Genomic DNA, 71,722 nt, shown 5'->3' with positions numbered 1-71,722 from the left:
GTTGATCTTCTACTATGATCCAAGGACTGTGAGAAGTGCTATGGACTGTAAAAAATTAGAAAAGTAAGGCACATGCTCATAAAACCAATAGTAAAGGTATCATTGGGTGTACAAATACTGGGTATGCAAGTCCGAGCAAAATTTCACAGAAAGGTCATTTGTTAAGATGATAACCATACAGCCTTAGTCAACTCACTTAACCTTCAATGTTTTAATATCTTCATCTGGATATTGGTGGTAAAAAAATACATAAAACGGCTCCAAGGAGTGAATAAAATTTTCTCTAATGAGCTATGTAAATATAAGGGAAAAGTAGAAATACATTCTGTGGGAGTAATTAGAAAAGCCTAATTGTTGAAGGATGCAGATGAGACAGCTTCTGGATCCCAACAGTCATATTTCAGTAAGGAAAGCATTGAGAGCATATTACAAGCAAAAAGGATGACATGAGTAGAATCAGATGACAAAGTGCTGCCTACTTGGAGGAATAGTCAACGGCAGGGTTCAACAGAAATATTGGAGGATACAGAGAAGCAGAGGAAAGCAAAAACTGGGAAGATAGGCTGGGGTCAACCATTAAAGACATTATGTGCCCAGATTCCAGAGAAATATGGATACTGGCATAAAGCTAGGTAGAAGATATTCCAGGCATTTGAACATAGTTATGATATAAAACACAGTAGGAGCACAAAGTCACAGACCTCAGGTTGAGGTCAATATACAGATGTTTTGCTCAAGAAAGCGTTTTATTGTCATTTAAAAATTAACTTATTCTCTGTAGGTAGGGTCTGCTCATCACCAGTTTGCTATAGGATTCACCCACCCTATTGTTTTATGTGTTAACACATTTATGTTACTTCCCTTTCCTAGGAAATGCGTGGGGTTTTAAAATCTGATTATGTGAAGCTCTGAGAAAAATTAATCTGGTGCCAGGATGGAGGATGAAATAAAGACGAGAAGAGGAGGAACAAGTTAGGAGGGACAGATTTCATACACTTATCTATAGATTTCCCAGCACAATTCTAGATTGAACCAGTGCTGTGGTGTTACAGCCTTGAGGTCAGAAGATTTCAGTGTGAGGGTTTCAAAATCTGAAATACTGCTACATCAACTATTCATTTGTCTAACAAACCAGCTTTGACAACTGATCACTTATCCAGGACATGTCCTGTATGGAGCATAGGGTACAGAGACATTTTAAGGAGAAATATTTCTAGGTGTGCAGCTCAAGTTTTAATCTCTTCTAGAGAATCAAACCAAAGAAATAAGCATGCTGTGTACTCTCTGTAGCTCATGTTCAGGGCTTTGTGGGAAATTTCAAAAATATATCATATGTAGTTCTGGCCTTCAAGAAGTTCACAATCTAGGTGAGAAAGCAGAACATAAATACACAGAAAAAAATGTGATGGAAGGATTAAGTTACAGCAGAAGGGATGTCTCAAAATAGAGTGTGATTAATTGCCAAATGAATTTAAGTCTCATCTTCTTTACTAACTAATTAGCTGTGTAATCTTAGACACATTGGTTAATCTCCTTGAAAATTTTTTTTTTCTGACTTATACTCTTAGAATTAAAATGATTATATTTTCTTCCTTACCAGAGAGTTATGAGAACCAAAGAGAATTAAAGAAACAAAATTTTGGAGTGTAAGGGAACTTGATAATATCTAACATCTCTTTAATTTCCAGATAAGGGAAACTGAGGTGCATAGGTTCTATGAGGTATGTTCCCAAAGCTAATGAGCTGGTAATAATTGATACTATACACTTATTTTTAAATGTACACATATTTATCCCATTAATAATTGTTGAAAGTCTATGCTCAAGGTCCTGTTTTAGGCTCTGCAGAATAGTGAACAAAATGGACACCGTATCTTCTGAAATGACAAGTGGGATGGGGATACCAAACAGGAAATTTATAGTATGAAAAAAGTGCAAGGCGCAGGTTTTAGGCCCAGCATGTGAGATCAGGGAGGGCACCCTGAGATGGGATATCTATGCTCAGAGAAAAAGTAATACATCTCTATTGAGGACAAATTGAGACTAGAACACATGTCTTTTGAATTGAAGTTCAGTGTTCTTTCTTTAAAAGTATCTTACAAGACTTTGGATTTAATCTCCACATGTAAACTATAAAACTACACAAAAAATATATAAAACAATTAATTTCATGCACTGGATAACAAAGAATGGATGATTGATTCCTGAAATAAGGAAACACAGGAAGTGAGCCTACAATCACCTGGCTTTCTATCTGAGGGCACTTTCAGGACCACAGAATAAGGAGATGTGGTCTGAAACAGCCTGAAAGACTCAGTATGCTGAGGAGACAGCGGTCAGAGTCCAAGGAGACCAGAGCACCCAAAATTTGCAGAGCAGAGTACCAAAAGGAAGAAGCTAAGCTATGGAGATAAATCACCCCAGAAATCTTCATAGTGCTTCTCTTGAATACCAATCTGCATATCCATAGAGTGATAAATCATGAGTCTAGGCAAAGCCAAACTCAAACAAACAAAAACAAAAATAAGAATTTACAAGGGAAAAATAAACTTCTTTCATTTTTTAAAAGTATAATTAAATAACAATGCTATATTTGTCTCAGGTGTACAACATAATGATTCAACAATTCTACACATTATTCAGTGCTCATCAAGACCAGTGTACTCTTGATCCCTTTACTTCACTCACAAAAGTAATTTTAAGCTCTAACATTACTGCAGCTTACTCTGGACTTAAAATGATTCAAATCTACAACGTATCAGTATAGGTTTATTCTTGGTTAAAAAATAATGTACCACTCTGACACTCTGAGGAGTGATGTTGGTAATGAGGGGGAGTTCCTCGCATGTGTAGAGATGGGGGGTGTATGAGAAATCTTTGTACTTTCCTTTCAATTTTGTTAAAACCACTCTAAAAAAATAAGTTCTTAAAAAAAAAAAGTCTAACCTCAGTCCAATCCTATAGGGAGTTGGAGTATGGTTGTATCACAAAGGCCGATAATATGAGGACAGGTGGTGAAAGGTAATACTTTGGCACTGGGTACTGGCGCTTCACACAGCATCACGCACATCCTGGTGCCTGTTAGTTACTTCGCCTGCGGTTGTGGCTCCTTCACAAACCCACAGGTGCCATCACCAACGACTGGCCTCTGCCTGTGACAGGGTGTGGATCCATCTCTCTCGTCATTGCTTCCAGCATCAGAGGAACATTCCAGGAACAGAGAGAGGCATGGGGCGCACTGGTTTGTCCCAACACAATGCTATAAAAGGAAAATGGATGGGCTGTTTCCAAGGGGACTTTGGGGGGCTAGCGGACATTGACTGACTCTAATGTACCAGAGGCCTAGTTAGTCACTTAACACAGTCATCTTGCTAAGTCGCATGCTGATCCAGAGAAACAGTTACTTCTGAAGCCAGTTTTTAGGTAAAGAAACCGGTTCATAAGCATCAAAATTAGGATTGTAACCTGGTTGTCTAATTCCCATCTCTGGTTGGCATGTGTGATGTGTGCGGACAATGACATTGTGTTTATCACCATTATCACAGGCACCCTTGTTGGGCACTGTCCCTGGGCTTTCCTACTAGGCAATAATGGGACTTTTGTGGGTTGTGCTGACTCCCTGGCCGCCTCTGTGGCCTCATCAGTCCTATGGAGGCCTCCCATAACCTTACAAGTGGTGGTGTCTGACCACTTCTAGTCGGAGCTTCCTACTTCTCTATGCCGGCTGGGACAGAGGTGGCCAAATGAATACCACCACAATGCCACCATGATAAGACAAAAACAATAAAGAAAGCCTGGAGGAATCAATACTCTATTGTTGCAGAGTACCCAAAGGATGGAAATTGCTTTCAAAGGGAAGCAAACGTCACTCTTCTTTAAAATTGACTGGAGCACGACACGGTTTCCTTTAATAAGAGTCTCCGGAGAAGAGGCCCAGCGATTAAAATTGTTAATTACTCGTTCCAAAATTCAAATGTTCTTAGTGACTAGTCATCTGCATGTGTATTAGGTGTCCACAATAGTTATAGTCATGCAGTTCAATATGCTCACGAGTAAGGAGAGCCGAATTTAAGAGAGAATTAGCAGGGCTGTCTCAGAGACTTTGAAATGTATTCTGGAAACAGAAAAGAAGAAAGAGGCCTGTGATTTAGAATGATTGCATGAAAATCACACAGTAAAAGACATTACCTTTCCACGTCCTGAAGGACAGCGTTTTGCTAATTTCTGTCTTTCTGTCTTTCTGTCTGGCCAGGTACGATGTAGGAACTGATATTCAAGGTGTTGGTGAAATAGAATCTGAAACAGACAGTTATGGCAAAATGAGATACCATAAAACACCAAATGTTGGTGAGGATGAGGAACAAGTGGAACCCTCAACCATTGCTGGTGGAATATAAAATGTTACTTTGAGAAAGGTAGCATTTCTTATGACCTGAAAGTATGTACTGACAAAAAAAAATGTTGTTAAAGAATATTATAGCATCTTTATTTAAAATAGTCAAAACTTGGGAAAAGCCTAGATTTCTATCACTAAGAGGATGGATAAACAAACAGAAGTCTATTTGGATATAATGGAATGCTATTATAGAGAAGAATGAACTGATGCTGCAAATAACATCATGAATGAATCCTTCCAAAAAAACAATATGCTGAGTAAAAGATAACTTTGTACAGAACATGTACTAATGATGTCGTTGTATGAAATTCTAGAAAAAAAATCAACACATACATATCTAGTTCTAGCAAAACTAAGTTATGATGAAATAAAAATCAGAAGAGTGTGTGTCCACTCTCACCACTGTTGTTCAACATAGTACCGGAAGTCCTAGCCTCGGCAATCAGACAGCAAAAAGAAATAAAAGGCATTCAAACCCACAAAGAAGAAGTCAAACTCTCCCTCTTCATGGACGACATGGTACTGTATGTAGGCAACCCAAACGATTTCACCAAAGAATTGCTAGAACTGATACAGGAATTCAGCAAAGTCACAGGATGTAAAATCAAGGCATGGAAATCAGTTGCATTTCTATACATTAACAATGAAGCAGCAGAAAGAGAAATCAGAGAATTGATCCCATTTACATTTGCACTAAAAACCATAAGATACCTCAGAATAAACCCAACCAAAAATAAAGGATCTGTACTTCGAAGACTATAGAACACTTATGAAAGAAATTGAGGAAGATATCAAGAAATGGCAAAACATTCTGTGTTCATGGTTGGAAGAACAAATATTGTTAAAATATCTATGCTACCCAGAGCAGTATGATCCCAGTCGAAACACCATCAACATTTTTCACAGACCTGCAAAAAATAATCCTAAAATTTGTATGGAACCAGAAAAGACCTCTAATAGCCAGAAGACTGTTGAAAAAGAAAACCAAAGCTGGGGACATCACAATCCCTGACTTTAAGGGGTTACAAAGCTGTGGTCATCTAGACAGTGTGGGCCTGGCACAAAAACAGACACATAGATCAATGGAACAGAACAGAGAACCCAGAAATGGGCCCTCAACTCTATGGCCAACTATCTTCAAAAAAGGTTGTGGTATCAAGCCCCCCGTTGGCTCAGCACTAAGTGTAAAGTCTGTTTCAGACTCTCTCTCTCTCTCAAATAAATAAATAAAAATCTTAAAAGAAAAGATGTGGAATGTTACTCAGGCATTAAAAAGAATGAAATCTTAGCCATTTCCAATGATGTGGGTGGAACTAGAGGGTATTATGCTAAGCAAAATAAGTCAGAGAAAGACAAATCTATGATTTCATTCATGCGGAATTTAAGAAACAAAACAGATGAACATAGGAGAAGGGAAGGAAAAATAAGATAAAAACAGGGAGGGATGAAAACCACAAGAGACTCTTAACCCTAGGGAACAAACTCAGGGTTACTGGAGGGGAGATGGTGATGGGATGATTGGGTGATGGGCCCTGAGAAGGGCTCTTGATGAAATGAGCACTGAGTGGTATATGCAACTGACAAATCACTAAATTCTACCCACAAAACTAAGAGCCCACTATATGTCAGCTAAATTGAGTTTATTTATTTATTTTTAATATTTTATTTATTCATGAGACAGAGAGAGAGGGGGGCGGAGACACAGGCAGAGGCAGACACAGGCAGAGGGAGACACAGGCTCCATGCAGGGAGCTCGATGCAGGACTCGATCCTGGGTCTCTAGGATCACACCCCAGGCTGAAGGCAGGCGCTAAACCACTGAGCCACCCAGGCTTCCCACTAAACTGAATTTAAATGAAAGTTTAAAAAACAACAACAACAGTAGTTGCCTGCTGATCATGGTGGCTGGAGGCATTTGGGGGCCACAGTTCCCCATTGAATGGGAAAGAATGTTAAGAAACTATCAGAAGTGGTGGCAATATTTTGTATCTTAATAGAGATTAGGATTATCTAAGCATCCGTATTTGTCAAAAGCCATCACATATTCATTTAAAATTTTTAATACTTCATTGTATGTGACTTTTACCTCAAAACAAAAATAAAAATAAATAAAATTTGAATTCTAATAAATGATAAGTATGATGAAGTGTTTAGTGAGAAGTGTACTAATGTTTGTAATATTTTTGACAGATTTATTGAGGAATATTTTACATAGAATAAACCTCACATTTAAATTGTAGAATTTGATAAGTTTTGACATAAGTATACACTTATAAGTTATCACCAAATCATGCCCCTCCTTACTCACCAGCATTTGGTGCTGTTAGTTTTTGGATTTTGGCCTTCTTTTTTCCTTTCTTTTCTTTTCTAAGTATTATCTGTATATTTTGATGTCAGCCCTTTATCAGATTTGTGTTTTGCAAAGATTTCTTTTTACTTTGTGGCTTATCTTTTCATTCTCTGAACAGTGTCTTTTGCAGAACAGATTTTTTTTTTATTGTTAATTTTAATAAAGTCAACATTTCCTTTCATGGGCTGTGCTTTTGGTATTGTATCTAAAATTTTATCACTAAACTCGAGGTCACCTAGGTGTTTTTCTACATTGCCGTTAGAAGCTGTGGCTTTGCATTTTACATTTAGATCTGTGATCCACCCTGTTCATTTTTATAATTGCAACCTTATTTGAAAATAGTCTTTGCCAATGTAATCAAGTTAGGATCATGTTATTAGGGTGGGCTGTAGCCCAGTTAGACTGATGGTTGTATTAGAAGAGGTAATTGGACACAGGGACAGACACGCGAGAGATCCTGCAGTGGGAGATCCTGCAGGGGGAGATCCTGCAGGGGGAGATCCTGCAGGGGGAGATCCTGCAGACACACAGGGAGAAAGTGGCCTTCTGACGACGGAAGCAGAGGTTGGAGTTGTGTTGTCACAAACCAAAGCATGTTCAGGGTTATAAGAAGCTGGAAGAGGCAAGGAAGGATACACTCTCAGACTAGGTTTTGGAGGCAGGGTGGCCCTTCCAGCACTTCGATTTCAGACTTTAAGCCTTCAGAACTGTGAGAGAATAAATTTTTGTTGTTTTAAAACATCCAATGATGGTACTTTGTTACAGCAGTTTTAAGAAACTAATATAATTGAGATTGCACCACTGCTATACACCGAAGTAGGAAACACGGATATCTTAATGATATTGAATCTTCCTATTAGTGAATATTGAATATCTCTCCATTAATTGAGAGCTTTGGTTTATTTCATTTCTTTCATGAGTATTTTGCAGTTTTACTAATATAGATCTTGTACATGTATTATAATATTTATACCTAAGTGCTTAATTTTTTGATTAATGTAAATGGTGTTCTGGGATCCCTGGGTGGCGCAGCGGTTTGGCGCCTGCCTTTGGCCCAGGGCGCGGTCCTGGATATCCGGGATCGAATCCCACGTCAGGCTCCCGGTGCATGGAGCCTGCTTCTCCCTCTGCCTGTGTCTCTGCCTCTCTCTCTCTCACTGTGTGCCTATCATAAATAAATAAAAGTTAAAAAAAAATGTAAATGGTGTTCTTTGTAATGTCAAATCCCAGTTGCTCATGCTTAGTATATAGGAAAACAATTGACTTTTATGTATTAACCTTCTATCCCAAAACCTTGCTCTAATTGCCTATTCTGAGAATGTTTTGTCAAGTCTTCATAATTTTCTATATAGATGATCATGTTATCTGTGAACAAAGACAGTTTTACTTCTTCCTTTCCAATCCATGTACCTTTTATTTCTTTTAAAAAATCTTATTGCATTAGGTTGGCTTCCAGTATTATGTTGATTAGGAGTAGCGAGAGGAGATATCCATGCCTTGTTCTTGATGAGGTGAACAGAATCTGCTACTCCAAAATATGTCTCTTTGACATAAAGATTATCTTAAGCTTATTATTTTTAAGAAAGAGCAGAATCAAGGGAAAAGCTCTGAAAACTGAGTAAAAGTAACTCTTTCATAAGGAAAATTTGCATTTATAAGGGAAATCTCTACTTGTAAAGGTACTTCCTGTCTGCCAGCATAAGGATAACTAAATTTCTAGAAATTCTTATCAATGGAGAAGACAAGGACTTAAATCTGTAAAACAATCTCAGTCCTATTTACTTTGCTTTTTCTAATAACCTCCCATAACTACACCACTTTCAGTTTAGTCTTCACTTATTTCTTTCCATTATTATGGATAATATTTAGTGCTTTTTTTCAAGCATAGTAGTTTTTTTTTTTTTATTGGATTGCAGACATTGTGAATTTTATATATTAGAGGGTTAGTTTTCTATTCCAAACATATTCTTGAGCTTTGTTCTGGATCACAATTAAGTTACTTGAAAATATTTTGTTCTTTCTGGGCCTTGCTTTTAAAATTTGTTGGGTGGAAGAACACAATTTCTGAGCATAGATCTGAGTATTCCCAACTACAGAGGCAAGATTTCTGTGTATCCAATGCCCTATGAATGAATAGTGGGATTTTCTAGTCGGGCTGCTGAGACTAATTAAGATTCCTCACTTTCTGTGAGTTCAGGGCATGGTTATCTTTAAGGTGTTTTGTTTTGTTTTGGTGAGGGGGGTCTTTCTGTGATCTTGAATGGTTTTCTCACATGTATGCACTGAGTAGTGTTCAGTCAAGACCCCAAGGGGGATCCTTTGCAGATCTCTGAGGGCTTCATCTCTGGACATGTGTCTCCTCTCTAGCACTCAACTCTGTGAACTCTGTTTGGATTTCTCCAGACTGTGATCTCCGTCTCTGCAATGCAGTCTTAGCCAGTCTCTGCCTGGTTGCTGTCACTTTGCATTGCAGTCTGGAAACATCCTTGGGGTAGTAACCTGGGTCTACTCCCGAGCTCATGTCCTTGTTTTATATATCTCAGAGATCATTATTCCATGCTGCCTTCTATAGAGTGCCTAAAAATCTTTATTTCATGTTCGTCCATTTTTTTTTTTTTCATTTTTTAGCCAGGAGGGAAAGTCAATCCCTGCTACTTTATTTTGTCAGAAGGGCATTTCCTTAATGTCTATTATTAGTTTTGAAAAGCAACAGCAGGCTAATTTGATAGTTGGATAGAATATAAAGTTAGATGGATAGACCTGTGGTACAACATATCTAATAGAATGTTAATGACAGAATCTGAGTTTGAGTATGCGATAGCTCACTAGCTGAGCTTCTAATGCTTGAAAAAAAAAATTAAAGTTGGAGGGAAAATGTTATGCCCTAGATTTGGATAGATCTGGCCCACCCACTGTGTACCCTGCAGAGATTTCTTGTGCAAGTCAGTTTTCATTGTGAGGAAGTTCTGCAGGCAGGGAGAGCGGAGGGCAAATCTGATTGCTGGTCTCTTCCAAGGGGAAAGACCTTAGAGATAAAGGTGTGTGACTACTGAGTCCTCCTCCATCTCCATTCCCTTTAACTCTGGCTTGTTTGGCCTGCATGATGTTCCTAGTGCACGTCATTTCTGTGGCCCGGCAATCTGCCAGCCTAGCAAGGGAAAGGCAACAATCTGGGAACGTATCATTTGGAAGGAAGGGTATGTATGGGCTGTTAAGCTGCTTTCTGTTACCTCTCTTAAAGAAAATTGTAATAGGTCTTGCTCCTTAATGCCTGGGCTGAGCTTTTTTTCTGTTTTCACCATAAACTGCTTTTTTTTTTTTTTTCATGTTTCACCATAAACTGCTTCAATGCTTTTAAATGCATTGAAGGCAACAATTAAATATTTCCAATGGGGATTCTGAAATGACTTTGGGGGGTCTGCTCTGGGGGTCAAATTCAGAGTTCCCATTGAAACATTACAATCTCCAAATCCCTCTAATGGTTTGGCAAATGAAGAAAATAAAAGGACAAAAGTAGAAACCCAGCAGGGCCTGGGGCAGCCACATGACAGTCAGCATGAGCTGTTCCAAAGCCACATTGATTTTTTGTCTGCTTATCTTAATGACCTCACAGTCCTGGTGTACTAATGGGTCTATAAACAAATAGATGCAGTGCCCCTGCTTTAAATTGGCTTTTTTAAAGGTTTGTTTATATGAGACAGGGCAGCACAAAAGCAGGGCCATCATTCTATATTAATCTGCAGATTCAAAACAATCCCAATCAAACTCCGAGCAGTTGTGTGCATGTGTGGTTGTAAAACTGACAAATCATTTCTAAAATTCACATAGAAATATAAAGGACAAAGAATAATCAAGGTAATTTTGAAGAGCAAAACGAAATAATTCTTATAGATATCAAGGTGTATTGTAAAGCAATACTTGTTTAGGCAGTAAATTGGTGGTATGAGGATAGATATTCTGGCCAATGGAACACAATAGAACCAAGAATTAGATGTGTGGATATATAATCACTTAATTTATGATATAAGCATTACTCAGTACACTGGGGAAAATAACATTCTTTTAATATATGTTGGTGAGACAGTCAGACATCTATGTGGAGACTTTGGGCTTGCAAGTCAGAGATGGTTCCATATTGTCAGGCAAGTCTGGTCCTTACCTTTTTTTTTTTTTAATTTATTTTTTATTGGTGTTTAATTTACTAACATACAGAATAACCCCCAGTGCCCGTCACCCATTCACTCCCACCCCCCGCCCTCCTCCCCTTCTACCACCCCTAGTTCCTTTCCCAGAGTTAGCAGTCTTTACGTTCTGTCTCACTTTCTGATATTTCCCACATATTTCTTCCCCCTTCCCTTATATTCCCTTTCACTATTATTTATATTCCCCAAATGAATGAGAACATATAATGTTTGTCCTTCTCCGACTGACTTACTTCACTCAGCATAATACCCTCCAGTTCCATCCACGTTGAAGCAAATGGTGGGTATTTGTCATTTCTAATAGCTGAGTAATATTCCATTGTATACATAAACCACATCTTCTTTATCCATTCATCTTTCGTTGGACACCGAGGCTCCTTCCACAGTTTGGCTATCGTGGCCATTGCTGCTAGAAACATCGGGGTGCAGGTGTCCCGGCGTTTCATTGCATTTGTCTCTTTGGGGTAAATCCCCAACAGTGCAATTGCTGGGTCGTAGGGCAGGTCTATTTTTAACTCTTTGAGGAACCTCCACACAGTTTTCCAGAGTGGCTGCACCAGTTCACATTCCCACCAACAGTGTAAGAGGGTTCCCTTTTCTCCGCATCCTCTCCAACATTTGTTGTTTCCTGCCTTGTTAATTTGCCCCATTCTCACTGGTGTGAGGTGGTATCTCATTGTGGTTTTGATTTGTATTTCCCTGATGGCAAGTGATGCAGAGCATTTTCTCATGTGCTTGTTGGCCATGTCTGTGTCTTCCTCTGTGAGATTTCTCTTCATGTCTTTTGCCCATTTCATGATTGGATTGTTTGTTTCTTTGGTGTTGAGTTTAATAAGTTCTTTATAGATCTTGGAAACTAGCCCTTTATCTGATAGGTCATTTGCAAATATCTTCTCCCATTCTGTAGGTTGTCTTTTAGTTTTGATGACTGTATCCTTTGCTGTGCAAAAGCTTCTTATCTTGATGAAGTCACAATAGTTCATTTTTGCTTTTGTTTCTTTTGCCTTCGTGGATGTATCTTGCAAGAAGTTACTGTGGCCGAGTTCAAAAAGGGTGTTGCCTGTGTTCTCCTCTAGGATTTTGATAGCATCTTGTCTCACATTTAGATGTTTCATCCATTTTTTTTTTTTTTTTTTTTTTTTTTGTTTCATCCATTTTGAGTTTATCTTTGTGTATGGTGAAAGAGAGTGGTCTAGTTTCATTCTTCTGCATGTGTATGTCCAATTTTCCCAGCACCATTTATTGAAGAGACTGTCTTTCTTCCAATGGATAGTCTTTCCTCCTTTATCGAATATTAGTTGACCATAAAGTTCAGGGTCCACTTCTGGGTTCTCTATTCTGTTCCACTGATCTATGTGTCTGTTTTTGTGCCAGTACCACACTGTCTTGATGACCACAGCTTTGTAGTACAACCTGAAATCTGGCATTGTGATGCCCCCAGATATGGTTTTCTTTTTTAAAATTCCCCTGGCTATTCGGGGTCTTTTCTGATTCCACACAAATCTTAAAATAATTTGTTCTAACTCTCTGAAGAAAGTCCATGGTATTTTGATAGGGATTGCATTAAACGTGTATATTGCCCTGGGTAACATTGACATTTTCACAATATTAATTCTGCCAATCCATGAGCATGGAATATTTTTCCATCTCTTTGTGTCTTCCTCAATTTCTTTCAGAAGTGTTCTATAGTTTTGAAGGTATAGATCCTTTACATCTTTGGTTAGGTTTATTCCTAGGTATCTTATGCTTTTGGGTGCAATTGTAAATGGGATCGACTCCTTAATTTCTCTTTCTTCAGTCTCATTGTTAGTGTATAGAAATGCCACTGATTTCTGGGCATTGATTTTGTATCCTGCCATGCTACCAAATTGCTGTATGAGTTCTAGCAATCTTGGGGTGGAGACTTTTGGGTTTTCTATGTAGAGTATCATGTCATCGGTGAAGAGGGAGAGTTTGACTTCTTCTTTGCCAATTTGAATGCCTTTAATGTATTTTTGTTGTCTGATTGCTGAGGCTAGGACTTCCAGTACTATGTTGAATAGCAGTGGTGAGAGTGGACATCCCTGTCTTGTTCCTGATCTTAGGGGAAAGGCTCCCAGTGCTTCCCCATTGAGAATGATATTTGCTGTGGGCTTTTCACAGATGGCTTTTAAGATGTCGAGGGATGTTCCCTCTATCCCTACGCTCTGAAGAGTTTTGATCAGGAATGGATGATGTATTTTGTCAAATGCTTTCTCTGCATCCAATGAGAGGATCATATGGTTCTTGGTTTTTCTCTTGCTGATATGATGAATCACATTGATTGTTTTACGGGTGTTGAACCAGCCTTGTGTCCCAGGGATAAATCCTACTTGGTCATGGTGAATAATTTTCTTAATGTACTGTTGGATCCTATTGGCCAGTATCTTGTTGAGAATTTTTGCATCCATGTTCATCAGGGATATTGGTCTGTAACTCTCCTTTTTGGTGGGGTCTTTGTCTGGTTTTGGAATTAAGGTGATGCTGGCCTCATAGAACGAATTTGGAAGTACTCCATCTCTTTCTATCTTTCCAAACAGCTTTAGGAGAATAGGTATGGTTTCTTCTTTAAACGTTTGATAAAATCCCCTGGGAAGCCATCTGGCCCTGGACTCTTGTGTCTTGGGAGGTTTTTGATGACTGCTTCAATTTCCTCCCTGGTTATTGGCCTGTTCAGGTTTTCTATTTCTTCCTGTTCCAGTTTTGGTAGTTTGTGGCTTTCCAGGAATGCGTCCATTTCTCCTAGATTGCCTAATTTATTGGCGTATAGCTGTTCATAATATGTTTTTAAAATCGTTTGTATTTCCTTGGTGTTGGTAGTGATCTCTCCTTTCTCATTCATGATTTTATTAATTTGAGTCTTCTCTCTCTTCTTTTTAATAAGGCTGGCTAATGGTTTATCTATCTTATTAATTCTTTCAAAGAACCAACTCCTGGTTCTGTTGATCTGTTCCACAGTTCTTCTGGTCTCGATTTCATTAAGTTCTGCTCGAATCTTTATTAACTCCCTTCTTCTCTTGGGTGTAGGATCTATTTGCTGTTTTTTCTCTAGCTCCTTTATGTGTAAGGTTAGCTTTTGTATTTGAGTTCTTTCCAGTTTTTGAATGGATGCTTGTATTGCGATGTATTTCCCCCTCAGGACTGCTTTTGCTGCATCCCAAAGATTTTGAACGGTTGTATCTTCATTCTCATTAGTTTCCATGAATCTTTTTAATTCTTCCTTAATTTCCTGGTTGACCCTTTCATCTTTTAGCAGGATGGTCCTTAACCTCCACGTGTTTGAGGTCCTTCCAAACTTCTTGTTGTGATTTAGTTCTAATTTCAAGGCATTATGGTCTGAGAATATGCAGGGGACGATCCCAATCTTTTGGTATCGGTTCAGACCCGATTTGTGACCCAATATGTGGTCTATTCTGGAGAAAGTTCCATGTGCGCTTGAGAAGAATGTGTATTCAGTTGAGTTTGGATGTAAAGTTCTGTAGATATCTATGAAATCCATCTGGTCCAGTGTATCATTTAAAGCTCTCATTTCTTTGGAGATGTTGTGCTTAGAAGACCTATCGAGTATAGAAAGAGCTAGATTGAAGTCACCAAGTATAAGTGTATTATTATCTAAGTATTTCTTCACTTTGGTTAATAATTGATTTATATATTTGGCGGCTCCCACATTCGGGGTATATATATTGAGGATTGTTAAGTCCTCTTGTTGAGTAGATCCTTTAAGTATGATATAGTGTCCCTCTTCATCCCTCACTACAGTCTTCAGGGTAAATTTTAGTTTATCTGATATAAGGATGGCTACCCCTGCTTTCTTTTGAAGACCATTCGAATGGTAAATGGTTCTCCAACCTTTTATTTTCAGGCTGTAGGTGTCCTTCTGTCTAAAATGAGTCTCTTGTAGACAGCAAATAGATGGGTCCTGCTTTTTTATCCAGTCTGAAACCCTGCGCCTTTTGATGGGGTCATTAAGCCCATTCACATTCAGAGTTACTATTGAGAGATATGAGTTTAGGGTCATCATGATATCTATTCAGTCCTTGTTTTTGTGGAATGTTCCACTGAACTTCTTCTTAAAGGGGAATTTTAAGAGTCCCCCTTAAAATTTCTTGCAGAGCTGGTTTGGAGGTCACATATTCTTTCAGTTCCTGCCTGTCTTGAAAGCTCTTTATCTCTCCTTCCATTTTGAATGAGAGCCTTGCTGGCTAAAGTATTCTTGGTTGCATGTTCTTCTCATTGAGGACCCTGAATATATCCTGCCAGCCCTTTCTGGCTTGCCAGGTCTCTTGGAGAGGTCTGCTGTTACCCTAATACTCCTCCCCATAAAAGTCAGGGATTTCTTGTCTCTTGCTGCTTTAAGGATCTTCTCTTTATCTTTTGAATTTGCAAGCTTCACTATTAAATGTCGAGGTGTTGGATGGTTTTTATTGATTTTAGGGGGGGATCTCTCTATTTCCTGGATCTGACTGCCTGTTTCCCTTCCCAGATTAGGAAAGTTTTCAGCTAGAATTTGTTCAAATACATATTCTGGCCCTCTGGCCCTTTCGGCACCCTCGGGAACACCAATGAAATGTAAGTTTTTCTTCCTCAGGCTGTCGTTTATTTCCCTTAATCTATCTTCATGGTCTTTTAATTGTCTCTTTTTTCCTCAGTTTCCCTCTTTGCCATCAACTTGTCTTCTATGTCACTCACTCGTTCTTCCACCTCGTTAACCCTCGTCGTTAGGACTTCTAGTTTGGTTTGCATCTCATTCAATTGATTTTTAATTTCTGCCTGATTAACTCTAAATTCTGCAGTCATGAAGTCTCTTGAGTCCTTTATGCTTTTTTCTAGAGCCCCCAGTAGCTGTATAATAGTGCTTCTGAATTGGCTTTCTGACATTGAATTGTAATCCAGGTTTTGTAGCTCTGTGGTAGAGAGGACTGTTTCTGATTCTTTCTTTTGAGGTGAGGTTTTCTTTCTAGTCATTTTGCTCAGTGCAGAGTGGCCAAAAGCAAGTTGTATTGGGAAAAGGAGAAAAAGAGAGGAGAGAAAAAAGGAAAGAAAAGAGAAAGAGAAAAAAAAGGAAGAAAAAAACAAAAAAAAAAAAAGAAGAAAAAGAGAAAGAAAAAGAAAGAAAAAAGGGGGGTGGGGGAAGGAAACAAATCAAAAAGCAAAACAAAACAAAACAAAACAAAACAAAAACAACCACGGGGGAGTATCTTCTGATTCTGTGTACTTTAAGTCCTTAGGCTTCTCCTGGAAGTTGTCAGTCTAGCTGGTCTTCCGGGAGAGGGGCCTGTTGTGCTGATTTTCAGGTGTTAGCACTTGGGGGAGCTGCTGTGCCCCCGCCTGGTGCAGGGCTCAGTGGGGGTTGTTTACCCCGTGAGGCCCCAGGAGGAACAGCCCCAGTGGCGGGGCAGCTCTGGAAACCTGGATTCAGCTCCGGCAGGAACTCGGTCTGCAGGGCCTGGAGGCTCCGGGCGGGGCCGCTGATCTGCTCAGCTGGGGCAGGAGCGTCCTCGCTGTCCTGGGCCCTCCCGGCCTCTGCCTGTCCCGGGGGAGGCCGGATCCTGGGCTGTGTCCCGGCGCCCTGTGCTCCGGAGCCTGCGCTGGTGGATTCGCGCTCCCGCCCCGCAGCCCCCTCCGCGGAGCCGCCCCGAGCCCCCCGAGCTGCTCCCGCCCCGCAGCCCCCTCCGCGGAGCCGCCCCCGAGCCCCCCCGAGCTGCTCCGGGTCCCCCGTGCGCGCTGCAGCCCTTAGGGAGCTCGGCGCACTCTCCCGGGGCGCAGGTGTCTGTTAGTGTCCCCGGGAGCCCAGGGCATCCCCGCCCTCCTGGGTCCTGCTCCACCTCCCCGCGAGCCCCTTTCCGCCCGGGAAGGTCGGTGCAGCTCCTGCGTCTCCGGGACGGGGCTCTCCTGTCCTGGGGACACTCGCCCCGGCCTCAGCCCGGCTCCTCGCGGGGCCCCTCCCCCTTGGAGGCCTTTGTGTCTTTATTTCTTTTTTCCGGTCTTCCTACCTTGATAGAAGCGCGAACTCTTCTCACTGTAGCATTCCAGCTGTTCTCTTTTTAATTCTCAGGCCGAATTCATAGATTTTCAGGATAATTTGAAGGTTTTCTAGGTAATTTGGTGGAGACAGGTGATTTGGAGACCCTGCTCTTCTGCCATCGTGCCCCCTTTCTCTGGTCCTTACCTTTCACCATAAACCATAACAACAACAAAATGGCCATTCTGGGTGAATTGCAGATGCAATCTGAAAACCACCCAATAAAGCACTTGAAAGGCATACATAGGAGAACGTCTTCATGATCTTAAAATAGAGAAAGATTTCCCAAAGACTATGCAAGATTTTTAAAAAGGAAAACAAGCAAAAAAGATGTTGATTTAAATTATATTATAATTAAGAACTTCCGTTAATCAAAAAATACTCCATTAAGAGTGTGGAAAGATAACCCAGATGTGCAATACACATATCTGAAAAAGATCTTATATCTAGAACGCTAATTAGAAGAAACACAGAAGACCCTTAAAAATGGGCAAAAATCATAAAGAGGCTCTTCATAAGAGAATACTCAGTTGCCGATAGACGTAAGAACGTATCATACTCATTAGCCATCAGAGAAAACTATATGAAATACCACATGCACCTACCATAATGGTTGAGATGGAAAAAAAAAAAAACTTCCACAAGTATAAAAAGTAATTTTATCTGGGATAGACTTGAAAATCAACAAACTGGAAAAGAAAGCCCAGCAAAAGGATCCCAGGTCTTTTTTTTTTTTTAATAATAAATTTATTTTTTATTGGTGTTCAATCTGCCAACATACAGAATAACACCCAGTGCTCATCCCGTCCAGGTCTTTTTCTAAAGATTCTAGGGACAGTTGGTCTTATAAGAACAGGCTGTACCTTATTATCCTTTGAGACTCATCTTATGAAAATTTCCTGCTTTCTAAACACTCCTGCGTTGTTAGGCAAATTACTTCACCAGGTCATCGCAAGCCACACAGCAGGACTTTCTACTGTGGATCTAATTGTCCTAGCATCCTGTATCCAAAAGACTATTCTTTTCCTCACCGTATTGAGTGATGTCTTTATTATAAATTAGGTAATCATATGCTCACACATCTCATGTTTTGCTATTTTGTTCCATTAATCAGATTGTCTATCCTTGCACCAATAATATACTGACTACACCAAAATTGCTTAATTTTTTAAAAAATTTTTATTTAAGAGAGAGCACAGAAGCAGGAGGGAGGCGCAAAGGGAGAGAGAGAGAGAAGCTGACTCCCCGTGGAGCAGGAAGCCTGACCTGGGGCTCAATTCCAGGACCCAGAGATCATGACTTGAACCTAAGGCAGATGTCAAGCCAACCGAGCCACCCAGGTGCCCCTCAAAATTGCTTTACAATAGAAATTGAAATCTGCAAGAGTAAGTCATTTAGTTTCTGAGGGCTTGGGGGGCGAGGTACAGTTACCCATGCTTCCCTGATAGTTAGGAGGCTTTCAACAAGCAGTCAGGCAGGAGACGGCGAAGCCTCTGTGGCATGCTGAAGACCAGATATCCCTTTAATATCAAAGGTCATGCTGTCTTTTTCACATGATCAAATTTAGAGGGCACAGCATTTCCACTGAGATATGTTCCAGTGGGCTCGCTGATTTTCCCCCGAAGGATGCCCTCTTTCACCACTCTGCTCAGTGGTCACAACGGACAATCAATCACTCAATCTAGCATAACTCAGTATGTACTCGCCAAACACCGCCTAATCACAATCACTCTGCTAAGAGGTATGTGTAGAGGAAGAGGAAGGACAGATGAAGGACAGCGTACACTACCTGCCCTAAAGAGCTGGTAGTCTAGAGAATGAAACTAAATTAATTCACGAAGTATCTCAATAATCCAAATAAGACTGTAGTTCATGTAAAAATAAATGGTTTATAGAAAAAAACAATATAGGAATTCAAAGAAAGATGGAATCCACGAGTAGTCCTGACCAGCTTCCTGAGCCAGCCTTGAAGCTTTTGGGTAAGATTTCAACAGTGAAAATCTGGTCAGTGTCGTGGTTACAGCATCGCAGTCTCTGGAAAACCTCACATATTCTTGCTCAGAAGTAACCGTGCTTCTTTACTAATAAAGGAAGGTGCTGAGTGGTGAATAATGGGCGCAGCATAGTTCCACAGGAGCCCACCTGCTCATCCCGTAAGGATGCTGTAGTCGATCACGCCCTGCCTCCTCTGGTCCTGGGCAGGGCTGCATGGGTAAGGCTTTGCTAGCATTTGCTGGCAGCATGACGGAGTAGACTCATCAGTCCGACCTCATCTCTCTGAGGTCCTGTCTGGTTTAGTATGAGGAGCTAATGCAGTGAAGAGAGAGGACCAGGACCCACCCATCCCGGGTCTCTATCATCCTTGACTTTGTCCTAAGCCTGAGTTCTTGGGAGAACAATGCCACTTAGCATGAGGACCACATGGGATGTCCTGCTGATAGGGAGATCTCACAGTGGGAGCAGACCTTGGTACCCGTGAGGTTTAATGCTCATTTTAAAGGCAGCCAGCATCACACTCCACAGCCGTAATTGAGCTAGAACTGCAATTCAAGACTGGATTCTTACAAAACAGACTTCATTACTAAAACGCAAATAAATCCTTCCTAGCAAAAAGAAAGAACAAATTTGAGATTAGCCGGGATTTGTGGCCAAAGGAAAGGTGTTGGCCAACTGAAGTACCTAGGCACTAGATACACATCGCTAAGAACTTAGAATTCAAAGTAAATACACTTCCCTGTGCATACAAACAGGGAAGAAATGACCTCAAACGTATATCCAGAGGCGGGTTGGATATGAGTTAGTCGCAAATTAAGAGCAGAAGTATAAAAATGTGTTTGGGAGAATTACGGTCCAGGAAAATGGGCACGGAGCAGGGGAGCAATCAAGTGCTCCTTTGTCAGGGGCTTGCAGGGGTCCCACGTGTTGAGGCAAAGCCAGGAGGGGAGATGACCTGCATGGTAGCAGGCCCGTCATGGATACTGAGCAGTGATTTATTCCAAGAAGCATTGGGGGCCATCAAGCCTCTGGAGCCAAGTACTAGTTGGCTTACCTTTCTGGCAATGGCTTTGGAACAATCTTGTGGAAGTGACTAATGCCTAAGGACTGGGGCCAAGAGGAAGCAGCAGGGAGGACAGTGCATGATGCTTGTTAGGATAACTGCAATTAGCCCCTCTGACAGACCAGATCTTTATTTCCACTCATCATGTAGGGGTATAGGGTAAGTTAATAGGAGCTAATACTGAGGAGGATAAAACAGGACATCGGTAAGTAGAAAAACTGTATATAGGCTCAGAGAGGCAGGATTTACTTACTTTTTTTTTTCCTAATAGCTGACTGAGATGGGGGTAATTAGAAGAAAAAAACATCAGTACTTTTCTACTTTGCTATTATCAAAGACCCTCTGTTAAACTCCTAGTTATAGGTGATCCCCTCAGAATTACTGATAAATGACAATTTCTCATGCAGTTTACAATGTCCCTTAGTCCCATGTAGTTGGCAGGAGAGAGCGCAGACCTCTACTAAGAGAATGTGGAATTGCCTTTATAGATGTGTCTAATAAGAAGTTGCTGTGGCCAAGTTCAAGAAGGGTGTTGCCTGTGTCCTCCTCTAGGATTTTGATGGATTCTTGTCTCACATTTAGACATTTCAACCATTTTGAGTGTATCTTTGTGTCTGGTGTAAGAGAATGGTCTAGTTTCATTCTTCTGCACGTGGCTGTCCAATTTTCCCAGCACCACTTATTGATGAGATTGTCTTTTTTGCCAGCGGATATTCTTTCCTGCTTTGTTAAATATTAATTGACCATAGAGTTGAGGGCCCATTTCTGGGTTCTCTCTTCTGCTCCATTGATCTGTGTGTCTGTTTTTGTGCCAGGCCCACACTGTTTTAATGATCACAGCTTTGTAATACAGCTTGAAGTCAGGGATTGGGATGCCTCCGGCTTTGGTTTTCTTTTCTAACATTCCTCTGGCTATTCAGGGTCTTTTCTGGTTCCATACAAATCTTAGGATTGTTTGTTCCAACCCTGTGAAGAAAATGCATGGTATTTTCATAGGATTGCATTGAATGTGTAAATTGCTCTGGGTAGCATAGACGTTTTCACAACATTTATTCTTCCAATCCATGAGCATGGATTTTTTTTTCCCATCTCTTAATTAATTAATTAATTAATTAATTAATTTATTTATTTATTCATGAGACACAGAGAGAGAGAGAGAGAGAGGCAGAGACACAGGCAGAGGGAGAAGCAGGCTCCATGCAGGGAGCCCGACGTGGGACTTGATCCTGGATCTCCAGGACCACAGCCTGGGCCGAAGGCAGGAACCAAACTGCTGAGCCACCCAGGGATCCCCTGATTTTTTTTTTTTCAGAACTCTTCTGTAGTTTTTAAGAGTACAGATCCTTTATTTCTTTGGTTAGGTTTATTCCTAGGTAACTTATGATTTTGGGTGCAATTTTAAATGGTATGGATTACCTCATTTCTCTTTCGTCAGTCTCATTGTTAATGTGTATTGATATCTGTTCACTGATTTTGTATCCTGTTATGTCCCTAAATTGCTGTATGAGGTCTAGCAATCTTGGGGTGGAGTCTTTTGAGTTTTCTTTTTTGTTTTTTGTTTTTTTTTTTTTAAACATTTTATTTATTTATTCATGAGAGACACACACAGAGAGAGGTAGAGACACAGGCAGAGAGAGAAGCAGGCTCCATGCAGAAAGCCCGACGTGGGACTCGATCCTGAGACTCCAGGACCATGTCCTGGGCCAAAGGCAGGAACCAAACCGCTGAGCCACCCAGGAATCCCCTCTTGTCATCTGCAAAAAAGGAGAGTTTGACTTCTTCTTTGCCAATTTGAATGCCTTTTATTTCTTTTTCTTGCCTGATTGCTGAGGCCAGGACTTCTAGTACTATGTTGAATAGCAGTGGTGAGAGTGGACATCCCTGTCTTGTTCCTGATCTTAGGGGAAAGGCTCCTAGTGCTTCCCTATTGAGAATAATATTTGCTGTGGGCTTTTTGTGGATGGCTTTTAAGATGCTGAGGAATGTTCCCTCTATCCCTACACTTTGAAGAGTTTTGATCAGGAATGGATGCTGTATTTTGTCAAATGCTTTCTCTCCATCTATTGAGAGGATGATACAGTTCTTGTCTTTTCTTTAATTGATGTGACCTATCAGGTTAATTGTTTTATGAGTGTTGAACCAGCCTTGCATCCCGGGGAAAAATCCCACTTGGTTGTGGTGAACCTCCTAATGTACTGTTGGATCCTATTGGTTAGTATCTTGGTGAGAATTTTTACATCATGAATGTCATGAGGGCTATTGCTCTGTAGTTTTCCTATTTGGTGGGGTCTTGTCTGGTTTGGGGATCAAGATAATGCTGGCCTCATAAAACGAGTTTGGAAGTATCTCTTCCATCTCTAGCCTTTGAAACCTCTTTAGTAGAATAGGTATTATTTCTTTTTAAATGTTTGATAGAATTCCCCTGGGAAGCCATCTGGCCCTGGATTTTTGTGTCTTGGGAGGTTTTTGATGACTGCTTCAATTTCCTCCCTGGTTATTGATCTGTTCAGGCTTTCTATTTCTTCCTGTTTCAGTTTTGGTAATTTGTAGTTTTGGAGGAATGCATCCATTTCTTCTAGATTGCCTAATTTGTTGGCATACAGTTATTCATAACACATTTTTAAGGTAATTTGTGTTTCCTTAGTATTGGTTGTGATCTCCCCTCTTTCATTTATGATTTTATTCATTTGAGTCTTTTCTCTTTTCTTCTTAATAAGTTTATCTCTCTTATTAATTCCTTCTTTTTTTTTAAATCTTATTAATTCTTTCAAAGAACCAGCTCCTGGTTTCATTGATCTGTTCTATTCTTCTTCTCATCTCTATCTATTTCACTGATTTCTGGTCTAATCTTTATTATTTCTCTTCTTCTGCTTGGTTTAGGCTTTATTTATTGTTTCTTCTCCAGTTCCTTTAGATATAAGGTCAGCTTGTGTATTTGAGATTTTTTCCAATTTTTGAGGGAGGCTTGTATTGAGATGTATTTCCCTCTTATGACCCCCTTTGCTGTATCCCAAAGATTCTGAACAGTTATGTTTTCATTTTCATTAGTTTCCATGAATCTTTTTAATCTTTCTCTAATTTCCTGGTTGACTCATTCATCTTTTAATAGGATGCTCTTTAACCTCCAAGTGCTTGAATTCCTTCTAAATTTCTTCCTGTGATTAAATTATAGTTCCAAATGATTGCAGTCTGAAAATATGCAGGGAATAATCTCAATCTTTTAGTATCAGTTGAGACCTGATTTGTGACCCCATAAGTGGTCTATTGTGGAGAAAGTTCCATGTGCACTTGAGATGAATGTGTATTCTGTTGCATTTAGATGGAATGTTCTGTATCTATCTGTGAAATCCATTTGGTCCAGTGTGTCATTGAAAGCCCTTGTTTCTTTGGTGATCTTCTGCTTGTCTTGGGACAAGCTGTTTTTGCTGACAGTGCCATGTTGAAGTCTCCTACTACTAGGGTATTATTATCTATATGTTTCTTTGCTTGGGTTATTAATTGGTTGATATATTTGGTGGCTCCCACATTAGGAGCATAAATATTTATAATTGTTAGATCTTCCTGTTGGATAGGCCCTTTAAGTATGACATAGTGTCCCTCTTTATCTCTTACTACAGTTTTTGGTTTAAAATTATGTATCTGATATGAGGATTACTACCCCAGCTTTCTTTTGAGGACGATTTGCATGGTAAATGGTTATCCACCCCCTCATTTTCAGTCTGAGAGCGTCCTTATGTCTAAAATGAGTCTCTTGTAGACAGTATTTAGACGGATCTTGCTTTTTTATCCAGTCTTATATCCTGTGTCTTTTGACTGGATTATTTAGCCCATTTATGTTCAGAGTGACATTGAAAGATATGAATTTAGTGTCATAGTATTACCTATACAGTCCCTGTTTCTGAAGATGGTTTCTTTGGGCTCCCTCTTTCTTTTACAGAGTCCCCCTTAATATTTCTTGCAGAGCTGGTTTGGTGGTCACATATTCTTTCAGTTTCTGCCTATCTTGGAAGCTCTTTATCTCTCCTTCTATTCTGAATGACAGCCTTGCTGGATAAAGTATTCTTGGCTGCATGTTCTTCTCACTTAGGACCCTGAATATATCCTGCCAGCCCTTGCTGGCCTGCCAGGTCTCTGTGGAGAGGTCTGCTGTTAACCTGATATTTCTTCCCATGTAAGTTAGGAATCTCTTATCTCAAACTGCTTTTAGGATTTTCTTTTTTTATCTCTGAAATTTGCCAGTTTCACTATAAAATGTCATAGTGTTGATTGGTTTTTGTTGATCTGGGTGGGGAGGTCATCTCTGTCTCTTGGCCCTGAATGCCTGTTTCCTTCCCCAGATTAGGGAAGTTCTCAGCTATGATTTGTTCAGACATGCTTTCTGGTCCTCTCTCTCCACATCCTCTGGAATGCCAATAAGACAAATATTATTCTTTCTCAAACTATCACATAATTCCCAGAGTCTCTCCTTGTGGGCTCTTAGATGTTTTTCTCTCTTTTCCTCAGATTCCATCCTTTCCATCAACTGTCACTTCCACTTCTATGTCACTCTCTTTTCTGCCTCATTAATCCTAGTTGTTAGAGCATCCAGTTTAGACTGCATCTCAGTTAAAATATTTTTACTTTCAGCCTGATTAGATCTCATTTCTACAGTAAGAATCTCTAGAGTCCTTAATGCCTTTTTTCAGGAGCCACCAGTAATTTTATAATTGTACTCCTAAGTTGTATCTCTGACATGGTACTTAAATCCATATCCATTATGTCTGTGGAAGAGTATTGCTTCTGGTTCTTTCTCTTGTGGTGAATTCTTCCTTCTAGTCACTTCGTCCAATGCGGTATGGCTTATAAGAAGGAGTCACTTTTCTCTCTATAGTGTTCCAATTGTTCTTTCTTTATATCTCAGGTTGAATTCATAGGAGTTCAGGGTGGTTTGAAAGTCATCTAGCTAAATGTGGGATATCAGATGAAACGAGGACCTCCTACTCTTCCTCCATCTTGCCTCCTCCTTCAATACAGATTTAAATATGACAAATCTAATGTATCCTCTCTTGTTCTCTAAGTTTTTTTCATGGAAGACAGCTTATCACAGTGCTTAATAATATGGACTATGGGGTTAATCTCAGTCCTATTGTTTACTGCCTCTGTGTCCTTAGAAATTTTACTTGCCCTCCATAAGACTAGTTTTCTCATCACCATCATATGGTGCCAATTATAGATATACCTCCTGGAGTTGTTGGGATAAGCCAATGAATAATGGATATAAAGAATACAGAACAGAGCTTGCCAGGTAATAAGAACTCAATAAATTCTTGTTATTAGTCTGTCAGTCACCATTTAATATATTCCAAAGCTTTAAGACCAGGCTTTGGCTACAGTGCTCCCCTGTCAAATCTTCCTTCCTCTACATTTTTCTTAAAACTTGTCACAAAGTCTATCAAGGTACTAAAATGCCTCCTGCAACTTCAGTTCCATGGCTTCAGAAGAACTTGGTTTAGAAACTTTAAATTTTCAGGCTCTGAGCAGTGTTGCTTGAGGAATTTCTTGTTCTTGTTGCTGTGACTACCTGTCAGACCCTGCTTTCTCCAAGCTTTAGTTCTTATAGGTTCTTATGATTTTTCTTCCACATGATGAAGGAGGGAAAAAATCTATGTAGGGCATACTTAAACTGATAATTAGAACTCTATAATTAAAGAGAGAGAGAAATTGATACCCTTAAAAAGAGTGTATTGAATATTTAAATGCAATCTGCCTCTCCCCTCAGCAATGGCTGGAACTTCTCAACTTGTCTCTGTTTAAATAATTTATTTTAAAAAACTCAAGCTTTAATGAAACAGAGCATTTTGAATAACAATATTTAGTATGATATTCTAGAGTAAATTTAAGTTTATTTCATGAACTTATTAAACTTATTGTTAGAAAATCAAAGGCCTTTATTTTTAGAACCAAAACAAAGCAAGGGATTTCTTGCCTCTCATTTTTCCACTATTAACCTTGTTTTCTGGCTCTTTCTTCCCTGCCCTTTGAAATTGTCTCACTTTTCTGCACATTTCTTATCTTTAAAGTTCTCTGGACCTGGTGTAGGTCAGAGCATTCCCCCATCATCTCTCTGATGTATTGTAAAGCCTACAAGGAAAGAATGATCTCTATCCCAAGGACAGGGTGTGTGCCACTGGGTTAGTATACAAAATACTGGCACCCAGAGCATCTGTTTGAATGTCTATGGCTTCTGCAGTGCTGCATCTTTTCCACTGTCCCTCTAGGAGCCAGGAGTCCTAGCAAGAATAACTGCCTTGTTATCTCTACCTTTCTCTTCTTCTCAGTGCCTCCCCTACCAAGGCTTTCAACCTGAAGAGACTGAGTCTTTTCTGTGATATCCACTGAGCTCACAGCCACACACATATACACACATGCACACACACATGCCCTCTTGCTCCTTTCTATTGTGCTAATATAAAGAATGACTGATGTCTCCAAATGGGCTCTTAGTTTTGACAACAGTATGCATTTCATGGGAACTTTAACACATTTTGTTTCATTTGACTCAGAAACAACAGTGAGTGGGTAGACAGGGAAGACTACTTCCATTTAACAGATGTGATACTTAGGAAAGTTAATGTGGATGGCTTCAGGCTACAAGACTAATTATTGAACTGAAACCAAGACCCTAGGTCTTTCTTCTAACTTAAAAATAAAATATAAATAATATCATTCTGGATCTTAACACTCAAAAGTCTGAGGTGTCTTTTAGGCTTCTTGACTTTGCACAAAATGGAGGTGATTCACACACACACAATTTGCAGAAGCCTGAGGTGCCCTCTTCTGGGAAAGGAGAGGATACTGTTTGAGGTGCTGGACGGTCTTCGGGTATGCTGGGGTCATGACCAGCACGACATACACAGGTTTGCCTGGAACTGTTATCTCAGGCAAAAATGTCATAGGTCCCCCTCTGATTCTTAAAATTTACCCTGTGTTTTTTTTTTCTTTATTTATTTATGATAGTCACACACAGAGAGAGAGAGAGAGGCAGAGACACAGGCAGAGGGAGAAGCCGGCTCCATGCACCGTGAGCCAGACGTGGGATTCGATCCGGGTCTCCAGGATCGCGCCCTAGGCCAAAGGCAGGCACCAAACCACTGCGCCACCCAGGGATCCCTACCCTGTGTTTTTCAAAAGATTTTATTTATTTATTCATGAGAAACAGAAAGAGAGAGGCAGAGACATAGGCAGAGGGAGAAGAAGGTTTCCCACAAGGAGCCCCGGATCAGGCCCTTAGCCAAAGGCAGGTGCTCAACTGCTGAGCCACCCAGGCATCCCAGAATTTACCCAGTTTGAACATGGATACCTGACTGATGACCAATATCATATGAACATTTTTAAACCAGTCCATGAGGCCTTTTGGCTAAAGCTTCCTTTGGCCCAAATACAACTGGAAATAGTCCTAGAATTTATATTCTTGCTTCTGACTCACTTTTTGATGGAATCTGTATCTGGAACCTGAATCTGAATATAGAACAATGAGTATCTAGACTTGTCCAAGTTCTACCAAGAAAATGGCCTGTGCCCCAGAGTCACATTCAGAAGTTCTGGCTATGGAGTCTCTGGTGCTGACTCCCTGGATATAACTTGGCTACCAGCTTGTTCCAACAGAACTGACTTCTACATGGAAACAGCCTAATCACCTGTGTTCATGCTTCCTGTAAGTGAGTTTAAAACTGTCAGGTATATAGTCCATGGCTCTGGCATTGTGCTAATTTGAGGGCCCTAGGGAGACAAAGACTAATGGCCTTGCTGCCGTGTACACTAATACAAGCTGGCAGGCTCCATCTTGTAGCCAACTTCAACTTGTAGCTAATTGTCTCAAAACTGAGATCTCTGGATTTACTCACCTACCTCCAGGACCAATTGTTGTTGCAACACAAAATCTAACATTTTGCCAGTTGCAACCCCATGCGTGGCTCACCATGTGATCTTGTGTCTGCACCAGAAAACATGACTATCACTCAGTTTATGAGCCCCGTCTTAGCCCTGGTCCTAAATCTCTGTAGCTGTGTTTGTGCTTGAACCCTGTTTAGTGAATGTCCCAAAGCTTCAGAGTTTTCCTAGTCTTGAGACCCAGCCTGTCCCGAGAGCTGAGCCCTCCATTCCAGGCTAGTATCTAAAGATCCTGCTTCAGGTGGAGAGAACTTCTTGATGCCAATGGTGCCTCCAGCCCCCAGCTACTTTGTGCTAGATTTTCCTTGGTATTTCTTCTTGAAGTCAACTTGGCCTGACTTCTACCAGGCCCGCCATTGCCACATCCCCCTGGACGTCATCATGCTCAGCCAGGTGCAATCCTCCATCCGTATCCACAACTGACTGCTTCTCCTAGTCATTTGAGAGTCTTGTTATAGTATCTAACTCGGCCTTCCCCTAAGTCTTGCTCTAAGTGCTAATCATGTGAATCCCAAGGTAAGTTCTAATCAAATGAGGGAGCCAGATACAATGCATCTGCCTCACGAGGTATTGGACAGTCACCTAGAGGTCCTATGGAAATACACATGACCCAAGAGCTCTTCACATGTCCTAGTCCTGAACCGACCTCTAAGATTTTCTGATCCTTGTTTTCTGTGGAAATTTAGATGAACAGACTGCCTGGAGACACCATGGTAGTCAGTTGTCTATATTGTACCCAAGACCTTGCATTTTCTCCTAGTTCTATACCTTCGAAGTTATGTTTAATCTCAGAGACACTTTTAGGTTCACTGATCATCCGCCCAAGAAAAGCATCCATGAAGAGTGAATGATGAGCATGGGCTTGTATGAGTGACAGAAGATTGTATAGGAATTGATGTTTTACAAAACTCTAATGACAGCTCTGATAACAGGTCAGCAAAATTAGAATCTTCTCCACAAATGTTTCAAATTATCCCACAAGAGGAGGAAGTCTTACCTGAATACTACCTGGAAAGCAATTTCACACTAGAATAAACAAAGAGAGATTAAAAATGATAAGTGTGTTGTACAATCCAGTTCCTAACCTGGGTCATGACATAGAGAAAGGAAGGGGGGTGGAGAGAAGGAGGGTGGGAAGGAAGGAAGGGGAGAGGGAGGGAGGAAGACAATTCCATTAATGACTACAGCTTGCCCTCCTTAGCAAAATGAGAAGAGGAAGTCTGATAATGGAAAGCTAATACTGAAGAATGGTATCCTGAAATGACAAATGCCTAATATGAAAACTGCTCACCTGCAGACATCAGCCAGTTTGGTTCTACTCAGTGAGCAGAGGAAAAAGAAAAGCTGCAGGAGAGCATTAGGAAAAGGGAAGATATATTAGCTGCCAGGAGGTGATTGTAAAATTTAGAGGAAAAACTAAAAAACACACAGTTATTCTTCAAAGAAAATACCACATTTCTCCATGAACTTGTCAGTTTCTTGCTTTAGCTTTCTGTGCAGCACCTGAAAAAAAGCATTTGGTTTTCAGGATCAAAGAAAGAGGCAGGAAGACATACTTGTTTCTTAAAAATAAAGTTGGGTTGCTTCTATTTCTCTCTGCTGGGTGATGGTTATACATTCTACAGTCATGCTAAACTATTCTAAAGAAAAAAATAAAAACACCTTTGTCCCAAGATGATTGGGTTTTTACCACTTTAGATCCACAATGGTAAATATAAAAACTTTTGATCATTGAAAATTGAAATTATATTGGCTTTAGAGAACATTGGTTATTCTAAAGTTGTGACATGTAACAGGTAATGATGGGAAAAAAACAAGTGGTCTTCTGGGCAGTGGAAGGTTGGCTACTAAATCAGGATGGCTTCACTGCATAGGTGCCATACAGAGATGGTGACAGAGAGCAGAAGCATGATGGGTACAACGATTCCTGGGGTTTAGGGTATTCCTTGATACACTTAAGGTCTCTATTCCTCTGATATTCTGTAATCTAATGGTCTTATATATTTGTTTCCAGGGATACATCTGACATGTGCTCTAAAATCAATGATGTGTTAAGTTACTATTAAGGGCTTACGTGAGCATATATTACCATAATATTTTGAGTGATTTTGAGGATTACTCCAAGTACTGGTCTAATTCAAAAAAGGACATTTCTAAAAGGGGGAAATGCAACTTACTAATCCAAACAAAGGAAATTTTTATTGACCAGTGATATTAAAGTAGTTTTTGTTTTTGTGAAATATATTTTAGATTCTAACCTCCACAGGGCCAGAGACAGTAATATACCAGTCTATATCAGCACCACCCTGTGCTGCTCATGGCAAACCTTCAATAGATTATTGTCACCTCAATCCATCATAAGGATAAGCCACCTACTTTCCTTGCTATTTCCTTCATTCATACTGATCTTGAGTGCCAACCGAAAGATTGGCTGTCTGAAGCTTCTCCTCAAGGAATTTGGGTCAGTGAATACAGGGCCAACTTAACTCTAGGTCATTTTGCATGGCACGATTTTGGGTAAGGATTCATGTTCCCACTAAAACTGAGGAAAGACCAGCTCCCTTCCAGTAGAGAAATCCCACTGTGTGAAAATGGACCCATGTGGAGACTGGGCATATGGTATGACAGAGAGAGGGGGTCATTTAATGAGATCTCTGAGCAATGCAAACTACCAGATACAAGCCAAACAATATACAAAACAAAGTCAGAAAAATCAAGACTATGTCAAGTGCTACATTTTAACTTAATTTGAAATCAGTCTCTTAAATATTAGATTTGATTTGCTTTATTTTTTTTAAGATTTTATTTATTTATTCATGAAAGACACAGAGAGAGAGAAGCAGAGACATAGGCAGAGGGAGAAGCAGGCTCCATTCAGGGAGCCCGATGTGGGACTTGATCCCGGAACTCCAGGATCACACCCTGGGCCAAAGGCAGACACTCAACCACTGAGCCACCCAGGTATCCCTTGATTTGCTTTATGTACACAAGTTTATAGTTATACAGAGAGAAGAGACTTGTAAATGTGCACATATGTGGCTAACTGAAGCCTCACTTCGGTCCTAAGAGAGTTAAGTGGTACCAGACTTGACCTCCTGTCTACACAGTGGGGAAACTGAACATGTGTGAAATAACAGTTTTCCCCAAATTAGAACACAGTACAGAACAGTGATGTCTGAGAGGAGATATTTTCTTTGGAGTTCCCTTGCCACCTGTAGCACGAAGAGAGAGAATCACAGCAGAGCACAACTGTCTCATAGAAGTGAACCTAGAGAGACTGAGGCTGCTGGAATTTATAGGGCAATGACATATGGGGCAATATCAAGAAACCCGACAAAATTTAAGGATACATAATCCAATGGAAACCATACTACGTTGCATTATAGTCAAGTTGCTGAAGAAAAATGGTGAACAGAAAATCTTAGAAAAAGCAAGGCACAGAAATCACCTCATTCTATAAAGGGAGAAAACATTATAATGTTTGCAGATTGCCATTAGAAACAATACAAGCTCAAAGATAATGGAAGTGCATATTTAAAGTACTAGAAGGGGAAAATAGTGTGTTGGGGTTTGTTGCTTAAATATATGTATTTTTTTCTTTTGAGGTTTTTCTTCACCTATTGGTTGTTCAAGAGTGTTATTTAATTTCTATATACTCACGAACTTTCTAGCTTTCCTCCTGTTATGCATATGAATGGGATAAATATTTGCAAAACATTAACCTGATAAGGTGTTAACATCCCAAATACATAAGGAAATCATATCAAACAACTCAGTAGCAAATATATATATATGTATGTATATATATATATATAATCCTACATATACGGTTGCATCCTTTTTTTTATATATACATATGTGTATATATATAAATACACATATACACGTGTGTGTGTGTGTGTGTATGTGATTAATAAATGGGCAGGTGAGCTGAATAAGAATTTTTTCCAAAGAAGACATAAATGGCTAATGGGTACCTGGGAAGATACTCAATATCACTAATCATCAGGGAAATACAGGTTAAACTACAATGGGGTATCACCTCACACCTGTTTGAATAGCTGTCTTCCAAAATACAAGAGACAAGTAGTTGGCAAGTATCTGAAGAAGAGAGAAGCTTTCTGCACTGTAGGAAGGTAAATTGGTACAGCCATTATGGAAAGCATTTCTGAGGTACCTAAAAAATAAAAAATAGTACTACCATATGATTCAGCTGTTCTGTTTCTGGGTATATATATGAAGGAAATGAAGTCAGGATATATTTTTTTTGAAGTCATGATATTAAAGATATATCTGCACTCCCATGTCTGTTGCATCTTTTTTTAACTTTTTAAATTATTATTATTATTATTATTATTATGTGATTTGTGTCTATCTATGGAGGGATATTTAGATATAAATACAGATATATAGATTGACGGATACTATAGGTAATAATACTGTATTATATAATTGAAAGTTGCTAAGAGAGTAATTCTTAAATGTTCTTAGCACACACAAAAAAAGAAATGGTGAATATGTGAAGTGAGCAAAGTGTTAACTAACTTGACTGTAGTGTAATTTTGCTATATGTGTATCAAATCAATACTTCATACACCTTAAACTTACTCAATGTTATATATCAATTATATCTGAATACAATCTGGAAAAATATGTATAAGAGGAAGAGAAAAAAACAAAACAAAACAGTGTCAGTCTTAGGATACAGTGAAATCTCATTGCAGCTGGAGGGAAAGAACAACAACAAAATCTGCCCTGGGAGTGGGGAGAAATATGTCAGGCTTAGAAATACATCAGATGAGAGGCAGGACCCCTCACATCTGCCCTCTCAACACCTAGGGACACAGGGTCTACCTGTGACTGAGATCTGGTTTAATCGGATCAACAGAATTCCCTTTCACTCCCCAGACCCATTAGGGTAAGAAGCACGAAGTATAAGTAAGTTGTAAGAGACAGATCCCCTCTGTGGCTGCTGCAAAGGGAATACTTCAGGGTATGGATGCAGCAGTCCCTAGGGGAAAAATAACCAAACTAACCCTCACCTTAAACTCCAGGTATCTCTAGAAGAATTTAATATTGTTGTGCTCTGAGGGTAACCACAGAAACAACAAACTTCAAATCCAGCTCATCACAAAATTAAGTTTACTCAGACCCTTGTCTAGTAGACAAAAAGGTGTGCTGACTTTTAGGTCTATACCTATTTATTAGATATTTCCAATATCTACTATATTATGCAAGATGCACAGCTTCCACAAGAATACCAAAAGGAATATGGAACAGCAAGCCCAAAATACACTTGTTTTAAAAAAAGATTTTATTCATTTATTCATGAGAGACAGAGAGAGAGAGAGAGGCCGAGACACAAGCAGAGGAGGAGCAGGCTCCACGCAGGGAGCCCGACGTGGGACTTGATCCCCGGACCCTAGGATCACACCCTGAGCCAAAGGCAGACGCTCAACCCCTGAGCCACCCAGGTGCCCCAACAAAATACACTTTTAAGAATCAAAGTAATCATTAAAACCAGACTGAGATATAAAATAGAAGTTAGTACATCAGACACAAAATTATACAGATAGTTTCACTGATTAATTTTATTGATATTTATGTATAAAATAATATCAATATTACTCAACCTATTTCTTAAAATAGAGGAAGGAACATTTCCCCACTTCATCATATTAAGCTAGTATTACAATAACATCACAATCAAAGTAATTCTAAAAAAAAAGAAAACTATGAAAATATATCTTTCATGAAATGGACAGTCTTTAACAAAATATTAGCAAATTGAATACAGTAAATACACATGCACAAATATACAAAGAAATGTAATTCATTATGTCAAATTTGGAATTATATAAGCCATGTCAATATGTTTTAACATTCATCAATCAATCAATATAATTCATTACATTAAACAAGTAAAAGAAAAAAATATACTCGTCTCAATGGAAGAAAAATTAAAGAACTTCACAAATTTCCACATCTATTCATGATAAAACTGTCATATAACTATGAATAAAAGAGACTTTTCTCAAATTGATAAAGGATAGAACAAGGAAACAAAAAAAAAAAAAGAAAAACTATATCTATATCCTACTTACTTGTGAAAAACCATGACTAGGAAAAAGAATTGACCCCCTGCCTCCTCAATTGCTCGGAACATTGTACTGAACATTTTACTGAAGTTCCTCGCCTGTCTATTAAGTCAAGAAAGAAAAATACAAAATATATAGATTAGGAACTAAATTCTATTTAAGGAATATGTTATTGCTTTGATTGAGAAGAAAATCATCTATCTATCTATCTATCTATCTATCTATCTATCTATCTATCATCAACTACTAGAATATAGAATTAATAAGTCCCACGAGACTCTATCCTCCTGGAAAGACTGCTCTCAGCCTGGAGCTAGCTCAGCATGCAGGGGCACATGCCACATACCCCAGCCAGGTCAAGTCCCAGTGATAAGGTTGGGGTCTAAACTCCTCATCTTCCTGTCTAGTCACCTAGGGAAAGAAGAATATATTCCATTGACACAATCCGCCAGTTCTCAAGTACCTGTATTACAGAGGAAACGGAATCAAGGCTCAGAGTCTTCAAAAGGGAGGAGAATTAATCTATTTGCATTTGGCTTTGGAAAGATTAAGTCCAATTCCTCCCTGGAGGTTTGCCTTGCACACTGTAGTATTAACAACCAAATCTGGGCAATTGAGCACTAATCAGTGTATGGGTGTAAGGAGGTCACCCAAACTCAGGAAAATAACTACCCAAAAGGATTAGTTAAGAGTGCCCAGCAGCCACACAGAATAGGAATGGTACCTGCTTTCACCAGACAGACTGGAAAATCTCCTAATTCATGGCACGCTGGCTACCATACGTGGGAAGGTCTTGTCTTAGTAGCTCAATCGAGCCTAAGAAATGTTGAAAGTAGGACACAAAGGACCAAATTGATTCCTAGTGATATAACAGCACCCCAGAATGAAGCCCAATAGTAAATACAGGAATATAAAAATTTTCCAGCACCTAACAGGGTAAAATTAACAATGATGTAAAAATTACAAATCACGTAAAAATTTACCCGGCGTACAAAAAAGCAGGAATATATGATCTATGATGACAACAATCAATGGAAATAAACCAAAACCTGCCATAGATATTAGAATTAGTAAACACGGCCACTGAAATAATTATTACATCTGTATTCTATATTTTTTAAAAATATAGAAACATAAAAGGTATAAAAATACCCCCAAACTTTTAGAAATAGAAACTTAATTGTGTAAAATGCAAAATATATTGGATTGTGAATAATAGCAGATAGGTACTACAGAAGAGAAAATTAGTGAACGGGGGCACCTGGGTGGCTCAATCAGTTGAGCATCTGCCTTCGGCTATGGTTGTGATCCCCGGGTCCTGGGGTCAAGCCCTGCATCACGCTCCTTGCTCAGCTGGGAGCTTGCTTGTCCCTCTCCCCCTCCCTCTGCCTGCCGTGTGCATGCACTCTCTCTCTCTCTCTCTCTCTCTCTCTCTCAAATAAATACATTATTTAAAAAAAATAAAATTAGTGAACATCAAAACAAACTGCAGAGAAAACAAGAGAAATTACATATATTTAAATTATATGGAATATACATACCTATATGGAACAGAATATCATGAGGTTTGGAACAACTTCAACTATTTTAATATATGTGTACTTCGAGTCCTTAAGGATGAGAGGCAACAGGGGAAGAGAAGCAGTATTTGAAGAAATAATGACAATTTAAAAAATTTTGATGAAAATTATAAAGTCATATATCCAAGGTCAACAATCCCAAGCACAAGAACATGAATAAAAGTGCACAGGGTGCATCATCATCATGTTGCTCAAAACCAGTGATGAAGAGAAAGTGCCAAAAGCAGCTAACAGAGAAAGATAGTTTATATGCGATGGAGCAAATATGGAATAACAGCAAATTTCTAGTCAGACACAAAGCACATGAGAGAACAGTGGGTCGTTCTTAAAAGTACAGAAATGTCAACTTTGTCTGCTTTGAATAGTATATCCAGTGAAAATAACTTTCTGAAACAAAGGCAAAACAATAACTCTAAAAAAAAAATCTAATGATAATAGTAGTAGTAGTAACTCAGTTGAATTATTGGCTTGCATTACAAGAAAGATTAAAGGAAAATTTCCAGGCAGAATAAAACATGGTAATTACTGGGCATCTAAATAAATAAATCTAGACAAGTAAATAGATAGATAAATAATTTAATATAGAAATAAAGGAATTACGAGCCCTGGCAGAGATTGCCAAATTGGATAAAAATATCAAGAACCGCTAGGATGCTGCCCAGCAGAGACACATTTTAAAAATAAAGACACAAATCAATTAAAAATAAAAGGATTGAAAAAGGGATACTGTTCGAGTATTTGTGAAAAGAAGTCTGGAGCGACTACATCAATAGAGACAAAGGAGATTTCATAACAAAGAATATTAACAGAAAAGAAGGCCACAGTAAAAATGATCAGTTCATCAGGAGCACATAACATTCTAAACACAGTTTCAAAATATCAAGTGAATAACAGAGTTAGACCTAGTAACAGAGTTATTATAACAAATATCAAACAGATCAAAAATATAACAAAATATTAATGTAAAAACTTTTAGAATCACAAAGAGAAATAAGAAAAATCCACAAGTTTAATCAGTTTTATTTTATTTTGTTTTTTTTAATCATAGTCTTAAATACGTTTCTCAATGATTCATAGAACAGCATAGAGAGAATCAATGGAAAAATAGAAGATTTGAAATATACTATCAACCAACTTGACCTCCCTGACGTTTACTGAATATTACACCCAATAAAGCACGGTAATCATTTCTTTTCAGTTGCACACAGAATATTTTCCAAGATTAGACTGTGTTATCTGCCACAAAGAAAACTCAATCAATTTAAAATAACTGAGCTGATACCTAAAACACATTCTCTGACCACAACTGAATTTTATTAGAAATCAATAATAGAAATATATCTTGAAAAGTTCCAATTATCTGGAAACGAAATAACGTATTTATAAACAACAACTCAGCTCAAAGAAGGAATCAGTGTTAAAATCAGAAAATATAGTTTGGGCTGGCAGAAATGAAAGTACAACATTAAACTCAAAATAAGTCGAAAACAGAAACGGATGCTCTGATTTCAGAGGGTGAGAACATGGAAGCTCTGCGTGCAAGGCCCTTCTAGAGCTTCCTCTGTGTCTCTGTTTGACTGGGCCTGATCTATATGCTTTATGGAAATGCAGCGTCCTAATAACAGTTTTCCTGAATTGTGTGTGTCATTCTCATGAATTACTGAATTGGGGAAGGTTGTGGGGGACCTTCGGGATTTGTAGCCGGTCTAAGTGCCGGTGGCCTAGGGACCCCAACGTTTGGCTGGCATCTTAAGTGGGGGCAGCCTTGTGGAGGACAGAGCCATTAACTTAGAAGTGATCAGTGTGAGATTACATTAGAAAATCAATCAGTGTAATTCACCATATTAATCTAAAATACAGAAACCATGTGATCGTCTCAACTGATAAAGAAGTTGACAGAAACCTAACATCCATTCATACTGAAAACTCCTAGCTATCACCCTGGTAGAAGGAATCCTTGAGACACCTCCAGTTAGCATCATACTTAACAATGAAGATTCAATACTTTCCTCAAAGCTTCCTCAGTAATAAGAAACAAGACCTATCGTTCTTATTTCAAACATGTTTTAGAACCTCTAAACACTCAAAGAAGAAAGAAAATTAAATAAAAGATATGCAGATTGAAGAGAAATAAGTAAAACTGTCTTTCTTCACAGATGATATGCTTACTTAAATTAAAAAAAGAAAGTACAAAAAAAAAAAAAAACCCACAACAAAGGAAAACCACACAGTGGAAATGATAAATGTGTTTAGCAAGTTTGCAGGATACAAATTCATCATAAAAAATCAATTATACCTACTGTTTATATTTTGGCTTCTAATATCATTCTCCAGTGAAAGGAACCAGGACTCTCTGGAAAAATGGTTAATTCTAAGACTGGACAAGAAATAGAGAAGAGAATCCTGGAGCACCTTATAATCCCGGAAGGTAAGAAAGTACTAACAAGAGCACAAATCCACATTGATGAGGGCAAGTCAAAGAGATGTGGGAGCCGACTGAAAGTGTGCCCAACAGCTAAAAGTAACACAAAGTTGAGTAATAAAATAAATCAAGTAGTATTGGATTATAACCCACTTAAGCCTAAAATAAATATTCATGCGTGTACATTGATATAAATAAATGATTGAATAAATACACTGGGAAGATGAGACAATTCGTCATGCCGGAGAATCCAAAAACATATGTAGATGCTCTCCCTTCAAGTAGGGATAGCATGACGCCCCCGTCCTTAAGTGTGGGCTGCACCCAGTGACCTCCGTCTAAAAAGTCCAATATGGGGAGCGGGGAGGAGAGTGACTTTGCAGTGGGAAACCTGGCCAGCTTTGCCCCAGTCAAGTGATGAAGGGAACAGTAACAGTGACAGCTCATGCTGACGGGGCCAGTCCGTGGTAGGATGTGATGGGAATGGCGCTTTACCTCTGCGATTGTCCATTTTCCAAAAAAATCAGTGAACAGTCTCATCATGAGAAAAACATCAGGGAAATTCCCACTGAATTCCAAGAACATTCTACAGAATACCTGACCAGTCCTCCTCAAAACTGTTGAATTCATCCAAAACAAGGGAAGTCTGGGAAACTGTTAGTGCCAGGAGAAGACAAAGAAGACATAATGACAAAATGTGATGTGGTTTTTTGGATGGAACCCTTGAACAGGAAAGGGACATTAGGGGAAAACAAAAGCAAACAAACAAAACTAAGGAAATTTGAATAAAGTATGGACTATAGTAAATAATAGTGCATCAGTATAGATCCATAAATAGTGACAGAGGTACCAGCCTAACACACGTTATCGGCAGGGATGGAAATGGGGTGCAGATACACGTGAATTCTCTGTGCTCTCTTCTCAACTTTCTTGTAAATCTAAAACTCCTCTAAAAAATAGGGGATTCCCTGGGTGGCTCAGTGGTTTAGCGCCTGCCTTTAGCCCAGGGCGTGATCCTAGAGTCCCAGGATCAAGTCCCATGTCGGGCTCCCGGCATGGAGCCTGCTTCTCCCTCCTCCTGTGTCTTTGCCTCTCTCTCTCTCTCTCTCTCTCTCTCTCTCTCTCTCTCTATGTCTATCATAAAGAAATAAATCTTTAAAAAAATTAAAAAATAATAAAAAAAATAAAGTCTACTTAGAAATATATATTCACGACAAAAAAATGAATTGTATTTTGTAATAGTAACGAAAAGAACATTTTGGAGCTTAGGGTTTTAAAATACTATTTAAAATAAGATTAAAGGGATCCCTGGGTGGCGCAGCGGTTTGGTGCCTGCCTTTGGCCCAGGGCGCGATCCTGGAGACCAGGGATCGAGTCCCACGTCAGGCTCCCAGTGCATGGAGCCTGCTTCTCCCTCTGCCTGTGTCTCTGCCGCTCTCTCTCTCTGTGTGACTATCATAAATAAATAAAAATTTATTAAAAAAAATAAGATTAAAAATATGAAATATTTAGCACTAAATCAGGCAAAAGATGGGTGATACTGAAAAGTACAAAATGTTGTCAAGAGAAAAAGACCTGCACAAAGGGGGAACTCCGCCTGGCCGGGGTCATGAGTCAACGCTCTCACCAACTTTCCCCCAATGGACGTACAGATTCAGTGTCAGCACTATTGTCTTAAAAATGGATAAAATGGCTTAAAAATTCATAAGGATGTGCAATGGCCACGTTTGAAGGCTTAGCACTACCTGATTCGGGTGAAGCAGTCATTTCCCTGTTCTGCGTGGAAACGTCCCCCTGCAGCTGAACGAGGTGGCTCATGTCCTTTCCCTGCAGTAGGGCGGCGCACCAGGTGCCAGCTCAGGGCCAAGGCCACAGCAGGGGCGCAGCCGCAGCATCTTTGATGTGTTCCTGCTTCAGGCGTGTTCCTTCCTAGGCAATAATAATTCTTTTAATATATCTTATTTATGAGAGAGAGAGAGAGAGAGAGAGAGAGAGGAGAGAGAGAAGCGAGCAGGGGGAGGAGCAGAGGCAGGGGAGAGAGGGAACCTCAAGGCGATTGCAACCAGGACGGGGGGCGGGTGGTGCCCCGGGTGCGGCTCACTTCCCCCATCACGCAGGTCCCACGGGCCCGCAGGAAGGAGGACGCAGGCCCGCGGCACCGCCTCTGCCCTTCCGGGGGACCCTCCGCACTGCTGGGGCTCAGGACACACCCGCCTCATAGCGCGGGTGTGCCAGCAGGCGCGTCCATGTGCCCGCAGGTGCATCGGTGTGCTCGCAGGCGCGTACCTGTGCCTGCAGGTGCGTCTGTGTGCCCGCAGGTGCGTCCGTGTGCCTGCAGGTACGTCCGTGTGCTCGCAGGCGCGTACCTGGGCCCGCAGGCGCCTCCGTGTGCCAGCAGGTGAGTCCGTTTGCCAGCAGGCGCGTACCTGTGCCTGCAGGTGCGTCCGTGTGCCCGAGGGTGCGTCCGTGTGCCCGCAGGCGCGTCCGTGTGCTCGCAGGCGCATACCTGTGCCCGCAGGCGCGTTCGTGTGCCCGCAGGTGTGTTCGTGTGCCCTCAGGCGCTTCCCTGTGCCCGCAGGCACGTCCCTGTGCCCACAGGTGCGTCCGTGTGCCAGCAGGTGAGTCCGTTTGCCAGCAGGCGCGTATCTGTGCCTGCAGGTGCGTCCGTGTGCCCGCAGGCACGTCCGTGTGCCAGCAGGTGAGTCCGTGTGCCAGCAGGCGCGTACCTGTGCCTGCAGGTGCCTTTGTGTGACCGCAGGTGCGTCTGTGTGCCAGCAGGTGAGTCCGTGTGCCAGCAGGTGAGTCCGTTTGCCAGCAGGCGCTTACCTGTGCCTGCAGGTGTGTCCGTGTGCCCGCAGGCGCGTCCGTGTGCACGCAGGCGCATCCCTTGCCTGCAGGTGCGTCTGTGTGCCCGCAGGCGTGTACCTATGCCCACAGGTGCCTCCGTGTGCTCGCTGGCGCGTACCTGTGCCCGCAGGCACATCCGTGTGCCAGCAGGTGAGTCCGTGTGCCAGCAGGCGCGTACCTGTGCCTGCAGGTGCCTCCGTGTGCTTGCAGGCGCGTACCTGTGCCTGCAGGTGCGTCCGTGTAGTCGCAGGCGCATCCGTGTGCTCGCAGGCGTGTACCTGTGCCTGCAGGTGTGTCTGTGTGCCCGCAGGCGCGTACCTGTGCCCGCAGGCAAGTCCGTGTACCAGCAGGTGAGGTCGTGTGCCAGCAGGCGCGTACCTGTGCCTGCAGGTGCGTCCCTGCGTTCGCAGGCGCATTCGTGTGCCAGCAGGTGAGTCCGTGTGCCAGCAGGTGAGTCCGTTTGCCAGCAGGTACATACATGTGCCCGCAGGTGCCTCCGTGTGCTCGCAGGTGCGTACCTGTGCCCGCAAGCGCCTCCGTGTGCCAGCAGGTGAGTCCGTGTGCCAGCAGGCACATACATGTGCCCGCAGGTGCCTCCGTGTGCTCGCAGGCGCGTACCTGTGCCCGCAGGCACGTCCGTGTGCCAGCAGGTGAGTCCGTTTGCCACCAGGCGCGTACCTGTGCCTGCAGGTGCGTCCGTGTGCCCAGAGGTGCGTCCGTGTGCCAGCAGGTGAGTCCGTGTGGTCGCAGGCGTGTACCTGTGCCCGCAGTCACGTCCGTGTGCCCACAGGTGTGTTCGTGTGCCCTCAGGCACGTACCTGTGCCCACAGGTGCCTACGTGTGCTTGCAGGCGCGTACCTGTGCCCGCAGGTGAGTCCCTGTAGTCGCAGGCGCGTGCATGTGCTCGCAGGTGCGTACCTGTGCCTGCAGGTGCGTCTGTGTGCCCGCAAGAGCGTCTGTGTGCCCGCAGGCACATACCTGTGCCCGCAGGCACGTCCGTGTACCAGCAGGTAAGTCCGTGTGCCAGCAGGCCCGTACCTGTGCCTGCAGGTGCCTCCGTGTGCCCGCAGGCGTGTACCTCTACCCGCAGGCGCACGCTTGCGGAGATGAAGAGGGGTACAGCACTGCTCTGCCCGGAAGGTTCCAGTCCAAGAGCCTGCAGGCCGGTGAGTCGCAGCTTCTGGGGAGTCAGGTGCCGCGGGCCGCGCTCTGGGGACAGACCCCGCCCCCCTTCGTGACGCCGATGCCGCGTGTTCGCCTCTAGGCGGGGTCTCGGCTCGCCCGGCTCCTCCGTGGGCCAGCGCCGCCGCCGTCCCCGGGGGCCCTCGCATGGAGGCCCCGCTTTTACCTCCGCTGTTTTCTCTGACTGACACAGGGCAGCCCTGGAACGCTGGCCTCTCTCGCAGCGGTCTGGGGCTCCGTGGGACCGGCGTGCCTCACCTGCCAGGTGTCTACACCTGCGGGGAGCGTCCTGCCGCTGCCGCTCCGACCTCAGGCCACACGTGACCGACCAGGGCCTGGTGAGGACGCAGGGCTCGGGTGGGTCCAGAGGTCTCGCCCGCACTTGGCCGCGCGGCTGCAGCTTCGGGGGCGGCGGGAGCAGCGTCCACGCGGCCGGGATCCGGGGTGACCGGGGCTGGGGAGGGAGGAGGCGGCAGCAGCGGCCCAGGAGGCAGCACGCGGCGCCCTTCCCTCCGCGGGGCCGCCTCACGGAGGACCGTCCGCACGGGCCCATCTACGGTCCGCGTCGAAGAACTATTTCTGGAGTGTTTCCGTATTAGATACAGATTGGTGGTTGGCAGGCCCCGACGGCCGGCCAGGGGGGCCCTCGCTCCGCGCCCCCCGCCCCGGCGGCCCCGCCCCGCCCCGCCCCGCCGAGGCCCCGCCCCCAGCGGCCCCGCCCCAGCGGCCCCGCCCCCAGCAGCCCTGCCCCGCCGAGGCCCCGCCCCCAGAGGCCCCGCCCCAACCGCCCCGCCCACGAGGCCCCGCCCCGCCGAGGCCCCGCCCCCAGAGACCCCGCCCCCAGCAGCCCTGCCCCGCCGAGGCCCCGCCCCCAGAGGCCCCGCCCCAACCGCCCCGCCCGCCGAGGCCCCGCCCCCAGAGGCCCCGCCCCAACCGCCCCGCCCACCGAGGCCCCGCCCCGCCGAGGCCCCGCCCCCAGCGGCCCCGCCGAGGCCCCGCCCCACGGAGGCCCCGCCCTCCCCAGCTTCCGCAGGCCAGGGCCGGGCGACAGCACCCGGGCCCGTGTCCACCGCCCCCTGCGCCCCCGCCCTGGCCCCTGCGGCGTGTGCAGGCCCAACAGCGGGTTCCCCGCCCTCGGGGTGCGGCGGGGGCGGCGCGGGGCGGCCCGACGGGGCCCCGGGTGAGAGCCCATCCCCAGGCGGAGCCCGCCCCGCTGCTCTCAGCGCCCAGGACCGAGCCCCGGAGGCACCAAGCGGCTCGTCTCCGTCCTGCATCGGCCCCGGGGTCGGGGCCTCACGTCCAGCCGTGCACGGACTCCGACTAAGGCACCTGAAGTCAACAGTGTCCGTGGCTTTTTCATCTATTGAAACAAAGCACAGGACACCTGGGTCGAGCCTCTTGTCCTCCCTCAGGCCACAGCGAGGTCATGGCCCCGCGGAGACAGCGGAGTCAGCATCGCCCTGGGTGTCAGCAGACGTCACCTGGAGGAGGATCCCCGCGTCCCCCACGGTCTGGTCCGAGCACTGGGCCGGAGCCCCCGGGCACTGGCCACACTCCCCAGGGGTCCTGCGAGGACACTGTGACTGCCAGGCCACCCTAGGAAATGCCCTGCTTGCCAGATCTGCTAGTCCCGAGCTCCCGAGGCCACAGGCTCGGGGAGAAAGGTCCCCGTGGGGGGGGCACCCACGAAGGTAGGGCAGGTGCAGCCGCAGGTGCAGCAGCTCTCGGGGCCCAGGCCGCAGGCCTCGCCGGCAGGTCCACAGGGTGACAGTGACATCGCGGAGCCCTGGACCCGTGCTAGGCCCCGGAGCTCCTGTGCCACGTCGCGCCCGATTGTCGCCCCGTCCTAAACATACAAAAAATATTTATTACACATTAAAACGGACGCTCAGAGAGGCTGGCTAACGCCAGGGTGTAAGAACGCATTTCTCTAAATCGGACAACCAGGCGTTTCCCTTTCACCGCTCTGCTGAGCATGATTACTCATTAAAGGAAAATGATAATTTGTATAAATATTAATTACTTTGCGTTTGTTCTCCTGGTATTTTTCCTTCCTCAATTCTCATTTCAGGCAACTAATTAGATCCTTCTGTGCTTCCAATTCCTCAGCTCGGGGGCGGTTCTCAATAAAGGGGACAAAAAGGCAGCCAGAACTCAGGAGCCAACCCTGCCTATCCTAAAATTTGGCTCCAGAAGTAATGACACCAGGAGTGAAGGTTTTAGAGAAAAAGAGGCAGGAACTGCCCAGAGGGAGCTAGTGGTGAGGATCCACAGGACTAAGTGACGTGGGCCTGTCAGAGCAAATGTTTGCCTTGCTAAAAACATAAAAATGTATTTAATGGAAAAATTATACATGTATGCTGGGAAAGTATCTGGTTATTCTCTGTGTGATGGGGTAAGAATAGGGGAAGGAATGAACTGTACCTGTCCTATACCCGGGCAGCCTCACAGATCTCCGGGGCTGATGATCCCGCTCTTCGCCTCAGTGGCCCTTTACGATGTCTATAACCCTGGTGTCCGGGATCTGTTTCAAGTCCAAAATTCCGTGTATTTTTTCAAATGTCTAAGAGGATATATGGGGGGGGGGGTGTCCAGTGCAGTCCTGACCCTAATGGAGCGAGCAGCACCTCGCAACCCGCTGCTGGAGTAACGGATACAAAGACACAACCAAAGCAGCCGAAGGAATATGGTACAGAAGTCAGGTCACGGGCACACACGGCAGCACAGACAGCGTTGCACAGAGGAAACAAGTGAAAGAGAAAACATGACCCAAAGCAAAATGACATTTTATTTAGTGACATGCACACCCGAACAGTTATTACATTCATTCCCATATATCGACCCCACTGGGTGTGGTTCCTATGAGGAGATAGATGAGAAGGAAGAGAAATAAAATGGAGACAAAAATAAGGCACCACGTGACAAGCGTGGGATCGCCCACACTGATGCGTGGGGTCTGACCCGAGTGCCACAGGGTGGGAAAGATGAATTCCTGTCCCCCAGAGCGGAGACGTCAGTGGTCCTGGACCTGCCACCTTGGGACAAATATAAAACCAGACAGAATACATGAAGCGAGGGTTTTAGACACTGGAAAGTGGAACTGGGCCTCCGAGGGCCAGGAGACCTGAGAGCTCAGCGGGCGGCCTCGCGTCCCCGGGCCCTTTGCTGGTGGCACTTTCTCAGCCGTGACCCCGGGAGACACCGTTGTCCTCGCTGAGTTCAGGAGGCAGGAGCAGCCTCGGAACCTGGAGTGATAGAAGTTCACTGCTCAAGGCACAGAAGGAGCCAGGGCTCAGCCTCCGGGTGGGGGCACAACCACCCGTGGCCTCTATGCCACCACCCGCCTGCCAGGCCTTCACTCTATGGCTACGAATCGCCTGAGGTGCCCCCACTGGACTCCAGTAAATCAAAGAAACCCTACGCTGACTACCCCGGGGAGAGTTGGGAAGATTAGGGAATTCCGTCCTGGGGAAAAGTGACAGGTCCCATCCGGGATGACGCTGGAGAGACCCGGGACTTGGTCCCCAGAGCCTGAGAGCTGGCAGTCGCTGCCCGGGTGGGGCAGGGAGTGTCAGTAGGCAGGGGCGCTGCCTCCCACGCGCCCGTGCCCTGGGCTCCCACGCGTGAAGCACGGCCGGTGATGGGATCACTGCTCGCCAGGGCCGACCTCCCCACGCTCTGCTTTGCGGGGTCCCTCTGCGACGGGCCCTGCTCCAGCTGAACAAAGGGCTCCATGCCTCAGTCTGTGGCTCTGCAGCTCCAGCCCATTTCTCGAGGCCCGAGACCCCTCCGTCCTCACCCTAGGCCAGAGGTCGGGTGGTCACACAGGCCTGAGGAGCTTGCGCCGAGAGCCAAGGCCAGGCTTTCTGGGACCCTTTGTGAGACCAACAGCTCTCGTTTGTCCCAATCTGAATTACCCACCTTCTCGCTGAGAACCTTCACGGTCGGTCAGGACAGGAAGAACATCAGAGCGGACTCAGAGTGGCAAGGTCCCCAGAAGTTTCCACCCCAGACCCAGTGTGAGTGAGCAGACCCAGAGTCCACTGCAGCTTGGGTCCCATGAGCTAACTTGGGTAAGTCAAGGCCCAGCTCTCACCTTAATCACTTCCTCTCCGGTTAGGGTGACAGAGACACTACTCCTCGTGGGCGAGCTCGGCTTGAACCTGCCCCAAGGCTCAGATGCAGACCAAGTGGTCCCTAAAAGCTGAGCCTTTCCTCTGCACCTTTTAATCCTGCCTTCTAAGTGCCCCCGGCCCATTTTTCGGGGTCACTCGTTCGAGGTGTGTGTCTCCTGCTGACCTGTGGCTGGCGAAGAGGCGGAGACAAACACGGTCAGAGACCGTGAGGGGCGGCAGGACGGATCTTGTCCAGGCTCTACCGTCACATCATGGGGAAACTTCAGCCGAAACCGAGCGCGGCTCTGCTGAAACCAAAGGTAAGGAGCTTGTACGCGCGAAGCTGTGCCAAGGGCAAGGTCATCACGCCGACGTGCAGGGCATCGGGGCGGGGGTGGGGTGGGGTGGTGGTGGTCAAAGGGAGCTTGGTTAGATCGTGTGTTTGCTCACTGGGCTTTAGGATTTTAAATCCTTATCCTCCCACAAAGGCGGGCACAGCTGCCCTGTTCTAGACGATTACATTTGGGAGGGATGGCTCCCAGGTCCCTGCAAAAAAGCAGTCTTGGGTTGTTGAAGCCTTACATCCAGACGGGAAGAGAAAGGACAAATAATCTCGAGTTTCCTAAAGTGCTCCAGTGAAAAGGGAGCTCAGGGGCCTATAGCCCGGTCTTGGCTGGAACGACCAGTGAAATCTCTTGGCAGAGTGAGCTTCGTCAGGCAGAAACTTGAAACGGGGGCTCGGCCGTCCCAGGGAGGGGATGTTGAGCTGTGGGACGCGAAGCCAGCGTTTATGGCCGGCGCTCGCCTACTGTAGGGGGTGGACAGAGCCACTTGTGCTGAGAGTCCGCAGGGCTCAGGGCCCAGGCTGACCGCAGCTCGAGGGCGGCTCAGGGGCTGGGCAGGGTTTGGTAAAGAGGGGTCATTGCCGGGGGCATGGGGTGCCGAGACAAGCTCTCCACTGTGGGCCGTGGTCTACCTGGAGGTACTCTCCCAGTGTGAATGCGGCCGATCCCGTGATCTTGGCCGTGACCCCTCCGCCTTCATTTCGGACTTGGGCAAGCGCGGGAACTGAGACGGTCTGGTACGTGGGAAGCCCACGACCATCCTGCAGAAGCTGTTCGGCCCCTGAGGTCACATTTCAACTCTGTCCAATCGCTGCATCACCCAAAACACTCCCATGGGACCCTGGTGAGAGACCAAGGGGAAGAGGCGCCAGAGGAAGGCCCCCAGCTTCCCATTTTCCTAATTCTGAGGATATTGCCCAAGGATGGGCCTTTTCCAGGGTGAATAGCTGAAGGAATCACCTTTTTCTATGATTCAGTCTTTCTTTTTTTCCCTAAAGATTTTTTTTAAAATTTTATTTATTTATTCATTAGAGAGACAGAGAGAGAGGTGGAGACACAGTCAGAGGGAGAAGCAGGCCCCATGCAGGGAGCCCGACGTGGGACTCGATCCCAGGTCTCCAGGATCACGCCCTGGGCCAAACGAAGGCAGGTGCTTAACCACTGAGCCACCCAGGCTCCCCTTCCTTGAAGAGTTTGAAGCTCAAGCGCTTGGTCATCCCTAGAGGTCCTCACAGGGGCAACACCAGCGCCTCACCCGCCCCACATCACTTGAGGTCCAGACGTGTTCAAAAAGGAACTACTGTGCCCGAAGCCAGCACTGGCGCCCGGGTCGGTGTGGCCCTGCAGTAGGAAGGCTTTGTCCCACTCTCACGGTGGCGGCGTCCAGGAGGGCCGTGGCACCTTCATGGAGCCTCCCTCGTGATCCTGCCCCACTTCCTCCTACAAACCCGCCCAGCAAGACCCTAGGGTCCTCACCTTGGGAGCAGAGTGGAAGCAGCCATTCTTCCAGGGGCAGGTGCCCTTCGAGGCTGCAGTGAAGGGTCGCCCGAACGTCCCGGTTCTCTGGGTGCTGGTGGGGATGGCAAGGCTAGTGCTTCCTGAGGCTCGTCATACGCCTGGTGCCGCTGAGCCCTGACACCCTGGGCACTGTCGTCCTCCCGTTGAGCCTGGGAGAGGTGTCGTTATGATTTCTGACTTACACACTGCGGGGCTGCCACAGCCCGGCCCTGGGCCATGGCCCCACAAGCCTGCATCACTGGGTGGAGCAAGGAGGTGGGACAGCAGCCAGGCTCAGGAAGCAGCGCTCTGCCGAGGGGCCAGGGCCGCGGCCGGCTCACCGTGTGGCAGGGAACAGACCCACCTGCTGCCCTCCCAGGCCTCCGTGAGCGTCAGGAGCCCCTGCACCTGTGGAGCCCTCACTGTTTATGCTTTGAGGGCAGCAGCCACAACCTGTCAGAGGGAGGAGTGCAGTGACACAGGCCACCCTCCCCGTAGGTCTCAGCCTGTGCCCAAGCTGCGTGGACTCCCCATGGATGCCTCGGGAAGTGCCTCTGATTTCTCAGTGATGGGGTGAACCCTGAGGCCCAGAGCGCTCCCCCAAGCCCTTGTCTGAGTCGGGTCCCAGGGTTAAGGCAAGGCTTCTCCAAGCATGCCCTCCCTGTGTGTCCTGGGAGCCACCAGGATCTAGAGTCCACATGGATGCTGACCCTGACAGAGACGGTCTACCCCGTGCCTGGGGCCTCCTGGCCCAGCTAGACTCATTCTGGAATATTTGTTCTACCCCAGGAAAAAGCAGACCAGGGTTAGGGCACCCCTGGGAATCCCCTCTCTCTGCATAGACAGGATGTCCCAAGGTATATCACCAAGCACATAGGGGCCAGTGCCGGTCTGGGCACTGGGGAACGGCCAATCGTGCGATCCAGACTTTGCACTCCTAAGCCGGCAGTCTCACTGGTGAGGGGTGGGGGCAGGTGGGGAACGAGATAAGCAGAGGGTGGTTCGGGATGTTGGGGGGGGATGTGATGGTTCGTGTACCCCCAGCGCACCCAGACGTCGGAAGAAGGAGAATGAAGGAAGAACCCTGGGCAGGAGTAGATGAAGGCGGCCCGGTGGTGGAGGGAGCTGTATGGCCACGGAGCGGGCGTAGGGTTACCTGCCAGCGTTCGCAGATACAGCACAAGGCACCTCAAGGAGGTGAAGGGTGGTCTGAGCACAGCGACTTTCTTTAAAAAGTCTACAAAAAAAACCCCCCAAAAACAAAACAAAACAAAAAAAAACCCAACAAAACAAAAACAACAAAAAACAAAACAAACCAAAAAAAAAAAACAAAAACAAAAAAACACACACACACAAAAACAAAATCAAAAAATAAAAAGTATACAATATGGAAAAAGGAGAAAAAGAATAACTTAACAGTAGATACACGCGTCAGCCACACGCTCAAGGTCAGCCCCAGCAGGGATGAGTCGTGCTGGTAACACGTGCACTCGATGTGATGCGATGAGCGTGGCTCTTCACGTCTGTGCTCTGGCTCCAAAAAAAATCCCCAAACCCGAGGGATTATGAGGCAAATATCAGACAAATCCCAACTGATGGGCAGTGTCCTGAACACAAGAGTCCAAGGCCATTTAGGTCGCCGAAAAGGAGAAAAGTCTGAGAAACTATCATGACCAAAAGGAGCCTGGGTAGGCACGATGACCAATGTCATGTGGGATTCTGGAAAAGGAGCAGGACAGAGGAAAACTAAGGAAATAAAGTATATATTTAGTTAATACCGTCCTTGTTAATGACGGTGTGTCAAAGTGCTCGTGAATCGTCACAAATGCAAGGCACTGATCTAAGACGCTGAAGACGGAGGAAACTGGGTGTGGGCAACTGGAGGACATTCTGTGCCATCTTTGCAACTGGACTGTCTGCAAATGTAAAACAATCCCAGAATAAAATATTGGGAAATACAAGGCTGCCCATTAAATTTGGATTCCAAATAAGTAATAGACCACCTGTTAGCATAAGTATATCCCATGAAATGTTTGAGACATACTAAAAAAAAAGTGTTTGTTTATCTAAAATTCATATTTATGTGAGCATCCCACCCCACGGAACGGGTCGACTTCGGAGAAGAGGGGGAAAGAGGCTGCGTGGGGAGACCGGGGCCTCCTCTCTCTGCTCCTGCATTTAAGGTCATCTTGCCAAAATCCACCCCAAATGCTAAGCTTCTTAGAAGTAAGTTCCAGGTAGGTCTTAAAAGAAATCATACATTCTAAGCCTGGGGTCCTATGTTTGTTTGCAAGGTTTTTGTTTGTTTGTTTGTTTGTTTTGTTTCTTCTATTTTTTTTTATGTGGCTTTTATTACTTTGAGTAAAAGCAGTTTCTCTCATTGTAAATGTAAAATATATGTTCATCACATTAAAAACTGGAAGTGCTGTTTCCTGAAATCAATGTTACATATATATATCTAATTCTAATTCTATATTCTAATAATTCTAATACGTTTAATAATTAAATGTATTAATTCCAATACATTTTGAAAATATTAGCGAATAATTATAACGTTTACAAATAAAATGATTTTTTTTTTAATGTGTAACATTAAGAGAAATCATTAGAAGGAAGACTGACGGATTTAAATGCAGCGTTTTTAACTCCTGTGTTTCGAAATTACCGTAAATGAAATTAAAAGGGAAACAGCAGATTAAAGGACTGTTTGAGCCGCACCGGGGTGCTGAGCCCGGGGACCCCTCCCATAGCCTTACACATCAGGGGGCGCGGGAGGGAAAGCCGCACACCTTCTGGCCAGCTCCGGCCTGCATCTAGCATCCCTCACCCGCCTTAACCCCCAGACCACGTTGGGGCCCCCAAGAGCCCGCTGCCTGGGGCCGCCCTGGAGCCCAGCCTCGGGGCAGTGGTGACCCCCAGGCTCCCCCGAAGTCTGCGGATGCCCGTACCCCTCACAGGTCCTCTTCTCGGGGGACCTCCTCCAGCTGGCTGCGGCCCAGCCCCCGAGGGGAGGACATGGGGAGGGAGGTCAGCACAGGGGACCCCGGACAGAGTCTGGCCCCCAGATGTGTCCAGTGCCGACCAGTCCACCCGGGAGGTCCCTGCTACTTTCTCAAAAGCTTCCCCCCAAAGAAGATAACGTATGGGAAGGCAGAGGAGCAGACTCTGCACCCGGGTGGCCTGGCTCTGTCCCGGGCCCTGACCCCCGACGGACAGGGCTGGACACAGTAGCCCTCGGGGCGAAGGAGGAGGGGAGCCGGGAAGACCTCGGGGTGCCTCAGGCTCTGAAACAGAAACCCCTGGTGTCTGCTCCCCGGGACCCAGGGCCCGGGGCTCGGGAACCGTCCGTCGGGCCCGGGGGCCCGGGCTGAGCCCAGCGTTGCAGCCTCACTGGCACCAGATCCCGAGGGTCGCTGGGGCCCCCCATCCCTGCAGGTGAGGCCGAGGGGCCTCCCAAGCTTTGGGAGGGGGCCCGGGATGGCTTCGTGTGCCGCCGTCAGCCTCAGGCGGCCCCGGCCCGAGGTCAGCCGGGGTGCAGCCAGCTGTGGGCCGGGTGGGGAGCTGTCGTGGCGGGCCGTCCAGCCGTCCCCTCTGCAGCCAAGCAACAGGCGGGAGCCTCAGGGATGCAGTGCACCCCTGCTGTTGCCCTTTCCGACCAGACAGGCGGGTGCCCCCCAGCCCCCGGCCTCCGTGTCCTGCACGCTGCCCACGGCGGCTCCTGCTCTCCACTCCGAGGGGACAGCAGCGTCGCGGCGCACCCTGCGCTCTCCCGTCGCTGTCTCTCCTGAGCTCTCTTCACTGGGGAGTTGGAGGATTACTCAGGATGACTAAGGTGATGAAAGCTCTGGGGGGCACTGGGGGCTTAGGGACAGCGAGCCAACCCCTCACCCGGACGCTCCGCTCACTCCCATCACTTAGGGCCTGTGAGGCCGAGAAGGAAATGCGGGTTCCGCGCAGGTGACCCGAGCTGCGTTGGCTGCTGTCCCTGGAGCCCAGATCTTATCTGCAGAGACACAGTCTTCCCAGGTGCCTTCGTGGCCCTGCTCGCTGCCTGGACTTCATGATCTACGGAGCACCTGGCGCGCGTTACCTCCCGCATCCCCCACCCCAGCCCGGCTCCAGGTGGCAAAGCCAGCAGATGACAGGCCGGACGGCAAATCCAGCAGGGCTCCCGTAGCCCGACGGGCACCCCGTACACACCGCAGAGCCCCCCAGAGTCTCCGCCTAGGCCCGTCGGGGATGACCAGGCCGAAGACGATGGGGAGAAGCATCACAGGCAGCTCTGCTGCGTCAGCTTCTACTCCCGGACACGCAGAGGCCGAGGGAAGACGCCAATCCGGACCTTGACATGCAGAGATAATAACCTCGGAGTTCGGTCAAAAGTGCTTCAGTGTAGACATACGGGTTCTGGGTCCCCTAGGGATTCCCCGTCCACAGCTCAAAGCCAAATAGTCAGAGAGCCCTCGTCTCCCTGGCTTTGCTCAGACTCTGCGGTATAACCGAGTTCGGCGCCAGGGAGGTCGGTGCACAGTCCGTAGGCTGTGGTATAGACAGACGACGGTGACTATCTTGTGGTAGACCCCAACCTGCTACTGGATGACACGGATGATGTGTAGAGATGACGCGTGGAGCGAAAAGAGCTGCTCAGAAAACGCACACCGCGCGCCTCTGTCCGAGAGGACGTGAGCACCGGAACGAACACGTGGATGAGACAGAGGTGGCTGCTGCGGAGGTGCTCCGGGGGCCAGCACGGGTGGCCTTTGCGGCCCACGCGTCGTGCGCATCTGGCCACTGTCATTCAGGAGCTTACGATTTGGGGATTCCACTGCAGGTACGCTTTTCCCTGAACAAAGGACACACACACACACACACAAAAACAAAGGACACAGCATACACTTTTACTGATATGACTCCTTAAAACCAGTGTCTAGCCACGCTGCTGGGATTCGGAAGTGTAGCTACCCTCGACGGGTGCTAGGGTTGGAGCACAAGAGGACCCTTTGGGGTAGTCGTGATGTCCTTCTTGAAGGGGGCTCCGAAAATGCTGTGCGCTTAGGATTTGCCTGCTGTTTCTCTAGGCTTGTGGCACGTCAATAAAAAATTTATATGAAAAAATTTAATATTTTACATGCATTTTGTTATGAATAATAATAATCCCCGATCTTGATAATTCCGGGGGGTAATCCCTGCCCCACATTTGGGATGATGTACCTGTGGGCCATTCTGAAATGCTGAGGCCGTTTTAGGTTCTCTCTGAAAGCAAACAGGAGCTTGAGGGGTAGTGTAGCCAAAGCTAAGGGTCCCCAGCCCTCGTTGGGAGGAAGTTCGTGTCCGAGAAGGGCCTGGACCGCCCTGGGTTCAGCCTGGCCAGGGGTCCTCAGGGGCTGTGGCCCAGTAGGGGTGTCTCTCGCTGCTGCTGCTGCTGCTGCTGCTGCTGTGCTACGAGCTCCAACTCAAACCTCAGCTGAGCACAGAGCCACAGCATCACAGGCAAATTTCCTTGAACCGGTACCATGAACTTGTGGAAATAATAGGTCCAATTTATAGCCAATTGGCCAGAAGCACAGGTGACAATTTGCATGGGCAGTGGGCGTCCCCAGTGGAGACGGGTCGTGGGGCAATCTTGCAGGACTGAGCCCTCGGCCTGTGGGATCTGTTTCTATCTCAGGAAGCGTTGTATTAGGATGAAGGTAAATCATGGGACATGCAGCTGGTGGATCCACCCATAGGACACAGAATTGCTTGGTGTTGGACCAGCACACAGCTCATCTGGCGTCGGAGAGCAGCGAGCGAGCGTGGGCGTCCTTGAGCACGGAAGCCACCGGAGGAAGGGGGAGCCCCACCCAGGTGACGGGTACCCTCAGGCTGAGCGACGTTCTCATCATCATTCTCTTCATACTGGGGCTTCCAGGAAGCAGCAGAGAATTTTTGGGGTGAAACATGCCCAGTCCCCAGTCTCCGGAGTCCCCCTTTCCTGGCAAGTGACCGTGTCAGGGATCAAGACAGGGTCTCCTCCTATTAGAACTGGGGAGTGCCTGGACCCAGAGTCCTCTGCACTGGGCACTGGCAGGTCTTTTCAAAGAGAATGTCCCCCACCTTCACTAGACAGCACTGACATCATAAGGTTGACCCCACAAGCCCTCACCACAAGTTAGGCACAAAGTCTTAGATCACTTTGTAGACTAGGAAGCCAGAGTCAGGAAAGTCACCCTGCCTGGGGCCACAGTCCCCCACCTGAACTTTAGATTGGGGCTTTTCCTACTACCCCTGCCCCCTCTGCTGACCCTAGACCCTGGTATCCCTGCAGAGATGGGGAGCATCAGACCCCCATCCTCATCCCACCATCCTCTGCTCCTCTTCTGGGCCCAAGCTGCTCTCCTGCATGGGCTGCTACACAGAGAGCCCGTCCCTGGTGCTGTCACTATCTTCCCACCAGACCCTGAGCTGAACCCATCCTCCTCCTCACGTCGACAGCTGGTTGAGGTCCAACTCCTCCTGTGTTCATGGTGACAGGTGCGAATTATTCACACTGGTTCGTAAATGAGGAATGTGGCAGCGTGCTAGGCTGGTGAAAGACGCTTCCAGCAGCCCCGAGCCCTGTCCTACTTTCCTACAACCCCAAGACCTCCTATCCCATTGCAAATACCGGGTTTCCCTCTTTCCTTCCCAAGGACAATGAAGAAAGGGAGAGTTAACCATAACCTAAAACCAAATAAAGGGATTCCTGGGTGGCACAGCGGTTTAGCGCCTGCCTTTGGCCCAGGGCGCGATCCTGGAGACCCGGGATCGAATCCCACATCCAGCTCCTGGTACATGGAGCCTACTTCTCCCTCTGCCTGTGTCTCTGCATCTCTCTCTCTCTCTCTGTGTGACTATCATAACTGAATAAAAATTTAAAAAAAAATAAATAAAACCAAATAAAGACAAAATAACTCCTCCCCAACTTAATTTTTTTTGGTCTAAAGGGCAATAATACCAGTAAAAATAAATAAAAGACTAACCTTTGGCCAATCACAGTTGAGTTACTCTGCAAGGAACAAACCTGCAAACGAGCGATGCATATTTACACCTCATTAACCAAAGTCAGATGCATCAAAAGCATTAACATTAAGATATTAGGTCCAATTATCTTGTCAACAGCAGTTGGAGGAAACTGTCAAGGGTTTATTTATTCATTAGATTAGAGAGAATTTGAGAGACTCCCTAAGTATTCACTGCCATATATATATATATATTTTCTACTTCTTCTTTTGTGTACCAAAAAATTAAAAAAAATTAAAAAATCGTTTGGGATTTTCATGTCTCTGCAGGGCAGGCCCGGGAGGCGTTCGGGTCCTCTCTGGACTCTGTGTCATTGGGGCCCAGCCGGCCCAGGCCGGGTCGCGAGTCCCTAGGGGCTTGGGGAGGTCCTGGCGGCGGCTCGGGCGGGGGACCCCACAGGTGCCCCCGGGATGCCCGGGGAGGCCTTGGACTGGCCCGCACGATCCCGGGCTTCCTGCCTGCACTGCTGCCTGCGGGCCGGGGGCCCCTGGGTCACTGGGTGCAGGAGCCCAGCACTCTCCCCCACCCAGCAGCCCTCGTGGGCCTCCGCCCTCAGGCCAGCTTGTTGGGTGAGTGAATGTAAATCTTGACAAAGTGTCCAAGTGGTGGTTGTGGGCTCTCCTCGTCAGAGAGAGACTTCACCCAGGGCACCCGCCTTTATGGAACCTTCTTCGCAGCTTCCTCAGTAGATCCTGGCACCCAGCTTCCTCAGGGCTCCGCTGTCCTGCTCTCTCCTCCCCGAGCCTCTGTGTCCGAGCCCAGCTTTCCCGTCTCTCCGCTGGCCAGAGGGCGACCTTCCTAACCTTTAACCCCGGAGGTGCCCTTTGGCTCAGGCCAGGCTTGATCCGGGCTCAGGTTATCTCCCGCCCTCTAAGTACACAGTGATTCTGCGGGTCCCTGTGGCTCTTAGGGCCTCAGGGGTAGTAGAAAGAGCACCCTGGGTTCCAGGAAATTAGTAACTAGCAACACTTTCATGTCTCTTCATCATCTCCTCTGCAAAATGGGGCTAATGACACATGCACCCCCATTCTGTGCTCCCTAGTGAATGGTCTTTGTCACATTTTCATGGGCGTGCTCTGGGGCGATCACTAGAGTGGGAGATGCCCCCACCTTGTTCTTCTCAGCCCTCTACTCCCTCATCCATATCCACCACTAAGAAGCAAAGAAAAAACGTGCCCATTTTATGATAAATAAACTGAGACTCAAATTCATTAAATCACTCAGAATCTATGGGATCCTACAGCCATATCATTAGCCACTATGAAGTCACCTTCTCACACTTAATTGATATTATTTTTATGTGCCTCTCTCTATTGCTTTCCCATGAATTTCTCCAAGATGAGCTGATATCAAAGGCCTCCATAAAAGGGGTAAAGCAATAAAACTCTTAGAAAAAAAACAGAGAAAAACCTTCATGATACTGGCTTTAGTAATGATATTTTTGAATATGACACCCAAAGCATAGCAATAGAAAGAAAAAAGCCAAACTGGACTTCATTAAGACTGAGAACTTTTGTGCATCATAAGACATCATCAAAAGAGGGAAAAGGCAACTCACAGAGGAGGAGAAAATACTTGCAAAGCATTTATATAATAAGCAATCACGATCCAAAATATACAAAGAACTCTTAGAATTCAACAACAAAAATCAGGTAAGTCAATTGAAGAAATGAGCACGGGACTTGAGTAGACGCGTCACCGAAGAAGGCACCGAAGCAGGTGAGAAGTTGCTCAAGATCACAAGGCGTCCGGGCAACGCAAATCACAACTGCTGTGACATGTGACCTCAGGCCGCTTGGTGGCTACTATTACAGGTGAACAAAAGCCAAAGTGCTGCTGAGGATGGGGGGAAATCGGACCCCTTGTGCGTTGTTGACGGGAATGTAAAGGGCGGTAAGCACCGTGAAAAGCAGCGTGGCGCTTCCTCAGGGCGACCCCAGGACCCAGCACCTGAGCTTCTGGGCGTGACCCAAACAATCGACAGCAGGCATTGGAACAGGCATTTGTACTCCGAGCCCTGCAGCACCCACGGTAGCCAAAGGGCCCTTATAGCAGCCTGAGTGTCCACTGATGAATGAAAGGATACATAAGACGGGGGACTTCCATGCAACGGAGTATTATTCAAGTTTTAAAAAGGCACGCGGTTTTGACACGTGCACGTCCTGGGTGATCTTGGAACACATGAAACCACAGGACGTCAGCTTGACGCCAAAGGACACACGCTGTGTCACCACAGCATGTGGGGGGCCGGGGTAGTCAAATCCGTGTGGCCCACAGATGGTTGCCAGGGATGAGGGAAGGAAGGGGGTGGTTGTCAACTGGGTCGAGAATTTCAGTTTGGGATGAAGAGAAAGTTCTGGAGATGGATGGTGGTTTGGGCTTCACAACAGCGTCCCCGTACTTAATGTCCTGAACTGTGCACCTAAAATCTGTTAAAATGATAGGTTTTATGTTATGTATATTTTTGCCACAATAAAGAAAACCCAGAATGGAGTATAGTGTGAGCTCTCTACCTGCTGGAGAACAGAGCTGCGGTCGCCCGCACCCCAGGAGGCTTGGGGGGTGAGCAGACTTGCCCGGGGTCAGATGCGGGGGCAGTGTCCACTCGCTACTTCTTCCCAACTGGGTGCCTACCCTCGGGGACTTACCACGTGCGGGACACCCAGACATCCTAGGGGCCCCGGAGATCCTGGGGAGCACAACGTGGTCCTCGGCCACTTTGTCCTCGTCCCTGCTGACATCCACGTGGTAGAGACCCTGCGGAAGGGGAAACAGAGGCAGCCCAGGAAGGATGGCAATTCTCTAGGGGGAGCGGGAGTGAGGGGGGACCCGAGGGACGGGAGGGGGAGTGAGGGGGCACCCGGGAGATGGGAGAGGGAGTGAGTGGGGACCCGGGAGACGCCGCCCCCTTCGCCCCCCCGCCCCCCCCCACCCCCATAACCCCATCTCCTCCGACCACCATGGCAGGTGCTCCGAGGCCCTAGGGCAGCCTGACCGGGACGGCAGGTGCTCCTCCCCGGGGCTGCTCCTGCGCCCTCCGCGAAGGTAAGGGCTTAGCAGCCGCCGTCCCACGGGTGGGGAGGCAGGGTCCCCGCCCTCTAGAAGCTCCTGGGCTCAGGGGAGGACTGGGAGGCAGGGATGTCCTCAGCCGCGACCCCTGAAGCCCCCCTTGGAGCCAGAACCCTCAGGATAGAGAGAGCCGGGCCGGCGGGGCGGGAGGGGCCCCTGGTCCCTGTCCCTCTACAGACTCCGCATCCCCCCCCACGGCCCCCGCGTCCCCCCACGGCACCCGCGTCCCTCCCACGGCCCCCGTGTCCCCTCCCACGCCCCCGTGCCCCCCCCTCCAGGAGCCCCGGCCGCCCCGTCGCGGTGCAGGGTCCCAGGCAGGCCCGGGGGCGGCTGAGGAGGGAGCACAGGACCCAAGGGGACGGAGCGGCAGGACTCCAGGGCGGGGAGCCCCGAGTTGCTGCCTCCTTGTCTCCCAGAAGGGACAGAGGAAGCCGACGGGAGGGCAGGGAGTGAGCCTCCTGGACTGAGGTGGGCAGGGGACACGCAGGGGCCTGGAGAGCTCCCTAAGTCCTTGGGTCCCCGTGAGGCCACAGCAAGGGTGCTGGCAGCTTCCCACCGAGCTCTAACTCTCCCCCCAGAGCTCATCCCTCTTCCTTTATGGACAAGCCCAGCTCTCACTCTAGAGGCCAAAAATGCCAGAGTCTCCATCCCAAGCCTCCCTTAGGAGCAGGTCTCAGGGACGCCGCCCCGTGCTGGCCAGTCCGCCCTGAACACAAAGCCTAATGGGAAGTTCTGAGGTGTGTTGCTCGTCCATGAAACGTTGCCCGAGCAGAAGTGACCCCTCTTCACCCTGGGATGTGGCCGTGGAACCGCAAACATTGAAGGCGACACCTCCAGCCACTGAGGACGGCGACCAGGGGCCTCCCAGACATCAGCATTCAGTTAGGGAAGCACCCCGGAACTACCCGGCACCCAGGATCAATTTTAGCTCAAGTGAGAAGTATAATAGGGTTGCTTGGCTTGGCTTGGTTTAGCTTGGTTTGGGGATGTTCCATTGTTCCAGCAGCATTTGTTGAAAGATTGTTTCCCCCACTGACTTGCTTTGGCAATTTTGTCAAAAATTAGTGGTGCTAAAATGTGGGCCTAATTCTAGATTCTCTATTCGTTTACTCATGTCCCTATTGGTCCACTAATACTATTAGTCTTTATGACTGTAGCTACCTGGGAAGTCTTGACTCCTCTTACTTTATTCTCCCATTTTATTTTATTTTTTAATTTTTAAAGATTTCTTTATTTATTCACGAGAGACCCAGAGAGAGGCAGAGCCACAGGCAGAGGGAGAACCAGGCTCCATGCAGGGAGCCCGATGTGGGACTCGATCCCGGCGCCCGGGGTCACGCCCTGGGCTGAAGGCGGCGCTAAACCCCTGAGCCCCCCAGGGATCCCTATTCTCTCATTTTAAAACTTAGCTATTACACTGCCTGTGTCCTTCCATACAAATTTTAGAATAGTCTCATAAATGTTTAAAAAAAAACCTGGAGAGGATTTTGATAATAACTGCATTAAACCTTTATGTCAATTTAGGGAAAATCAACACCTTTACTATGTTGTCTTCCAATCCATGGACACTGTTCTTTCCCTATTTGTTTAGAGCACCTTTGATTTTGTATATCACTGGCGAACAGTTTTCAACATACAAGCGCTATACATGTTTTCTTACATTTAGACCTAAATGTGTTAATTTAGAAATTGTAAATGACTTAGAATTGTAAATTGTAAATGTAAATTAGAAATTTAGTAATTGTAAATGTGTTGGGCGCTTTCAGTGTCCAAAAATCCACTGAGTGCATATAGAAATACAAATGATTTTTGCATGCTTATTCCTGTAACTTTATTGAATTTAACCCTAGGATATTTTTGTAGATTCCTTGGGACTTCCACATAGACAATTGGGTCATCTAAAAATAAGGAATATCAGTGCACTTGGCCCACTCAAGTTAAGCATCTGACTCTTCTTTTCGGTTCAAGTCACGTTCTCAGGATTGTGGATTGAGCCCTGTGTAGGGCTCCCTGCTCAGCAGGGACTCTGCTTGGGATTCTCTCCCTCTCCCTCTGCCCTTACCCTGCTCATGCTCCTTCTCCTCTCTCTCTCTCAAATAAAAAACCTTTTTTAAAAATAAATCAAGATAAGGACATTTTTTCTTTCTCATTTGTATTTTTTTTATTTCCTTTGCTTGCCTTAGCTGTGATAAAGTGGAAGAGCTAGCACTATGTTTAATAAAAGGGTAAAAGTGAACATCCTTGCCTTGTTCCTTATTTTAGTGGGGAAACGTTATCTTTTACTGCTAAGAATAATGTTAGCTGTAGGTTTTTTTTTGTAGATGCTCTTTATCAAGTTGGGGAGTTCCCCTTAAATTTTTATTTTCCTGAGAGTCTTTTCTAACATAAAAAGTATTGCATTTAAGTGCTTATTTTGCATATTAATATAAACATGTACTTTTTAATCTTTAGCATATTAATATAATAAGTTATAATCATTAATTTTAAAATATTTAACCAACTTTGCATCCTAGAATAGAGCTCATTTGGTCATGGCATATAATTATTTTTATATATTACTAAATTACATGTGTAATATTTTGTGCTTATATTCATGAGAGATATTGGTATGTGATTTTATTTTTTTGTATTGTGTTATCTACTTCTGGTATCAGAGTAATAGTGCTTATGGACTATGCCACCAGGCACTCTTGTTTTCTTTCATTTTTAAATCTTTTGTTTCCCTTTCATTCCTGAAGGGTATTTTTTGCTGGATATAGAAATTTGGGTTGAGGGTTCTTATTTCTGACCTCCATAATTTTGTAGGAGAAATTTGCTGACATTCAAATTATTTTCCCTTTATAGATAACACATCATTTCTTTTTGGTCACTTTCAAGTTTGTTTGTTTTCCCCCTTCATCATCAGTTTCCAGAACATTAACTATGATGTGTCTTGACATGAACTTTATTGGATTTGTCCTATTTGAGATTTGCTGAGCTTCTTCAATCTGTAAACTTTTATGTTTTGGTACATTTGGAGTTGTCAGCCATTATTTATTTGAATACTTTCCAGCATCAGTTTCTCTTCTCCTTCTGGGATTGCAATGACACAAATGTTAGATCTTTTATTATAAGTCACAAGTCACTGAGGTTTGTTTGTTTGTTTTCCATTTTTTAAGGGATTTTTGCTGTTGTTATTGTTTTTTGTTCAGATTGGATAATTTATATTGTTCTAGTTTTAAACTCTATGATTATTTCCTCTGTTACATCCACTCATGTTTCGCCCATCCATTGAGATTTTTTGTTTTTTTGAGTTTTTTTATTGTATTTTTCAATTCTATAATTTCCTTTGGGTTCTTTCTTATAGTATTTTGTCTTCTATTTCTTTGTTGATACTTTCTATTCATTGAGAAAAATCTTAAAAAAATATTTTTTTAAAATTTATTTATTCATGATAGTCACACACACACACACACAGAGAGGCAGAGACACAGGCAGAGGGAGAAGCAGGTTCCATGAACCGGGAGCCCAACATGGGACTCGATCCTGGGTCTCCAGGGCCAAAGGCAGGCATCAAACCGCTGCGCCACCCAGGGATCCCGTGTTGAGAAAAATCTAAGCCTATTGTTTTTGCTTGTTTTAGTCATGTACATAATCATCTATTACAATAATTTTATGAAGATTATTTTTAAACACTTCTCAGATTATTATAATGTCTCTTATTTCTGTGTTGTCATCTTTCATTTATTTATTTATTTCATTTTTCATTCACTTAGAATGGTTCTTGGTATAAAGAAGAATCCAAAGAAAATTATAGAGCTGAAAAATATAGTAAAAATATTTCAAACCTGCCTCTGATAATTACCATCCATAAAGGAGAGTGTTAATATTCTGTGTTAAGAATACAGTGATGAACACAGCCTTAGTCCTTGATCTCATGAAGATATACACAATTAGTAAATAACTGCACAAATAACTAAAGTAGATTTTTGATTGTGCAGTTAGATTTAGTTAAAAATAAAAATCTAGTTAAAGTAGATTTTTATTTTCACCCTTATAACACTATAAGGGTGAAATAAACTAGAAGTGAGACAAGAAGAGGAATTTTACATAGAAGATTCAAAAAGAAGTTATGCCTACCTGTGCTGAGACTAAAGAAGGAGAAAAAAAAAAGAAAAAGAAGAAGTTTCAGCCATGCTGAGGGCTCAGAGGGATGTTATATCATCAGTGGGAAGAGCAAGTGCAAGGGTCTGAAGAGAGAAAGACTTTGTATTCTTTAATCAAGACACATTTTTGAGAACTTCAAATTATTCAGCTTGATCTTCTAGAAAAAAGCCTATGTTGGAAATTGAATTATGAATCCGTTCATTGACAACTAGTAGCTGAAAACTCTAAAATATATCCTTAAGGTGATAATGTCCTTTCTTCCTCCTTTATTCCTTCTAATCCTGTCCTTTTTTCTTCATCTTCATATTTATTTCAGCTGCAAGTGGCAATAACGGTCATCCATCTATTATGAGAGGTAGGAAAACGCTTCATCAGCGGAAATAAGCCCGAAAGTGGTATAATGAGTGAAAAATAAAATTCACTGTCCGTGAAAAGTGAGAATAGATGGTGTGTTCCATCTTTTCCAAAGGAACAGCACTCAGGTGACTGCACACTGTCCATGACGTGCTAGTGCAGAGCTGGCTTCGTAATCTATAATGAAGATTTAGTGCAGTTTGTGCTGGGAAGGTGAAATGTAGAACAGAAGAGCTGAGACTTTGAAGGTAGGGCATAGGCTATAAGCTTTACTTGTTGATTCTTTTTCTGCAGATGATTTAGAAGATATTTCAGTTTCCTATCTCCCACCTACAAATGGTTTTTACCTTACTTTACCTTACACTTGAAAATGAAATCATGGATTTTAAATAAAATATTACATACAAAAGACATGGCCAAGTCATTAGCTCTACACCAAGGGTAGCTAATACTTCACACTTCTTATGCTTTTCCATCGCAAACATGACAACACTAAATGATTCTTGTCATCTTTTCTTCCTGGTTGTTGAGTCAGATACCTTTTGAATGCAATACTCCAGAAAAGCCATGACTATCGATTAATGTTAACACATTAAGTACAACTTATTGCTTATAACTGCTTTATTCTAGACTCTACTTAAGTTCTCCCAAGTGCCCCACTTAAATTTCTTACATATTAAATAGGTTGAAGTCACACAATGGAAGGAGCTTAGGTCTCTGATTGACTAGTTTGAGAAAACCCATGTGACCAGGAATTCATATTTGGTTGATATGTAGAAACCAAAATAATTGTGTTAAGAAAAAAGAAAAGAAAACTAAAAAAATTGAGGTAGGAGAATATTTGCTTAACCAGCTGAGATGTTTTAGAGCCCTGAGAGGAGGCAGGAAAGTGAATAAGCTTCTCCTGAGTCCCAGGGCTGAGACTGTGGCCTTGAGGTCCTTGAGTGATACTCTTTAAATTGGGACTCTGGACAAGAACCATGAGAAGGCAGTCTCAGAAGCTAAAAGGAAATTACTACAAACTTCTGAGAGGGAAACTTCAGATTCCAGGTCTGAAAGAAGTTTTCGTTGTTATTGTCATTGTTTTGTTTTTATTCTGAGAATGGAAGTGAATGTGATGCCAAGAAAATTAATTCCAGGGCCAATTTATCTCTGGATACCACTTGGAGAAGTGATGTGGCTGGTTGGTGGGACCACAGTGACGGCTGCCTGAGAGACAGCAAAAAAGGTGGAGTTTGCCTGTTGTGTGATAGCATTTTGAAGATGAGCCTCCTTGCTCCCGTGTGGGTAGTACGAGTGCAGCTTCATAGAGAAACAACAACTGATGGGGAAGTGAGTCCCACCTTGATGAACGGCATATGATTCAATCAGATAAGTTAGAAGAGAAAACCAACAAGTGAGTATGAGTGAACTAATGGGCTATGTGATTGAATCTTCAACCAGAAAGATTATCTCACTATTGAGAGTGACAGATGTTACTACTAATTACGTGGTCTTAAGGCTGGCACTTCATCAAAAATTCTCTAAATAAATTAAAAGTCAGAAACAACCTTAAAGCTGGTCTCACAAAAAGATTTTATTTATTTATTTGAAAGAGAGGGAGCATGAGTGGGGTGACAAGCAAAGAGAGAAGCAGACTCCCCACTGAACAGAGACCCCCCCCAATATGGGGCTCCATCCTGAAACTCCAGGATCATGACCTGAGCCAAAGGCAGATACTTAACTGTTTAAGCCACCCAGGTGCCCCATGACTTTTTTTTATAGATTTTTAAAATTTTTATTTAAATTCAATGAATTAACATAAAGTATATTGTTAGTTTCAGAAACAGAGTTCAGTGATTCTTCAGTCGCATATAGCGCCCACTGCTCATTGCATCACGTGCCCTCCTTAATGCCCAATATACAGTGGAATATTACTCAGCCATCCAAAACGTGAACTCTTACCATTTGCAATGATGCGGACGGAACTAACGCTAAGCAAGATGAGTCAGAGAAAGACAATTATATGATTTCACTCATCTGTGGATTTTAAGAAACAAAACAGAAAATCATAGGGGAAGAGAGGGGGAAAATAAGATAAGATGAAATCTGAGAGGGAGACAAACCATATAGTTGTCTTCCTATAAGCCACCCCACTAGCTAATGAAAGAGCCACAATAGGTGTCTTGTACAGAGACGCCAACCCTAGATATCTTTCCAGTGCGTCAGTGTTTAAGGGTCGCCTCGCACGGAGCCAATATGTATAGTCTCAGGGAAGAACAAAGGACCTGTCGTGGACTAAGGAAATAATCCATCCTGTTCAAAGGACTGTCACTGTCCCGTCAGAAAGACCCCTCTCCTTATCTCCTCCCTATCCTTACAAAGGTCTTCTCATTAAAAAAAGCTCAATGGGAGTCCTTTCTTGTTTCTCACGAGCCTCTTCCCAGCCCCTGCCTTCACCTCCACTACTGTTTTACAGATTGATGATGCCCTTTGCCTTTCTTTGAACAAGAAAAATCCAAGGCATTTCTGTCAAAACCCATCTTCCAGGCACTTTCAGTTCCCTCCCAGGGACAGCACCATAGCAGTCTGTGGTCCAACGTGTCCTAGAATTTGAGAACACTGCACAATGAATGAATCTCTACAGGAAGCGGAATTGCTTTCACTTAGGAAATTGAACGGCCGTAACCTAGTGCTTGTGCCAACCCTTGGAGGTACCTCGGCTCCCACTGTGGCCTCTCGTTGCTGAATAAGGAGTATCGATCTGGTTAGTTAAGTCTGAAGTGCAACATTCAGATTTTATGTGAGAATCTAATGCCAGACTTCCCACTGCCTTATGGGGTCTTATTTGGTCATGAGCACAGGGCCCTGGATCAGTCTGATTCTTTATTTCACCTCCTAGGTTAGAGTCAGAAGCCCCTGGGAAATGCTCTGCCAACCGTCTGCTTCCTCACGCCTTCGGGTTCAGGGCTGGGAATCCAGACAGGCATGCGGGAATACAAGTAGGGGAAGACGGGGAGGGAGAGTCTTTGGTGGGGGGTTTTCTACAAGGTGAATATCCTAATAATTGTAAAGGGATCAATCCTTATTGTCAACTAACACCTCGGCTATTAGTCAATAGCCCAGGATTAAAGGAAATAGCACAGAGGAAGAGAGATGACAGGGTTGAATGAAGCCGCGAGGGTGCTGGAGGGAGGCCAGGGAGGAAAAGGATATGTTATAGTCGTAGAAAGGGCGTGGAACACTGCAGAGGCTTTCCTTCTCAGAATTTATGCTTCTGGTTCCAGTCTATTCTGGGCCCATGGCCATCTCTTTAGATGACTCTTTGTACCTCTTACAATCCTTGTTTTTCATCTCTAAATGGCAGGTGTCTGACCCAAGAAGCGCGTTTTTGTCCGTAGCTTTAAAACTGCATTAGAAGAATTTAGATTCCCCCCCGGGGGGGGAGGGTCCATTCTACGATCCAGTGTCCTCTCTTTGTTTTAAAACAGACATTTTTCGGGACGCCGGGGTGACTCAGGGGTTGAGCATCTGCCTTTAACTCAGGGTGTGACCCCAGGGTCCCGGGATCGAGTCCCTCATCAGGTTCCCTGGGGGGACCCCGCTTCTCCCTCCGCCTGCATCTCTGCCTCTCTCTCTCTGTGTCTCATGAAAAAATAAAAATATCTTTAAAAATTAAAAAAAAATAAAACAGACATTTTAAAAAAATTGACCTGAATTCTTTAATGCCTACTTGATTCATTTCCTCTGGATGTGGAAAAAAAGCAAAGTGCTGGAAATAATGCCTCATTCTTCTGTGCTGTGACTTCGTTGTTAGAGTCAGAAGGCTATTGTTCAAGATCTGGTTTTACTATTTATATCCATCAACTGTAAATAAAAATAACACCTATTTTGTACGTTGTTGGAGCCTCAGGTAACACTTATGAAAGCAGTCTGTCACCTGGAAATCCTAGATCAACTGGGGAGTGTTTTCATTATGCTGTGATTTTGAGCTTCTGTAAGGGTTTTCTGATTAGCGGATCTCTCGGGAGCAGGATGCAGCCCCACGGTGAAACCTCCCATCGCCCTGGGCATCCCTGCCCTTTGCCGACTGCCTTCCGACGGCAGGACGTTGGCACACCTGCGAGGCGGCTACTTCTAAGCCTAGTGGATTCAAAGGGAAGCCAAACAATTTATTGATTTTATGTTGGTCACACTGTCACCTGCAGGACACGATACGATACAGAAGACTCTCGATCAGGGAATTCCGCAAAGCCACCAGAGCCGCAGGAGAGTAGAACGTCATGGGATGCAGAAAAAATATAACGAATATTCTCTTGAAACCATGTGATTTCAGGGGGCATGAGCCCGCAGCCACAGGACAATGGTTTCATGTGACAGGATGGACTCTGTCATCCTCAGGCTTTGTCGCCTAGTCCATTTTCTTTTCTGCCAGGGGTGGCGTGTGTAGGGCGGCTTTCCACCTGCCCCTTCAGCTCCAGCGCTCGCCTCTCTCCACTGGGCTCCGCCCCCGGAGGCTGACCCGTCTACACTGCGTCCTTGGGATCCTTATCCCTCTGGCTTCCGAAAGAATTCCACAAATAAGATCACTGGCTAAGAAAGACTGAGGGAAAATGAGGCCGAACACTTTGACCTGAGCCCCTTCTAGAAGTGTTTCTTTCCAAGGGTGATTGTTTCTGAAAAGGTGTATCTCCTGCAGAGAGCGGCACCCCTGTGCGGCCTCTCTGCCCCCCGGAGGCTCCATCCCTAGGCCATTCAGCCTCAGACAGGAGCTAGGTACTGGGTGTCAGGGTCTACGCAGCCAGAACTTCAATTATAGACCTTGTATCACACTCAGACTCCTGGTTTGGGGTCTTTCTTGCCTAAACCCTAGTCAGTCTCCGAAGGGGACTCTTCTGCAGGTGGCACGGGGTGGGGGGGGGTGCACATCATGCTCTGCAGGGAAGGCCGAGCTTCCCTGGGAGTGGGGGGGAATCATGGTGCCTGTGGCCCCTGCTGCTTCCCTTCCCCCTGCATCCGGCCAACACCCTGGCCCAGTGAACCTCAAGACCCCTCAGAACCAAGGGCTGCCTTGGAGGTAAGGAAAGGCCTCCGGCCCAAGGGTTCGTGGGGGTCGGTGGGTAGGGGTAGCGATTCCCTCCTTTGCCTCGAGCATAGTAGGAGCTCCTGCAGGCTCTGTAAGCGCAGCTCCTTCTCTGAAGCCTCCGTTTGCCTGTGGGAGCGAGGAGCAGGGTCCTTGGCCTAGGCCAGGCTCCGTTTTATCAAGTGGAAACAGCGGGATACTCTTAGGATCTGGAATTAAATGGGTTAACACATGGCCCAGTGGTTTGGTTTTGGTTTTTAAGATGTTATTTATTTATTCATGAGACACAGAGAGAGAGGCAGAGACCCAGGCCGAGGGAGCAGCAGGCTCCATGCAGGGAGCCTGACGCGGGACTTGATCCCGGGACCCTGGGGTCAGGACCTGGGCCCAAGGCAGGCACTAACCGCTGAGCCACCCCGGGGGGCCCCCGTGTGTTTGTAGCAGTGCTTCAGAACTCAGGAAATCTTAGTTGCTGTTTTGGGTTCTCCTCCTGCCCCTTTCCTCCTGCTCCTCCTTCACCTTATTATTAGTCTCACAATTACTTTTTCTACCAACCTCGTGTTTTCGGTCAATGCTGGCCAATCCAGGGAGCTCAGAATTCAGGTCATAGGATTCAATCGGGTTGGTTCCTCCGGATTCTGAATTCCAGCCCTGACTTACTCTTCATCTCCCAGACACCTTCAGGAGATGATTTTCATCTTTTCCCAGCTTCCAGTTTCATTAATGTCCCCCCAAATCATGAGGTAAAACTGATTGTATTTATTTATTTATTTATTTATTTATTTATTTATTTATTTATTTTTAAAACTGATTTTAACTGTCATAAAATTAGCTGGGGGTGGAAACATGCATGACTGACCTGCACTACCTCAGACATTTTATTTAAAAAACAATTCTTACTATTGTAAACGGAATTCTTCTTGCTTCAGTTTCTCTGTTTTTCTGATGATTTGCCCCCCCATTGCGATTGAGGCTATGTAGTGTATTTCCTCTAGTCTCTTTGCGGCTGGTGATGATGATTGGAAGACCTCGCGGTCGCTCTACTGCAGACTAGAGATACCGACCATTCACCTTCCGGGCCTTGAGCTTGTCAAGTGTGCTCCGTCCCATCCCAGGTGTTGTTGCTGCTCACATCTTTACTTCATGCAGATGCTCCTCTTGAGGACGTCGTTTCGAGGCCTCCAGGCCTGACACCCTTCGTCGCTCTCTGCCCCTTCCTTTGTTTGGTGTTAGTTTGGCTCCGTAACATTCATGCCTTTGCATATCATGCTCATTTGTCTAGTGCCACGGCTATACAAGTCCTTTGAGAGGCAGGATTTTGATCATTTTATTCCTTCCCATATCCCTGGCCCCTATCTGTGCTGGAGAACTTCAGTGTATCTCACCACATTCGATACCCATATTCTCCTATTTGACACACATACCAGGATCTGACCCATATTGATGGAGCAATGGGTCACTTTGGGAATAGGTGTGACCCACATGGCTCTGGAAGAGGTTGGTGGACCCCCACGTGCATCTCCGTTCTAAGGACATTAGAACCTTGTCCCTTCTCCCCTTGTCCCTTCTCCCCCAGGACAGACTGCATCTCTCCTTGACCCAGGAGACGGCACCTACTCTTCTCATTAGCTATAAATTATATCCACAACTTTATAAAAGAATCTCTTTGTTGGGGCTCCTGGGGCTCAGTTTGTTGAGCGTCTGCCTTTGGCTCAGGTCATGATGCCAGGGTCCTGGGATGGGGCCCCATGTTGGGCTCCCTGTCTCTCTCTCCGCCTCCCTCTCTCTCTGTCTCTCATTAATAAATAAGTAAATTCTTTAAAAAAATTAAAAAAGAATCTTTTTGTTAATATCGCCTCAACTAACCTGCTTCTTTTCTGCGTGGACCCTGACTGATGGGTCCTGTATTTGACACATGAGAAATGTGTTTTGAATGTTTTTCGATAGCTAGAATCTAGGTATAAGGAAAGAAGACTTATTTTATTACTCTGTGAGGTGAATAGGAGGAAGTTTTGAAAAAGTGACAGGTTATCTTCCATAATAGAAATGGTTGCCCTGCTATAAGCTCCAGAAGTCTTTTAGAAGTTTAGAGGTAAATGAGTTTCAAACCCTCAAAAATTGTGTAGTTTAATTAGGATAGAAATTAAAATTTTAGATAAGGTTTATTACGAATCTCTAAAACTTAAGGCTCTTCCAGGTGGTTTATTTGTTGCCACTCTGACTGGTCTTGTTCTTATTCCATAATTCATGCTTTCTACGACACAGTTGTGTCATCCAGGTGCTTGGGAGCTGAGATTATACGTTGCTCCCTACATTGATTTGAGTTTTTTATTATCTGAGAATCCACAGGAAAGAAAAAAGGCCATTACGTACTCTGGGATTTTCTGATACTAACTTCCTTCTGGCTTACAGCTCGCCACATTTTATAGGCAAATGGACTTGCTCTTTCAGTAAAATATGTTGTTATTTAGAAGGCACTGCTTGGTGAGCGGCTGTCAGTAGATAATCAGGTCAGTTGCCACTTTCACATCTCTCGTGGGGATAAAGATGTTTTGGACCCATCACTGGGCAAAAAGAGCAACAGACTGAAAGTATCTTTTTCCCATTCATCTCGAAGATCTCACAGTGACTATCAGTCAAATTATAAGACTTAAGAAGTGCAAATTAAATCTTCCGAGGGGAATTCTGGGAAGATGCTGATCTCAACAGTGTCATTTTTTTTTTTAATTTTTATTTATTTATGATAGTCACACAGAGAGAGAGAGAGAGAGAGGCAGAGACCCAGGCAGAGGGAGAAGCAGGCTCCATGCACCGGGAGCCCGACGTGGGACTCGATCCCGGGTCTCCAGGATCGCGCCCTGGGCCAAAGGCAGGCGATAAACCGCTGCACCACCCAGGGATCCCTCAACAGTGTCATTTTTTAAAGATAAAATTGGCAAATAACATCATATTAGTTTTGGGTGTACAACATGATAATTTGATATTTGTATCACTACAGTAAGTCTTACACTCTGCTGCCATACAGTTGATCTCTTTCTCTCTCTTTTTAAAGATTTTGTTTATTTATTTGAGAACGAGCACACGTGTGTGCACAGGCATGAATGGGGGAGGGGCAGAAGGAGAGCAAGAGGCGGACTCCCCGCTGAGCAGGAGCCCATGTGGGGCTGGATCCCAGGACCCAAGACCAGGACCCAAGACGCCCCACAATGGACCTCTTTCATCCCTTTTCCCATCCCCTGACCATCTTCCACTCTGACAACCACCAAAATCTTCTCTGAATTCGTATGATTTTTGTTTTATTTGTTTTTCAGATTCTACTTATGAGCAAAATTCCGTAATATTTATCTTTCTCTGGCTTATTTCACTTAACACAATATCCTGAAGGCCCATCTATGTCATCACAAAATTTCCTTTTCTCGTGGGTGAGAACTATTTCACTGTGTCTGTGCATTCTGTATCTGTATCTGTATACTCATAACACACTTCTTCAGCCCTTCATCCATCAATTTGCACTCCCACCAACAGTGTCTTTTTTCCACATCTTCTCCAACACTTGCTATTTCTTGTGTTTCTGATACTGGCCATTCTAACAGGAGTGAGGCGATATCTCACTGTAGTTTTAATATGCTTTTCCCTGATAGTGACATTTAAATTTTTTTCATGTCCTGTTGGCTCTCTGCATGCCTTCTTTGGAAAAATGTCTATTTAAATTTTTTGCCCATTTTTAAAATTTTCATGCTGTTGAGTTAGTTGATTTGAGTTTTTATGTATTTTGGGTATTGACTACTTATCAGATATGCGATTTGCAAATATTTTCTCCCATTAGTGAATTTCCCTTTCATTTTGTTGATGGTTTCCTTTGCTGTGCAGAGCTTTTTAGTTTGGTGTAGTCCCCCTTTTTTATTTTTGGTTTTGTTGCCTTAGCTTTTGAAGTCAGATTAAAACAAACAAACAGTGCCAAGACCTATATCAAGGAGTTTGTCACATATGT

At 44.9% G+C, this 71,722-nt stretch overlaps 1 protein-coding gene and 1 long non-coding RNA gene across 18 annotated transcripts; one reads left to right on the top strand and one right to left on the bottom strand.

The window, feature by feature from the left end:
- Positions 1 to 17,936: 17,936 nt before the first annotated feature.
- LOC140631287 (uncharacterized) lies at positions 17,937 to 42,758 on the bottom strand. Of its 17 annotated transcripts, none has more exons than XR_012028929.1 (6): positions 41,240 to 42,758; positions 39,820 to 40,003; positions 29,426 to 29,477; positions 29,266 to 29,318; positions 28,972 to 29,000; positions 17,937 to 19,590 (listed from the first exon to the last, which is right to left on the bottom strand). XR_012028929.1 is itself a non-coding variant. In XM_072822811.1 (4 exons), exons 1-3 carry the CDS (start codon positions 42,654 to 42,656, stop codon positions 29,459 to 29,461), a joined length of 1,620 nt encoding a protein of 539 aa, XP_072678912.1. In that variant the 5' UTR covers positions 42,657 to 42,758; the 3' UTR covers positions 25,101 to 29,318; positions 29,426 to 29,458. The 17 variants fall into 17 exon arrangements, 5 of the variants coding, with proteins under 5 accessions (XP_072678912.1, XP_072678913.1, XP_072678915.1 ...); XR_012028928.1 differs by lacking the exon at positions 17,937 to 19,590 and adding an exon at positions 25,101 to 28,406; XR_012028932.1 differs by lacking the exon at positions 29,266 to 29,318.
- On the top strand, positions 42,186 to 44,131 carry LOC140631288 (uncharacterized). Its single transcript, XR_012028934.1, has 2 exons — positions 42,186 to 42,441; positions 43,516 to 44,131. It is a non-coding gene; the product is annotated as an uncharacterized lncRNA (long non-coding RNA).
- Positions 44,132 to 71,722: the final 27,591 nt, after the last annotated feature.

The sequence above is a fragment of the Canis lupus genome, chromosome 3 (genome assembly GCF_048164855.1).
Source record: "Canis lupus baileyi chromosome 3, mCanLup2.hap1, whole genome shotgun sequence".
NCBI lineage: Eukaryota > Metazoa > Chordata > Mammalia > Carnivora > Canidae > Canis > Canis lupus.
Note: the sequence above shows the minus strand (reverse complement) of the source record. Positions and strands in the feature narration are given on the sequence as shown.

Bases quoted from the DNA above. Each gene is read 5' to 3' on its own strand.
- LOC140631287 (XM_072822811.1), bottom strand. From the start codon at position 42,656: ATGGGCCCGTGCGGACGGTCCTCCGTGAGGCGGCCCCGCGGAGGGAAG. The intron at 40,004-41,239 runs GTACGCGCCTGC...ATTATTGCCTAG, and splicing joins GGACTTGCCTGCGGGCACAG to GAAGGAACACGCCTGAAGCA.